Genomic DNA, 72089 nt, shown 5'->3' with positions numbered 1-72089 from the left:
AAAACTGAGGGTAACGCATTAAATATAAGAGGAGAACAACGACATAACATTAAAATGTAACACACACAAAAACGGACTAAGCATTAGACAAAATCCTATGAGAATAACAAATATATGAATTTGGGATAGATAAGTACCGTGAAACGTCTTATAGTAATGTGAATTCACACTCAGAAATAGGAGAAAACAAACGACACAGCGGAAACACAACGTTAAAAAGTAACGCACACAGAAACGAACTATAATATAACAATGGCCATATTCCTGACTTGGTACAGGACATTTTTAAAGGACAAAATGGTGGGTTGAACATGGTTTTGTGGCATGCCAAACCTCCCTCTTTTATGGCCATGTGAAATATAACATTAAAATGACAACACAACATTACAGCACTACAATATAAATAAATAGGAGAACACAATTGACAAAGAAACACACGAATAATAGCTAACAAAAGGCAACTAGTTTGAAATTTTAATACGCTAGAATTGTCTGAACGCAGTCAGATACGTATATACGTTCGTAACAGATTCCTAAGGATCAAGAATGGTCCGGAGAGGTCGGCAAAGCACCCCGTATCAGTCGGTGAGACACAGCCGAATTTGTCTAGTCGGATTACAATCGTGACTATGTTAAGACAGATTCTGCAGTATCAGATCAAAATCGTAACAATGTTCTGTGCATTATGGACAACGTCCATGATCTGGAGAAATTTGTCATTGCTGTTGTTTGGTTGATTGAGTCCAAATTTCCACCAGATCTTGCCGAAAACGAACAGTCTTGCCGAAACCTTTCTGGAACGTTCCCGTTATTTATACGAAATTTGGCAATAATACTCATATCAATTAAAGAACACTATACAGAACTAGCCGTTTGCAATACAGTACAGCAGACTGTGATTGGATTGCGTTCCGACAGTACCTGCTCATCCCGAATATAGCGACAGTTTTCTAACGGATATCTTCCGTCAGCGTTGGTTCACTGTCTGATCTCTGTCTAAACGGGACGCTGTCGGGACAGATTCTGTGGTTTTTAACCATGCGAGAAATACAAATTGGATACATATATATCGAATTGAGAACAGTATAATTGGGACAAATTTGGCAGGAAATGGTTGAATTTGGACGCTTATTAAAAGACAATGAAAAATCGAAAAATTTAAGTTGGTCACCGATGTAATTTCCGAGTTCCAGGCATTTGAAAATGGTAATGAAACAACATAAAAAGTACATAGACATAACGTCAAATTTGAACCAAAAATAAGAAATTTCAAGCTTTATTTATTCTGCAGTTTTAACCAATCCTACGATTTTTCTATAAAAATCAAATGTTTTTAAGGTATTATTTTCCTTTCTTTTGATATATTATTTTCATGGGGTTACCGAACTCCTCTTTCATAAATCAGCCGTTGAAAGGGTGTTGTTGACGGGAATATAGAGAAAAATCATGACGTCGCTGAAAGGATTACGCAACGTCAAGGCTATTTCAGCAGAATTGTAAAGACAACGACTGCCTCATTATAATTTGTTTGGTTATTCAAATGCGCTATAGAGAATATTATCCTGCCTGGAAAAAGGATTGATTACCTATTATTGTTTTTTCAGTGATTATACGAGGTCCTAAGTATTTATAACATATTTCTGGAATGAATAAAAACACAATGTTTCAGGACATATGTTTATAAACTTATTGAACAGAAACGATAAAAGATCTATCATTAAAATAGATTCTCCGAATGACGAGATACATTCAATGTTCACATTTTCGCGCTGCTTCACAATATTGGAGGCAAAATATACCGCGCAACGGGAAATAGAAACTTATAAGCCGAAAACATACTGACAATGTCATGTGAAAAAACGAAAAACGTCCAAAAGACAAACAATTGTAAATAAATGGGGAAATGTGTCCATGGGACACAGATAATGCGCCCGCTTGCATATGATGTTATAAAGTGATATTACTAAAAAAAACTTTAAAAGTGACGCCACCAAAATTTAAACTAGATGTGTGATTGGATGCGAAATATACCACGCAACGGGAAATAGAAACTTATAAGCCGAAAACATACTGACAATGGCATGTGAAAAAACGAAAAACGTCCAAAAGACAAACAATTGTAAATAAATGGGGAAATGTGTCCATGGGACACAGATAATGCGCCCGCTTGCATATGATGTTATAAAGTGATATTACTAAAAAAAACTTTAAAAGTGACGCCACCAAAATTTAAACTAGATGTGTGATTTGTTTTGGTCATCAGCATTGTGTATAAGTCTTCTAACATTTGTTTGAGGCAAACTAAAGTTAGAGAACGAAACCCAATTTTGGACGGTACGATGGACGGACAGACGGACAAGTGTTAAAAGTAATGCCCCCTTCGCTACGGCGTGTGCATAAAAAATCACAACATATTACTTTTAATCCTCCGATAGTTGCAGGAGGTCATGCATATGAAATATATAGAATTATGGTTCAATGACACGAGAACATAACATAAACATGAACACATATTTCGATCCAAATAGTACTGGTCATTTGCAAACTTAAGTAGTGTGTTTGATATGACACGAAAGGAGATGTGGGATAAATTTAGATTATGGCAAAAGACAAACAAAAAGAATATTTCAAAGTTTGTTGCATATTATCCCTACTTTTTTCTCTATCGTTGGTTTTGTTCCGTTATTATAGTGCGGACAGTGCATATTTGTGAATATCTAAAAACAAATGTATATAAATTCCAAATTATTTATCTTTTTTTTTTTTTTTTTTTTTTTTTGTTATTCGGCTTCGCCGCGGTTGACAAGGTTTTCTAGGGATACCAATCTGCTCTATCCCCGACTCAGCTATGTGTTGTTATAAATTGTTCAACATCGACTTTGAACACACTTTATATGACGTTTAGATAAATGTATCCAGTCTAGATTTTGTGAGCTGTAATGATCAAGCTAACAATATACTTAAAAGAAAAGCTGCGTGTGATTTTGGAGAACTGTCCTCGAGGGATTTTAACGTATATATTAGATGTTGCAGAGATTGGAAATCGCCAACAGCATTATGGACCTCGTAATTCATGCAAACAATATTCCTGTACTTACTTAAAAAAATTTGCAAGTTTGGCGAAAATTGAGAAGAAATACGTAAAGCAAAAATAAAAACTCTAATTCTAAATTTTTATAGCAGCATTTGCACATGTATATAAACAGTATCAACTGAAATCGAAATAACTGTAATTGGGCCGAAATTTTACGCAATTAAAAATGAATTGATTGATGCAAGCAGAAATTTCTATATCTTCAGTGTAATATACTTTGCTAATTATTTTATTTTTGAAGTGGCGGTAAAGTCGTAATTTTCAATCAGCGGATCTATATTTTTCCCTTGCCGCTTTTTCATACTGGAAACTTGTAATTAACAATGTTCCATTCAATTTAAATTGACTGAAAAGCAACGTGTCATTCATTTCTTTAAATTTTCGTTCATTTTGAAAGACAGTTTTACTTCGGATTTCCCGTTTGTTCATGCGGAAGGTCCCATTACCATTAATCATTACGATTCTCGTTCAAATTTATTGTCACGTTCTCTTGCTTACCCGTCTGAAGTTATTTCCGACATTACATTTTACAAATTTCATGTCACACAGAAAACAATTAAATTCTTTTGATTTTCAATATTTATTTTTACTGAAAATAAATTATTTGTCACTAGTACTTTCATTTTCAAATTCTATTTATAGACCATATCGCGGACGTGAAAGAAAGCACTGTAAAGAAAGATTTATGTTTATATTTATATGAGAAAATGGTTATACGGCTTCCTCTGCCTCATTTTTAGACTTATACCTCGAATTTGACATACACAGTCATCTCAGTACCAGAATCTATGACAAACGAGACGATTTTAATTTTGAAATTATCAATTTCCCCCACCTTAGTAGTAATATACCAACTTCACCTGCATATGGAATATACATTTCCCAACTTATTAGGTATTCAAGAGCTTGCAGCTCCTATTCAGACTTTGTAAAACGTCACCAGTGTCTGAGCAGAAAATTGATGAACCAGGGGTATGTTAAAGAACGTCTCGTCCTTTTTCTAAAAAAGTTCATCGGAAGATACCCAGAACTTGTTGATAAATATTCCGTATCAACTTCACAAATAATACAAGATGGTCTTGAAGTATAGATTTTGCGTACTGACGTTTGTTATCATCTTAATTACGTATTATAGTATTCTTTTATATGTCTTTTTTAGATATTCATTTGAAGTGACTCTGTGGTTACGTAAAACCACATACTTTGAACGGCAAAATTATTTCATTTATTGATATTACTTTTACTTAAGGATCTTGACATACTTCTTCTCTCCGTATCAGCTTCCTTTATAAGGAACACCAAGGATTATCTCCAAGTAAAAGTTTTATTTACACATTAAAATATATGTATGTTATATATATTTTAAAAGTTAATATCCACCAGTATAATACACAGTAAAAGAAAACTCTTTCTATTTACACATAAAATCCGAGTGTCTTTTATAAACGTTAAAACACAACTTATACGGAATAAAAACTGTTTGTTTCAGACCGTCAACCATCCATTGCCTCAAGCAACTTTAAGCGTTTGATATACAGTTTATAACACATCTCCCTTGTTTTGGTTTCTATCATATTCATTATCTTGTCGTCTCTTAGTGTTTGTGAGAAATGCCTACAGTCTATAATTAGCCTGATGATTTTTGATTTAGATTGAAAGACACTGTGCCAGACTTCAGCTGTTATATGTTGAGTAACATATGTCTTGATTGGTTGAAAGTATGTAATTCTAGTATTTGATAAAATTGGACACTCCAGGAGAAAATGAGAGATATTTTCCTCAGAAAGATTACATAGTTGGCAGACTGAAGAAGGTGCTTGATTAAATTTCGCTCGATCAGAATTCAGAATAAAGGTTCCTGAAACTATTCTAGCTTTAATAATAGCTTTCCGAACTTCGGCTTTTGTCTTGTCAAATATAGTCCATACTGGATGATTTTTGCCAACAAGAAGATGTTCAATATCCATATGTTTTAGAGTTGATTTAGATTCTGCGTCGTCCCTTAGAGTATTTTGCCAGTATGTGTTCAGATGCTTCGTCACAAGAGATTTCCATTTCAATTTTGAGGGAAGAGTTTCTTGGAGAAGATGAATTGGAGGCAGTCCATACTTTAACAGGATTTCTCGAATTTTTGAGAAGAAGCTGTTCGGGTTGTCATAGTTGACCGACATTTGTCTGATGATGATATCATCAACTCTTTGAACATTTGAAGACAGTAAATTATGTAGGAAAGACAGTTGCTTTTTGTGTAGTTCAGCCTCTATTGGCAATCCACCAATTAAAAGATATATTGCAGCTATAGCCGTGCGTTGAGGAAGAGATTGAAAATGTCTTAAATTCTTTCTATGAAAAGATTCCAGCTGTGATATATTAGTCTTATTTAGAGGAATGGCTTCCAAACCATAAAGGAGTCTTGGTAGAACGTATGTGTTGTAGATTTTATAAGATGTTACTGGATCTAAGCCGTTTGTTCCATGCACCCCAGAGCCCATTAATGCATACAAAGTTCGTCTTGCGAGCTTTATTCTATTGGCCACATTTATTTCTCCTTCCTTTTTCCAACTTCTAGTTATACCTAAATGAGTTGCTTCTTTTGATATTGTAACCGGAGTGTCGTATAGAGTCCAGTCAGCATTTGTAACCTTTCCACATGTAACAATTTTTGTTTTTGTAGGATGAATTTTGTAGTGATGTTGTTTAGAATATCTTTCCGAAACGTTGAGCATAATTTGAAGATTGTCTCTATTTGTTTCAATAAAAGCCATATCATCAGCGCATGTAGGAGTACCAACAAAAATATTTCCAGTATTTAAACCTAGAGAGTTTCTTTCTAGTTCTAAAAGTAGGTCTTGTACAAATATTTTGTAGAGATGAGTAGACAAAATTCCACCTTGTCGTACACCTTGGTGGACCGAGAATTTTTCACTAAGATCGCCTTGCCATTTCACTTTTGTTGAGAGATTAGAATATAGATCTTTAATTACCAGCCAAAGGAAAGAAGGAATATTCAAGTCTAATAATTTATCTAGGATAATGTCATGCTGTACCACATCAAAGGCTGATTTAACATCCAAGAAACCCATATAAAATTCATTTTTTTCCTTGTTTGATCATATTTTGATTCCGATATAATGAAGCTAGAGATGAGAGGATTTAGGCCTTTAGTGAAGCCAAATTGTAAGTTCGTAATGTTTTGCAGATTGAGTTTAGGTAGAATGCAGTATTCGAAAACTTTTCCTATGACTGGGGTTACTGTAATACCACGGTAACTGTTGACATCAGAGGGATCCTTGTCCTTTTTTAAAACGGGGAAGAGAATGCCAGTCTTGAAAGTGCCTGGAGTCTTTAGAGTTTCTATTATGTTATTGAAAAGTTTTGTAAGATAAGGAGCTATTTCATTTTTGGAGAATTTGAGATGTTCAGCACATAATCCAAATTCATCAGGACTTTTATTCATATTTAATTCTTCAATGGCTTTGATTATATCAGCTGATGTAAAATAATCAGACGGTATTTCCTGGTCTTCGAGTGTTTTCAACATTTCTTTTTGACGAATTTTGCATAAATTTACATATAAATCATCAAATTGTTCCGGTTTAGGGGCACTCAAATCTTCATAATAGTTTGCGAAAGCTTTCCTTTGGTCTTTAGCCAGAAAAAGATATTCATTTTCATCAGTTTTTATACAGTTTATTGCAGATTGGGAGTTATCACCCAAATTTCTTCTGATGAGTCTGTTGAACATCTGTGAGCTAGAGGTGTTCATAATTTTATTATGGATGGTATTTCTGTCGATGGCTTGTTCCATTCGCTGACGTTGACGAAGCTTTTTTTTATGGATTTTTAGTTCAAGAGATAAGGGATGGCCAATTGGTTTCCCTAAGTCTGCCCATTTGTTGTAAATAACTTTACACATCCTGAGTAAGACTGTAACTTCAGGGGTAGCTTTCCATTTAGGGCCTTTCAGCTGAGTAATTTTTGACGGAATGGATTGTTGTTGAGCGTTAAGAAGCGAATTTGAGATAATATCTATTTGTTTATCAATGTCCAGTGTTGGAAGATCTTTTTGAAGCAACTCATTTAGGATTGTTTCCCTGTATTTCTCTTCATCTCTTTGCTCCCATAAAACTTTCGTTTTAATGGTTTTCTTTTGATTTGTATTGCGGACAAGAAGAGGTATGCTGATATTTGTATGTAGAATGACTGCACAATGTGCCGAGGTGTTAGCATAGGATTTGTCTAGAATGGAATACTTTTTAGATAAATTATTCCTGTTGGAAAGAATATAATCTATCTGTGACGAACCATGGTGAGCATGATGAAAGAAGGTAGGTTGATTGCCTAGATCTGGTCGAAAAAGAGAAACTTCCTGAACAAATTCCTTCAAAAGTTTATCATGTTTGTTTGTTCTAGTCTGAAGAAGGGAGCCATTAAGATCACCAGCCAGAATTATAATATATTTGGATTGATGTTTTTCAATGATGTCGAAAATTATATCCAGACATTCAGAATATTGGATTTCAGAGTTAGTATTTATTGTAGGCATATATGCATTGATGATACAGAGCATAGGTTCTGTTGCTATTGTAATAGCAATGATTCGTTCATTTCCTACTTCAAGTTTCTTAATTTTGCTTGACCATTGTTTGGGCCACAAAATTGAGACCCCAGCTTGTCCTCTTGGCGCTTTAAAATTTGAAATAGGTTCACTAGTATCGTGGCATCTAGTAAAATTATCCAGAGATGGTATTAACTTTGACATAGTTTGTTTTTGGAATTCCCAGAGAAAGTGTTCTTGGAGGCACACGATTGTATTTTGCAGATCCAGTGTATGTAGGTATTGATGATTTGACTTGATACCTTCAATATTACAAGAAAGAATATTTATAGTCTCGTGGACCTCAGTATTACTCTTTGATCTGGAGGATGTTTGAAAAGGCCTGTTTGACGAAAAGGATGATCAGAATTCCCTTTAGTATTGACATTAGAATTTGTTTGAGCATCCAAGCTTGGCGATACTGGCGAATCCTGAGAGGTAATGTTTATAGAGGAGTGAGAAACTGTTACATCATGATTTGTATTTGTGTATAAGTCTATGGATTCTGAGAGCAGTTGTAAAGATGTCCCTTCTCCTGTACTTGGTGTAGGGAGGAGTGCAGGACGACACGTCGTGGATAATCCCACTATTGGTTGTCCTGACTTCCCTATCCTATCCCTTAGAGGCAATTGTTTAGTTGTACATAGTTTTCTAGACTTTTGATGAGCAGTATGTTGAACTTGGTTAGTTTGATGAAAAGTCCTTTTGTGTTGAGAATGAGAATCCATTAACTGAGAATTGTTTGGCAGATGAGAGGGCTTCCTTTGCGAAGATTGCGAATGAGATTGTTGTTGGGAATTCTTCACATGAGCACTAGATTGTCTTGATTGAGTTTCAGCATGTGAAACCGGAAATTGACCGATAGGTTGGCCCTGTTGTGGATAGTTGCATTGTTGAGAGTGTTGTGGCCGATCATGTAGCCCCCTAGTGTCCATATGGTTAGTTGATGGATAGGCCATATGGATGTTGTTCAGATGAGGCGCATTTGGGTCGTTATAAGCTGGTGGTTGAAATTGATGAATAAATTGATGATGATTGTAGGCTTGAAAAGATGGGATAGGGTGCAGCGGTATGTGGCTAGATGTTGAAGCTGGATGTTGGAAATGGTTAAATGGTGGTGCACCGCAATGCATATTTGGAGGATGTGCTGACATGGGCTAAGCTGATCTTGTTTGCATAGCAAGCTGTGTTGTTAGAGCTGTATTGATGCACATATTTTGAACCATTTGATTTTTCGAGCATTCTGATTCGTTGCTCCATTAGTTCATCTCTAATCTTTTGTTGGCAACACGAACTTTGGTTATGTTGACTTTCATTTTGACTATGAACGTTATGGTTTGAGGAATTTAAAGACAGGCTATTCACTACATTTTTGAGCTGATTAATTTCGTTTTCTAAATTTAGAATTCTTGTCTTTTGGTTAATGATGATATCTTCTTTTTCATCTTTTGTTTTATAAGCTCTTTTTGTTGTTTTAGGTTTAATTATCTCAGCATTAATTGGAATGTTCACCTGGTTTTCATTCTGTGAACCACTAGTGTCCGAAGCTGTTGCCAAGGGGAAGTCAGGACAGCTCGTCGTGGATAATCCCACTGTTGGGTGACCAAATTCCCCTTTAGCATCATTAGAAGAGTTTATTGCTGGAGAGTTTGAAATCAACTGTTTATGAGTATTAGAAGATGGGTCGATTATGCTTAGATTTGATAATATAGAATCTGAGTGGATATCCTCATTATCTTGAGTCACTTGACAGAGAGTCTCATTTGTGTTTCGGTCTTCATATAACAGATCATTGTTGCAGAGCATGCAGATAAAATCCTCCCCCTGGATGCTATTTAGGTTTGTTTTATCTTTGTTTATGCCTGTGCATTCGAAGTGAAGCCAAAAGTTACATTTGTCACATGCTATACCTTCCTCAACAACAAACTCTGAACACATAGGGCAAATTTCGGTTAAAGGCTTGGATATGGATGATTCTAACGGAGTAGATTTTGGTGAGCCGGAAGAAATGTCCAGGACTTGTGGAGATGGTGAAGGGGACAGTGCAAGGCGACACGTCGTGGATGTTCCCACTGTTGGTTGCCTTGACTTCCCTTTCAGGATGGATGAAGCAGAATTTCCTAAATTTCTGTCTTTATCTTTATAATTAGCACTTATATCCTCCAGGTAGTTGGCTATTTCATTATTTAAAATGTCAAAAGAATCAAAATGTTTGGATAGGTAAGCACAGAGATCTTTGAAAATGCCATTTACAAATAATTCAACTCTACTACCATTGACGTTGATCAGGCTAGTTGTATTGTATACATTAACTACATATTTCAGTTGCGAGCCAATTTGTCCGTTATTTTTACGGTTGTAGATTCTGTAAGAGTGGTCTACAGTAATGTGAGTTGAGTCAAGATTTTTCTGCTCTTTCACTGCCAAATTGTTGTTGAAGTTTTCAGAAGTGAAATGTGACAATAAGAAGTTTTTTGTAGCCTCAAAAGCTGCTGTGGAGAATTCAATTACGAAGTTTTTGCCAGGTTTCATTTCATATTGAATATGTTGTTTTTGACATGTTTCCTGTTTTTTGTCCAGAGCTTTGGAGCGATTGAGAGAGTAGTTTTTACTTCTAGTAGATATATTGTCTAAATTTGAATCTTTGGAGTTGCTTAATTGATGTAATCCTTTTAGCGAGCCTGTAGATTTTGATTTTGATAATGTTGAAATCATATCCATATTTAAAAATGTAGGAATGAGCCACTCAAGTATATAATTGTTAGTTTAATTTTAAGGTTGCCAACAGTCTTTGATGATCAGATTTGATATTTTTCTAAGCCAGACTTTTGCCAGACTAGTGCTGGGATGGATGCCGTCTTTGTACAGAGTAAAGTTGTAGTTATGTCTTGTAAGATGCTTCTTTGATTTTGAATTTTTAGACTGATTATGAGAAATATCTACCGAGAACATAGGCGAAGGATTTGTAGCAAGTTGAGTGTTCAGTTCTTTAATGTAGCAATTGAGCTTTTCTAATTGAGATATAAGTATTTCGTCTTGAGGATTGAAAGAAGATGGTTGTTGATGCTTTTGATATTTATTCCATTCTACAATTGAATATATTGGAATTTCCAGAAAAGTTAAATGTGAGTTCGGGTATTTGGCGAGAAGCGTGATAAATTTATCATAAGTGTCAAATATAGACTGCAGGATATTATCAGTTGGTAAAGCTAACGAGATGAAAGGACGCTTGTATGATGTAAGGTCACAGGTGCCTAGCCAGACATATACATGGATGCTATCTAAACGATCAGTAAGACGTTGAATATTAGATTCAAGCCAAGAATATCCTGCGACAGTGGATCTACCCCGTTCACAATACCATCTGATTTCGTGGTCAATTTCTGTTTCAGTATGAGTTTTTAAATAATTTCCTTTACTATCAGAGATAAGAATTGGAGTACTTGATTTTTCAGAGGTTATCTCAGGTAATTTCCGTTTCAGATATTTTTCTAATTTTCTCTCGGACATTGATTTCAGCTGGATATTAAAAATTATATGTTGATAAAATGTTTTTGTCACTAAAAATTAATTACGGTTTAAGCACACGGCGAAACGTAAAATATATACGACAGGTTAAAATAAATATGCAAATGTTAAAAGGTAAGAATGATGAATGATGATGAATAAATCTCCGTATTTCCTCGGATGGCGAGATTTGGAATAAATGTTTATATAATATTAGAATGTACAATTGTTGTTCACTAAAATAGTTGTATATTGAAGTTGAAGGAATATTTGTTGAGTTTTGTTGAGATTTTTTTCAGCAAGCAAAGATGGCGGAATGGTTGACGGTCAATGTGAAAAATGTTATTTGAAAAACTTCGTAGTTTAACACTTTTTCGGGAATAATTATTGGATGAGTTTTGTGTATATACAATGTGTAAATGTTTTTGCACTAAGGAATGAGTTGTGGTGTGGTGATGACGACTAAAATCTAAAATTTCTTTCGAATCTTCCTCTCAGACTTTTCTTGCGACCATGCTCTTTCATTCACAACGAGGCATACTATGAATGACTAAACTATTTTATTCAATAAGACTACTTTTTCTGTTTAGTCTGTTTTTTATGATATACATTTGACGTGAAACTGTACTTATGTATCCCGTCATACTTTGAACCACACCATTATTTTATTTATTATTATTACTTTTACTGTTAAATCTGGTTTTTGTTATATCTACTTTACGTGAGTCTGCATTTATGTATGCCGTCATACGACAAAATTATTTTTATGTCTACCTGTGCGAATTTCAAACGCGCAATTTTACACCAGTAATGAAAACCTTCTATCATTTATGGGTAGACTTTACATAGATAAATTCAGCCGTATTTGACGTGAAACTGTACTTATGTGTCCCGTCATACTTTGAACCACACCATTATTTTATTTATTATTTTTACTGTAAGTCTGTTTTTTGTTATATCTACTTTACGTGAGTCTGCATTTATGTATGCCGTCATACGACAAAATTATTTTTATGTCTACCTGTGCGAATTTCAAACGCGCAATTTTACACCAGTAATGAAAACCTTCTTTCATTTATGGGTAGACTTTACATAGATAAATTCAGCCGTATAAGAAAAGCAAAATGAGAATGTTAAATTTGATGTATGCCTTTTTGTGCTACTTTGTTACATTTGTTGTTTATGTAGTGATATTAAGATGATAACACAATATTGACTGTTGTACCCCTATTTTTGACATTTTTACTCTTTGAGTATGTTTGTTTTGTTCATGCATCGTTGACAATGTAATGGAATTTGATGCGACTGTCATACAAGCGAGAGGTTTAGCTAGCTATAAAACCAGGTTCAATCCACCATTTTCTACATTAGAAAATGCCTGTACCAAGTCAGGAATATGGCAGTTGTTATCCATTCGTTTGATGTGTTTGGACTTTTGATTTTGCCTTTTGATTTTTGATTTTCCTTTTTGAATTTTCCTGGGAGTTCAGTATTTTTGTGTTTTTACTTTTTATATAAGATCATATAACAGTTACAACAGGAATATCAAATTAAAAAATATAAGTTTTAACCTCTTTTTTTGTGTCGAGGATTGAATACATCCTAGCTGTTTTCACTCACGTTGACAGTTGTTTGGGAAAATATATTTCTTTGAATGCAAATGACTGAATGTAAGTCCGTGTCTGTGACAAAGTTTGCTTTGGAATTTCAATAAATAAAATGACAATATATAGTGTAAGCTTTAATTTGTTATTGTGGGAGTTTACGTGTGTAATGCATGTACGTGTTTATGATATTCTTATCAATATACTACATTTCGTTTACTTTTTACGTCACATATCAACATTCCCGATTTTTTACGTGAGTCTCTGATCTTTGCCGATTACCGGCGTATAGTAAGTCCATGTATGGACAGTTACCCCAAGGTATAAACAAAATAGTTCCGAGACCCATTCTTTGTACTTTAAACAGTTATGTAGAAACATAATTTATATGCAAGCTTTAAGTTGGTCAGCTAGTATACACCTTATCGCTATTTAGTCCATTCCGGGAAAAACAGTCATTTATACAACTTCCTGTTTGAGGTCAACGGCAGAAAAATGGAGGTCATCAGTAGTGAGCTGAGGAAGAAAAAACTTTAGAAAGTGATCATCAAGAAATTTTGATATTGTATGATCCACTTTTTCGAAATTAAAATTGAAGTAAAAAAATATTTTGTTTGAAGTATTTACGGTAGTTTAAACAGGTCTCATTAAAAAGTATCATGCATGGTGAATTGTTTAAACAGGGTCCCAGATAGCTTCAACTGGATGAAAAAGTTGTGTAATTTTAGAACTTATCCGGAATGGAATAAATAGCGATTAGGTGTATTAGTAAACCCAACTCAGTCGCTCTTCGGCCATCACGACATGCCAAGTTTCTTTCATTTTCATGGGAGGAAAGCACTGTTTAACTGTTACAAGATATTTCATTTTACATTCTTCAATTTTAGCTATATTTTTGATGAGATGCATTCAATACTCTTCCACCAAATTGACCATTATTCCGACGAATCGGAATATATTCCGACATCTTGAAAATATTTTTATGGTGTACGGGAGATAACTCCCATAGCAACAAACGCCTATTTTCCCGTTTTCCGCTAGAGGCGTTCATTTACGTACCGTTATAGAATATCTGTATCGTGGGCGTTTTTTTTAGAACGGAATATACCGAATATGACAAATCACCGGGTTTGAGTCTTACGACGGGTCTCATATGTGGAATAATATCTACCCACCGTTTAGGAGAACTGATATTACTCCCAGGTTTTGTAAGGTTCGTGTTGCTCAGTCTTTAGCTTAGAAAACTATTGTTTGTCGTTACAAATAGTAATCAATAAAACTTTTACAGGTTTATTTACCAGATTCATTTCTATCATTACCAATACGACCATTAATATTTTTCTTGTCTGAAAACACACCGTGTTCTACGACAAAAACCCTTAGAATATGCATTATCTATAACGTAAACATCAGATCATTGGAGACGCTTAATAATACCACGTCAGTTTAGACTTGGAATATTTAGCCTACATTTGTTTTCGATAATTAAGTGTGCCTACCTATTTTCTTTTTTAAAATTTTTCTATACATTTTGCACGATTGTTTTATCTTTTGAAACATGTAAAACATCTGTACACAAGATAAATTTACCATTACGGCCAATTTTATCAACCAACAAAGAATAAATGTCTGGAATACCTTTATCTTTGTAACAAAAATTAGATGATTGACTCGTGTATTCCGAATATACGTTACCTTTTTAATGAGTTTTAAATAAACTAAAAAAGTTCATGAAATCTTATTTGAGGAAAATGAAGATATGCGTAAATGAAGTGAAGATTATGTACCAATATCGTTCTAGCCTTTTTTTTTATTATATATTATCCTTTAATTTATCAAATATTTGTCTTAATTATGAAAACAAGTAGTGAAATAAATGACTAACAAATTAACCAGAAAAGAAATTACTTTTAAGACTATATGTTTGTCATCAAGTTTAATTTTTTTTCTCAATAAAATCTAAGCAGGTTGATATCAAGTGGAAATTTAACAAAATAAAAGGATTTATTAGAGAAGGTCAAAAAGCCAAGTTGTTTACATGTGTGTCTTTGGACGTTACATTTTTTATGTTTATTGTAGGTGCTTAATTAATGTTTTAAGGGGGTAGGCCTTGGTAACACAAAAATGTTCCTCTAGTTTAATTTTTCGTATTTTAACATAATTGAAAAGGTAAGGGTCCATCTGCCAAAGTCTTAATGAAATTCACCGTTTTATTTTATGTTTAGGGTATATTGAATATGACCAGTTTTTGGGTACCCTGAAAAACCGTCGAAAACACTAGTAGGTAAAAATCATTGTGCGTTTTTGCACATGTTATTATTTAAAATACCACTGACTTTTAAAATGCATAGAAAAAACATCTTTTAAAGTAGATCTGAAACATTATGGTAATTAAAATAGCCTGAATGTAAAAAAAAACCCGGTTTTTAAAAATTGATATGGCGAAAAGTCTGGCCAGCTTAGATAACACTTTCTTTTTAAAAAAATTAGAATTTTATAAGGAAAAAAAGTAATATTCAGTTTGGGACGAGTATCCTTGGGGCGAGTTGACATAAGTTTTTATCACAACTATATATTGGTTTCTCTCCCCAGACTACAGAATGCCCCTGTCATCCATAGCAGACGCTTTCAGAATTAATAGTTTTGACAGTCTGTCACTATCTAAGTACTACATGTATCTTTGTGTTAATGTAGATTATATATTAGCATAAGCTTGTGCTAGGATTGATGTTCAGATCATATCTTCTAGAAAAGTGCCGTTTATATTTGAAAAAAAAACACCAAAAAACAAACAGTTTGTACCAATGGCTTAGCACTTAAACCCTATTAATTCATTATTCAATCCATTTGTTCAAATCAAATTTCCTAAAACTTCCAAGATTTTTTTCTAAATGATGCCAAAAGTCACTTTAGTCAGTTTAGACTAAAGTTGCTCCAGAACTCCTCATACTCAGCTCATTGGTGCTTTTTTTTTAAAGCAATTCATGTATGAATGATAATTTTCTACCTTTTCATCCACGTCATTAAAAAAAATTGTTCTTTAGTTTAATGATTGTAGGTGTCAAACATGTACAGTTTACTGGATCTGTTTGCATTATTCTCACAGCCAGATGTAAACAATATAAATGCTTGATCACTGTTGAATTTACTGCTATGTTAAAACGCACAAATGACTTTCAATTCATGTTTGAGAGTTGTCTCCAAAAAACCAGGTCTACCCCCTTAAGCTTCTAACATACGAGTTTTACATAATGTGTAGTAGGTAACTTCCAGATATTTGTACATTTCTAAATCAAAGACAATTTTTTAACAGTACAGTCGATGTGTGGTAGGTACAGCTATATTTGGGTTTTCTTTGTGTGCATAAACAAAAATTCCAAGGAGAACAAATCTACAGAAAGACAACATATTGATGTTATAAAAGCATGAACTTGTAACTGTGGGGATCACAAAAATGGGCAATAATTTCATCAAAAAGAGAAGCCGAGTAAACTATTTTATATTCAGGTGTGTTCGAGTACTTGGGAATTTGTAGTTTCAATATTGATGTAATAACATGGAAAACTCACAGCACTAAAACGAACTAAATGAGTCAAGTGAAATAGTGTTCTAATTATGTGTTCACGTTCTCCAACAATTGATAATTAGATTAATAACAAGACAAGGAATTACGAGGTCCTTTTGTCTTAATATTTTGATATAAGCGTCACCGATGAGTCTTATATAGACGAAACACGCGTATAAAATTATAAACCTGGTACCTTTGATAACTATTTACACCATTGGGTTGATGCCACTGCTGATGGACGTTTCTTTCCCGATGGTATCACCAGCCCAGTAGTCAGCACTTCAGTAAATATCAATAATATGGTCATTTTTAAAAATTTACTGTTGGAAAAAGTATAAATTATTCGAAACTCTAAGGATTTTCTAATCCCAGGCATAGATTACCTTAGCCGTATTTGGCACAACTTTTGGGAAATTTTGGTACTGAATGCTCTTCAACTTTAGACTTGTTTGGCTGTTTAAAAATTTTGATATGAGCGTCACTGATGTCTCATGTAGACAAAGCGCGAGACTGGTGTATCAAATATAAGCCTGGTACCTTTGATTACTATCAGGACAGGTATCTTCATTTCTACTTGTAGTTCCTCATTTCAATTCCTAACTAAAATTTGTTAAAAGCTTTATTGTAAAATATAAACATAACATACTTATTTATGTTGTACATCAAATGGTCTTTCATATTCAAAAGAAAATTTCCGCAAGATTTTAAATGTTGATAAAACCTAGCACAAGTGATGTTAATTTAAATTATACTTTGTTTTCATCTGAATTTATGTATTTTCCATAATAATTTATTTTTTATTACAATATTGAGATCTTGAATAAAAATAACATTTGATATTCTGGGAGTTTTAAGAATTTATATATATGCTTATGTCATTCAGCTTTTACAAATCACTGTGTATCGTCAAAGAAAAAGTATATTTGAATTCCTAAGTTAGCTTGCATTAATTGTTTAAAGATAACATAACAAATTGAGAAAAGTTGTAGCTAACAATTCATCAGAAGAGTTCCTTCAGCTAAACATCCCAAAATTAACGAGGTGATTCAACCAATTTGTATTCTCCTCTTATTGTGGAAATAGTGAATAGATATAACACCGACTCTTCAATTAATGTATTTAAGACAGAATACTAGGAACATTGACTTCGCTTCTTATAATTTCGACAGACGGGACGACCAGGTAGACGATTTATAGTTCTTCGTACTATAAGAGGGACGAAAGATACCAGAGGGACAGCCAAACTCATAGATAGAAATAAACTGACAAGGCCATGGCAAAAAATAAAAACACACATAGACAATTAATAATACAGAAGACACAACATAGAAAACTAAAGACTAAGCAACAAGAACACCACCAAAACTGGGGGTGATCTTCTGTGCTCCGGAAGGGTAAGCGGATCCTGCTTCACATGTGGCACCTGTTGTGTTACTTATGTTATTACACATCCGGTAAATAGTCTTATTCGGTAGGTCACAATCGTGAAAAAGGAAAGGGTATTGTAGTAACGATATATGGAACATATCCGATATCATCTGTGAAACGGATATTCCATAACGGTCAACCAACTCGTGATGGCGTCAGTAAAATTTACGAAGGGATGATTTCAACTTCACCATTAGGAACTCTTAGTTTAATAGCTTCCTTGTGAGCAGCAATCCTCTACCAAGGAAATCATGATAAGAAATACAAGCCCGGGAATATCGTATTAATAGGGAGATATATACTCCGTATGCAGGCGCTGCTGAAATATTGCTACATAAAAACGGAAAGTTCACAATTGGAAAGCTCACATCATCTCTCTTGTCGTAAAGTTTAGTTTTTTAAACGACCATCATTGTCAATTTCTAGATGAAAGTCATGATATGAGGAGGCAGATTTAAATATATCTGTAGTATCTTTTATCTCTATATTGATGGGATTGATTCGTTCAACATAGTCACCACAATTAGTATTATTTAGTGAGAGAACATCATCTATAAAGCGGACCGTCAGGTTGAAGGATATCGCTTACTTCTTATCTTTCTTCCTAAGAAGTTCCTGTATGAAGTAATCCTCATAATAAAAAAGAAACAAGTCGACAAAATGAGGGGCACAATTGGTACCCATTGGAATTTCGACAAGCTGTTGAAAAACACGGCCTCCAAACGTAACAAATATGTTGTCAATCAAGAAATCAAAAGCATCTTGATAACGTCAGTTTCAGAGAATGTTTGGTTTGAATCAGTGGGATTCTTTACAAAGTAGGATTTATTGCTCCCCAAGACAAGATACTTTTATTTACGTTCGCCATTCTTTGTAATGAAACAAGGTAATACCAATTCTTTCAATTTGTCTTTTAGTTTTGAATGGGGAATACAAGTGTAAAGTGAAGAAAAGATAATTGTTTTAATACTATTGCAAGATGAGAGAGTCTTAGATTGTATATACTCTAAAAGATCTTTGGATTTTTTTAGTATTCACATCTGATTCACGCTTTAGAATATGCAGTTTCACAAAAACTTTGGAGCCCGGCTTTGATTGCTGATAAAATAGATGTTAATAATTTATAAATATGTTTCGTGAAGAACTTGGAAGACCTTGCAATATACAAAGACTCTATATGTACATAAACGTCGTTGTGGCTCATCGTTTTAGATTTGAATACCTACAAAAACATATGAATGGATAGAATAAATTTACTAAAATGAGGTACAGTTAGTGAAGCTTTCGATTTTTTGTGTTATTTTCAATAAACATCTTTTAAAAAATTGTTCGCAGTTGAAGGAAAAGTATCTGAATTTTTCTTCTCCATTTATGATATTTTTCGTTGAATAACATTTTGATTTTGTACTTTGAACAAAAATAAAATGATAACGTACATGTAACTGATTTTCTGGTCATATTTAACCACAACTTGGTGTAAAACCCAATTATTATAAGATAAAATAATTTAGTTTGTTTATGTTTTTAAATATATATGATCTTTAAACAATACCCCTTTTTATATTTTTTTTTAGTTAAGAATTGATAAAGGTGAATTACAGGTAAATATCAGGATTATAAGTCCTCAGGCCACCCGGTTATCCCTAATGTTGGAGAAACGTGAATAGAACGTGGTAATGAAGGATAGGATGTTATTAAAATTGGGAACATTGTTGGGTCATCAAACGCTAAAGAAAGGATTTATAAACATGTTATTCAATTTAAGTAGTTATAAAATTTAGAACATGAAAGAAAGATGAATAATATAAATCATGTTAAAAAACTGATAGATAAGATGGATATGAACTTATATGTACAAGACACTATGCTGTCAACTAAATTGGGGACACAATTAGCAAATGGAAAACTCTCGGCATTGGACAATCAAGAGGGGCAAAAACATATATTCAATGACAAAGCCAACGAGGTAAACGGCAATAAGCTGCGTACATACAGACTCTACAAAAACCATGTTTATTTGTAATCATATGTTCGGCACAATTTACCTAAATCGCAAAGAATATTTATGGCTGCGTTCCGTGCTGGTTCGGTACCACTAGCGATTAAAACGGGATGTTTCTCCAGCCGCCAGTGCCTGTTCAAAACATACTTTGTCAATCCAGTTATTTAAGCGAAGTTTTATATCTTCATGCTTAACTAATAATCATGTGTATATTTATGTATGTATTCGGGAAGACTTGTGTTAAGTTGAAAAAACTTGTGTCTAATCCATTTGTCCTTTTTCAACAATAAAATATGCTCAACTTAACTAAGCGAAGTTGAAACCGAAAATCATTTTCTAATGACATGTGACTCATAGGACTAAATAATGTTAATAATCTAGAAAGAGGTTTCGTGGAGCACTAGGAAGACCAAGCAATATACCGTTGTTTGTAGGGACACTTAGATCCTAGGTTTAAGTATTGTCACTCTATTGTCACTCTTTTACCCTCTGAAATATTCGCTATGGCACTTGTTTGCAACTTCTTTCACACGAGAGCCTAATTCCATCAATTGGAAATACAACTTCAAATACTGATGGATTCAGTTGAGAATTATGCCAGGCAATGGGCTAAACGCGAGAAAGAAGACGTAGATACTCTTTTCGAATGGAGTAAGGCTGTGAGGTCGTTAATATAAATCCGAATTACGAAACTTAAAGGGTCAATCAATACCCACGCTACGTCAACTTTTAAAGACCGAAATGTTTCAAAACACTTGTCCTTCCTCCAAGACAAATATGTTGTTGTACCCGCAGATAAAGCCCCAAACAAAATCGTGTGTGTGTAAATATCATTACATAAACTTCTTGATAAATGAATTAGGTAATGAAGATTCACTTTGAAACTCAACATATACCCTCACGACACTTACCAAAGAGGAAATCCTGGATAATCATAGGTCTATTCTATGTTCGTTTGGAATTTCAACCAAAGATGAAGAACTGGATCTTCCACCACTGTATTAGAAAAACTACATCAGTGTCCTAACATACAACGGTATATCGATGTGTCTTCCAAGTGCTCCACGAAACCTCTTTCTAAACTATTAACATCTATTTTATCAGCAATCAGAGCCGGGCTCCAAAGTTATTGTGAAACAGCCTTTTCTAGAGGTGACGTGAATCAGATGTGGATACTAAAATATTCCAAAGTTTTTTTTAGAGAACATACAATCTAAGACTCTCTCATCTTGCAATAGTATTAAAACATTTGACTTTTCTACACTTTACACCAGTATTCCCCATTCCAAACTAAAAGACAAATTGAAAGAGTTGGTATGACTTTGTTTCATTAAAAAGAATGGCGAACATAGATACAAGTAGCTTGTCTTGGGGAGCAATAACTCCTTCTTTGTAAAGAAACCCTCTGATTAAAACTTAAAATTCTCTGAAACTGACATTATCAAGATGCTTGATTTCTTGATTGACAACATATTTGTTACGTTTAGAGGACGTGTTCAACAGACTGTCGGAATTCCAATTTGAACCAATTGTGACACTCGTCTTGCCGATTTGTTTCTTTATTATTACGAGGCTGACTTCATACAGGAACTTCTTAGGAAGAAAGATAAGAAGTTAGCAATATCCTTTAACTTTATGTTCCGCTTGGTGGATGATGTTCTTTCACTAAATATTACTAATTTTTGGTGACTATGTTGTACGAATCTATCCCATCGAACTGGAGATAAAGGATATTACAGATACAGCTAAGTCTACCTCATATCTTGACTAACAACTAGAAATTGACAATGAGGGTTGGTTGAAACAAACTTTACGACAAAAGAGATGAGTTCAGCTTCCAAATTGTGAACTTTCCATTTCTATGTAGCAACATTCTAGCGCCTGCATACGGAGTATATATCTCCCAATTGATACGATATTCCCGGGCTTGTATTTCCTATAATGATTTCCTTGATAGAGGATTGCTACTCACAAAGAATCTATTAAACCAAGAGTTACAAATGGTGCATTTGAAATAATTCCTCGTAAATTTTGAGGAAGCCATCACGAGTTGGTTGACTTTTATGTAATATTCGTTTCACAGATGATATTGGATATGTTATTGTCCCAGGAATAAATTACCTAATACGTATTTGGAATTTTGGTTCCTCAATGCTCTTCAACTTTGTTCTTGTTTGGCTGGATAACTATTTTGATATGAGCGTCACTGATGAGTCTTGTGTAGACGAAACTCGCGTCTGGCGTACTAAATTATAAACCTGGTACTTTTGATAACTATTTACACCACTGGGTCGATGTCACTGCTGGTGGACGTTTCGTCCCCGAGGGTATCACCAGCCCAGTAGTCAGCATTTCGGTGTTGACATGCATATCAATTATATGGTCATTTTTATAAATTTCCTGTTTACAAAACGTTGAATTTTCGAAAAACTGATGATTTTCTTGTCCCAGGAATAGATAACCTTAGCCGTATTTGTCACAACTTTTTAGAATTTTGGATCCTCAATGCTCTTAAACTTTGTTCTTGTTTGGCTAGATAACTATTTTGATATGAGCGTCATTGATGAGTCTTATGTAGACGAAACGCGCGTCTGGTGTACGAAACTATAATCCTGGTACTTTTGATAACTAAAAAGTAAAAACACAAAAATACTGAACTCCGAGGAAAATTCAAAAAGGAAAATCAAAAATCAAAAGGCAAAATCAAAAGTCCAAACACATCAAACGAATGGATAACAACTGTCATATTCCTGACTTGGTACAGGCATTTTCTAATGTAGAAAATGGTGGATTGAACCTGGTTTTATAGCTAGCTAAACCTCTCACTTGTATGACAGTCGCATCAAATTCCATTACATTGTCAACGATGCATGAACAAAACAAACATACTCAAAGAGTAAAAATGTCAAAAATAGGGGTACAACAGTCAATATTGTGTTATCATCTTAATATCACTACATAAACAACAAATGTAACAAAGTAGCACAAAAAGGCATACATCAAATTTAACATTCTCATTTTGCTTTCCTTATACGGCTGAATTTATCTATGTAAAGTCTACCCATAAATGAAAGAAGGTTTTCATTACTGGTGTAAAATTGCGCGTTTGAAATTCGCACAGGTAGACATAAAAATAATTTTGTCGTATGACGGCATACATAAATGCAGACTCACGTAAAGTAGATATAACAAAAAACAGACTTACAGTAAAAATAATAAATAAAATAATGGTGTGGTTCAAAGTATGACGAGACACATAAGTACAGTTTCACGTCAAATACGGCTGAATTTATCCATGTAAAGTCTACCCATAAATGATAGAAGGTTTTCATTACTGGTGTAAAATTGCGCGTTTGAAATTTGCACAGGTAGACATACAAATAATTTTGTCGTATGACGGCATACATAAATGCAGACTCACGTAAAGTAGATATAACAAAAACCAGATTTAACAGTAAAAGTAATAATAATAAATAAAATAATGGTGTGGTTCAAAGTATGACGGGATACATAAGTACAGTTTCACGTCAAATGTATATCATAAAAAACAGACTAAACAGAAAAAGTAGTCTTATTGAATAGTTTAGTCATTCATAGTATGTCAAGATCCTTAAGTAAAAGTAATATCAATAAATGAAATAATTTTGCCGTTCAAAGTATGTGGTTTTACGAAACCACAGAGTCACTTCAAATGAATATCTAAAAAAGACATATAAAAGAATACTATAATACGTAATTAAGATGCTAACAAACGTCAGTACGCAAAATCTATACTTCAAGACCATCTTGTATTATTTGTGAAGTTGATACGGAATATTTATCAACAAGTTCTGGGTATCTTCCAATGAACTTTTTAAGAAAAAGGACGAGACGTTATTTGACATACCCCTGGTTCATCAATTTTCTGCTCAGACACTGGTGACGTTTTACAAAGTCTGAATAGGAGCTGCAAGCTCTTGAATACCTAATAAGTTGGGAAATGTATATTCCATATGCAGGTGAAGTTGGTATATTACTACTAAGGTGGGGGAAATTGATAATTTCAAAATTAAAATCGTCTCGTTTGTCATAGATTCTGGTACTGAGATGACTGTGTATGTCAAATTCGAGGTATAAGTCTAAAAATGAGGCAGAGGAAGCCGTGTCTGTGGTCTCTTTAATTTCTAATTCTGGTGGGTATATTAATGGAATCCAATCAGAAAAGTTCGGATGGTTAATGGAAAGAACATCATCAATATATCTGAAAGTGAAATTAAAAAACCTGGCTTCTTTGATCTTCTTGTTTTTGACAAGTGTCTGAAGGAACTCCGATTCATTTGAAAATAAGAAGAGGTCGGCAAGGAGAGGCGCACAGTTCGTTCCCATAGGAATGCCGACAATTTGTTGAAAAAGTCTACCTCCAATTCAACAAATATGTTGTCATTAAGAAACTCCAGCATACTGATCACTTGTTCCTCTGTGTAGTATGTTTTACCCTTTTGTTCCTTATTAACAAAATATGCCTTATGGTATCCCAAAGTGATAAATATATAGCGTATGCTACCATTTTTATGATAAAAAGCGTTGTGAATTATTTCTTTTAGACGGGTTTTCAATTTCACATGGGGAATGGTTGTATACAAGATGGAAAAATCAAAAGTTTTAATAGAACTAATTTCAGAAAAAGACCGAGATTTAAAATTATCCAGAAGTTCTTTAGAGTTTTTCAGAATCCACATATGGTTAATACCACTACGTGAGTAAACAGTTTCACAGTATATCTGAAGACCCTCTGTAACTGCGGACAGAATTTTAGTCAATCTAATGGACAATTCTTTAGTAAAACAAGCAGATGAGCCGGCAATGTACCGTTGTTTGTACGGAATTTTGTGAAGTTTAGGTATCCAATACAAACAAGGTAAGTCCTCCGATTTGTTGTTCAATGCAATGTTCATAGAAGCCATGAAGGACTTATGATTCGCCAAAATCTCATCCTTGTCAAATGATATGTTTTTGTATGTGGGATTACCTCAGTGTTCATTTATTCCTAATTCTTTTATAAGACACTCGTAGTAATACGATTTACATACAAAGACAATATTATTTGAAGCTTTGTCCGCAGGAACAACAACATACTTATCTTGAAGAGATGATAGACATTTCACAGCCTCTTTGTCACTGAAAATTGACTTAGGTCGATCATTCACACAGTTTTTCAACTTATGAATGCGACGTTTTATCAGAGACCTGATTGTTTTGACCCATTCTGACAAAGTGTTCAGTTGCACTTCTTCTCGCTTAGCCCATGCTCTGGCGTAGTTCTCAATGGAATCCATAATTATTTTGAAGTTATGGTTCCAATTGATGTGTTGGGGTTCTCTAAACTTAGGACCACGAGAAATCACCTTTCGGAGATTTTCATGTTGAATTATGTTTAGATCCCCAGTAATAACATGGCCAGAGGGGCTGTAATTGTAAGGCGAGTTGGAACAGTCACATGTCAGAGGTTTATTTAGGTATTGTTCTAAATCAAGGTCCTGTAATGCTTGTTTATAGTTAAATATTTTGGGTGCAATGGTTTTGGTGTAACTGTAGGATACAATAGGAACAGACTGATTTTGAAAATAAATAGGAATTTTAGATGTTACCTCCTTGTGATGTAGAACGTTGCTGATGTTGATTGCATCAATTCCTCTATTTTTAAAGTGAACAGGAAGGAATTTCCTCTTTTCCTCATGTAAAGGTTCCGATCTTACTGTTTTAAAGAGACGGAAAAGAGCTACATCACAAATTATACTGACAAGTCTGTATATTGGAGAAAATGTATTAGTACCTCCTTTGTCAAGTGCATAATCTCTCAAACATTTTAGAAAATTAACCGGCAGTGAAAAAAGAATAGTTCTAATGTAATGTAACCCTAACGGATGATGCAGATGAGAAAGAAGGTCATCAAAGCTTCCAGAGGCCGATCTCGATTTGGAAGACTTTTTTACATTAGGCCGATGGTAACGTTTTTGTCCATGACTACGTTGGTTTCGTAAGGTAGTATTAAACAAACTCATTACATTAACATCACTGCAGGCTGGACTTGACAAATTTCCTACTCCTTTGACATTATCATTGCAACCATATGGCATTGCAGTACCTAGTTCCCTTATCCAGAAATTTTCTCTATCTTTTCGGAAAGGAGTACTAAGTACTGGACTATTTGTGTGGTGATAAATTTTCTCGATGATGCGTACTTTCATAGATAACGAAGGATCATGGTCCGGTTGATTAAAGTGGTTATAAAGAACCCTGAATTGCGGATCTTTATTATCAGACCGGTGTTGATTCATACGTAAAGTTTGTCGAGTTTCACCAACATAAAGTAGTCCACACAAAGTACATTCGATTCCATACACTACATTGTCCGTGGAACAGTCCAGAGGTTCGAAAGATTTAGTATAATACGTTTTTCCTGTTAAGTTACTGGTGAAATCAGGCGTCGTGATTAACATATCACATGTCTTACACGTGCTCCTTTTTCCTTTTTTGTGTTTACAAGAAGAAATGATAGGTGTTGATTCACTTGTAGCAGGTGTATTCAAACAGTCGAAAATATTAACGGAACATGGCTTTAGTTTATGAAAAGTATCTGAATTTTTAAAGTAGTAATTACCTTCTGGCTGAACGTACGTCAAATCAGGGGTATCCCGGAGGATATTCCGTGGAACACACAAATCCAATGCTACAGTGTTCCGTGTAGCAAAAGGGGACCTTGGTAACCCGGGCGACTTCCCAGCCGGTTTGTTCTTAGTATTATTTGTATTCATCATGCATAAAGCTACCAAGTTAATGATGCCCTCGGGGAAAAAATCCACCAGCAGTAAAGTTTCTTCTAGGAAGAAACTTGACATCGACTTGGTTGTAGTAAAAAGTAAAAACACAAAAATACTGAACTCCGAGGAAAATTCAAAAAGGAAAATCAAAAATCAAAAGGCAAAATCAAAAGTCCAAACACATCAAACGAATGGATAACAACTGTCATATTCCTGACTTGGTACAGACATTTTTTTTAAACCACTGGGTCGTATTTAAACCACTGGATCGATGCTACTGCTGGTGGACGTTTCGTCCCCGAGGGTATCATCAGTCCAGTAGTCAGCACTTCGTTAACGTTGTTGACATGAATATCAATTATGTTATAATTTTGTTTTATAAATTTCCTGTTTACAAAACTTTGAATTTTTCTAAAACCTAAGGATTTTCTTGTCCCAGGAAAAGATTACTTAAGCCGTATTTGGCACAACTTTTTGGAATTTTGGATCCTCAATGCTCTTCAACTTTGTACTTGTTTGGCTTTATAATTATTTTGATATGAAATTGAGAATGGAAATGGGGAATGTGTCAAAGAGACAACAACCCGACCATAGAAAAAACAACAGCAGAAGGTAACCAACAGGTCTTCAATGTAGCGAGAAATCCCGCACCCGGAGGCGTCCTTCAGCTGGCCCCTAAACAAATATATACTAGTTCAGTGATAATGAACGCCATACTAATTTCCAAAATGTACACAAGAAACTAAAATTAAAATAATACAAGACTAACAAATGCCAGAGGCTTATGTAGACGAAACGCGCGTCTGGCGTACTAAATAATAATCCTGGTACTTTTGATAACTATACATTCCTTATGTCGTAACTACAATACACTTTCCCTTTTCACGAATTTGACCTATCGAATTAGACTATTTACCGGATTTGTTATAACATAAGCAACACGACGGGTGCCACAAGTGGAGCAGGATGTGCCTACCCTTCAGGAGCACCTGAGATCACCCCAAGTTTTTGGTGGGGTTCGTGTTGGTTTGTCTTTAGTTTTCTATGCTGTGTCTTCTGAACTAAAATTTGTCTGTTTGTCTTTTTATTTTTAGCCATATAGCGTTGTCAGTATTATTTTTATATTTAGGTAAACAGCATATTGTTATAACATAATTCATTTCATTTACAATTTTGAATTATTATATAAATTTTATTGTGGAAATGCTCTTTCAAACACCTTTTTTAAACCCTTTTTTAGCCATTTTTTTTTAAGAAGAATATTAATGAAACAACTCAATGCAATTGTTAAATGGTTATAAGTATATATGTTTACAACTCTGTAATATATCTTAACAGTGTCTAATAGGTCAATGAGTGTTAATTATTTTAAATATTGCATATAAGTTTACTAGTAATTGTATATAGTTCAACTGGTAATCATTACGTAACACTTTAATAAAACAATTTATAAGTATTTTAAATTTTTATCTATTTTTATGGTTCGCAAGCGAGTTCGCAAGCACGATGCCTTTAATTGAAATAATGAATGATCATATAGATTATTTACACTGAAAAAGAAATCAATCATGTCAATCATGAGGTTATTTGATCCTTAGGCACCTAACAACCAGGTGTTGTAAGATAACGATTAGTTGAAAGACAATGATTATCTTATTCAAGTCTCACATATTAATCTTACCTGTAAAAGATACATGTTCATTCATAATTATCATACAATTTAGATACAGATCAATACATTGGACGAGAAAAAGACGTTATCGCTATTTTAAGAAATTTTCCTTTGATCTTGCTGGCTGATAATTGTCTTTCTCAGCGAAGATATGAAAAATTATTCGCTGTACCGGTACAAGTGAAAAATCGAACTCGTTGACATGATCAAGGATAATCTATAGGTATATTCTGATAAATATGGAGCCAACACTAATCCATTTTTTGCACCTTTGTACATCCTCAGTTGAAATACATTCACCTGGTCGATAAAAAACTTGCTATAATCAATATCATAGATGTTTTAGGCTGCCACCCATCAAATATACATGTAGCTTGAAATAATAAATAATATTAAAGAATAAAAAAAAAATGAATAATGCTTTATTTGTGAACAATTATTTATTTTAAATACAGAATATCAATATTGTTATTTTTAACAACTAAAATGTGTATCATTATTATATAAACTATCAAACAAGCTTATGTCATATTTTTATCTGGGCAGAATGACTTTACGAAGTTGTTTTTAATGGCGACATCGTTTATGGGTCATTTTCAAAAAATGTGGATATTTCAGTTGTGAAATAACAATACAAAAAAATATTCAATTTTCAACTTTAATATATGAAATTGAATAGTTTAACAACAATACAACCTGAAATAAAAATATGCAATCTTAAATGCTACTACAAAAATATTTTTAAAAATAACATAGAAACAAGTATGGGACATATGTCAACTACATAACGGATTTAGTTTCGGTCCCTAATTTTTTTTTAATAATATTTACATTTTGCTTGATATATATTTCCATACAAATCATCACACTTTTTTCAAAACAGTTAACATGGTTAAAATAACACTTTTTAGAAACATATTTTAAAGTGAATTTAATTCAGCATTGTCAACTACATAACGCTTTTTGTCAACTACATAACGATTCACTGCGTTATGTAGTTGACCGTTATGTAGTTGACCTATTTGTGGTTTTTGAATGTTTTTCTTGACCCTAATACTACCAGATAAATGGTTTTTATTGAATTAGAGTCAGTATTATAGACTTTGAATGATTTATGTAAAAAAAAATATTTATGCCAAAATTTATCAATGTTTTTGCCGTTACAAAGTTGACATAGAATAAAATTACGGAGTAATTTGTACTCACCAAAACTAATCTATAAAGAAATGAATCAATGATGTCATCCTGTAACTTTAAGCACGTCATCAGAGGATGAAGAGTAAGTAGAGAACACTTCCTTAGTTACAAGGGATATAATCAGTTGTTTATTGGCAACATTATTTCATTTGTGTTATGTAGTTGACATTTTTTTAAGTACGAAATGAAAAGTAAAAAAAAATGCTAATAAAATCTAATAATTCCCTGTATTTGTGTATACATACCTGCAGTGATACCTATATATTTATAATAACAAAAGAAAAATAATAATTTCCGCTGGGTATTAAAACCAGCATTTAAAAAAGACTAGTTTTTCAATTTCGTACAAGCAATTTTGGGGTTTTTGGACCCTTTGAAACCCACTGGAAGCAATTTCTGTAGCTAAATTTCATATTGAATTTGCTGGAACTTGTTACACACACCAAAAACTAAATGGTGTATCTAAAAATTGGATAAAAATATTTACACTTTTTTAGAAATATTGACTGTACAAGAAAATCCACATTTTTTTAAAAAGGCCCTTATACCGATTTATGGATACTGTTATACTTCCGTAAGTTACAAACATACACTGATTGTCTTCCCTCTATATCGTTTGTGAAAACTTGATACGTTTTAACATGGTTAACAAAAGATCTAATCTTTATTATTTTCACCATGAATTTAAATATAAGACAAAGACATTATATGATGTATGACATGTCTTTTCTTGGTGTTTACCCGACTGCTTTCGTTACTGGTATTTAACCCGACTGTTGGATCAATAAACTGGGGCATTGGGTCATTTCAAATACACTTCTCGCTTTGAAGATTACATAATTTGAGTTGTCATGGTATTACTGAGATTGATTACCGAATAGTGAATTGAGATAAAGTTTATATATATCAAATAAATTAAAATATTTTCAGGTGTCCACTTATTATATTAAAATAGACATTTACATTGATTTGTAATTTGTCAACGCGTAAATACAGAAAAGAATCGAGAAACATATTAAATACATTATTAGATAATCAGTAATTAGGTTATATAATTGTAATTGCACTTATATATACTAAAATTTCGTTAAATGAACTTGGATCTCAGAGATTTGGATACTGTGTCATGCTTTTCAATCACCGGTGTTTCGATATCACACGATCAAATCTTTCTGAAAGAACCACTTCCAAAATATCATGATTATTGAAAACTTGTTGTATGCTCTTTGGTCGGGTTGCTGTCTCTTTGACACAATCCCAATTTTAATTCTCAATGTTATTTCATTGAATGGACACAAATATGTTGTAAATTTTAAACTTCCATTTAATAGCTGTTAGAGCTCACGACATCAAGGTGAATCTAATCCATGCACTTCTTACATAAAATTCACACAATAAAAAATGTTGACTTTTATGTACATCATTGAAATTATTCATCTGAATTACTTGTTGGGACAATGCCGAATGCTGTATACCTATCGTTTACAGGCACATGTACAATGTACAATTAATGAAGAAATTGTCTCATTCGAAAGGAAGTATACTCTAGGCCTTGCGGTCATAAAACTTTCGAGTCAGTTTTTGTACTCATACTCCCAAAATCAACAAATCAAAGTGTTGGATTTCTTGTTTCGAGCATGATTTTTGTGCTCCGAGCACCGAGCAAAGTTTTATGACTTCAACACCTGAAAGTCTCAAAGGCAACTATACATTTTTTTTATTGTCAGAGAGAGCAAGATATTTTTTTTCTTAAATGAGATTATTCATAATTAAACTGTCTAGTTGTCCTTTAGAAAAAAACTTATCTTAATATGTTCTTAGATTTATTTATTTTAGTTTTTTGTAAAAAGGGGTAACTTTTAGGACTATTGATTCGAGATTAAGACTTTAAACATGAGCAAATAACCATAATTATATATAATATGTATTTTTTCATTTAGAATTTTTGCTTTGTTTTTCACACATTAATTTACCATTAAAAACATTTCACAAAGAACACAGTCTATACAAATCCTATCTCATACAAAATGTAAAACAACAAAAATACCGAACTTCCGATAAAAATTCAAAACGGAAAGTCCTTTTAATATCAAATGGTAAAATAAAAAGATCATTAATACATCAAACGAATGGAAAACAACTGTCATATTCCTGACTTGGTAAAGCCGTTTCCTTACGCAGAAATTTGTGTATCAAACCATATTTAAGATGGTTTGAGCAACCAGTATTGTTACATCTATTTTTGATAATTTATAAATCATGCATTATTTCATTAAGTGAGGTACATGTAAATGTATGGCAATCTCTTTTTCTTTACATTTTGGTGTTTGACTTTATCATTAATACTGGCAGGTTGCCAGTTGCTGTTCTATTTTTAACAAGTTCAATAACTTAAGGTTAAGCAAACGACTGAAAGTGATATTAATCGAAATCCACTAACTCACTGCGATGTGATAAGTCCTTTTTTTTTAAAAAGTAAAATAGTTGCCCCTAATTAATAATAGTAATTATTGTTTAACATACACATTTTGACCATATATAATATTATACATTTTTAACAAAATATAACCGTGTTTTGTATCATAAAGGATTTTTTTAATTTCCAAACGTGATATTTCATGGGAAACATTATGCCCATTCAAATATTATAGAAATGCAAATAAATATTTGGAATTTCAAAGAACTTTAGTATTATGATTGGTTGGAAAACGTTGATTTTATCAATACATTATTTATAAAACAAAATATTACTTACTGTGACTGCCTTCTGTTTAAAGACCGATATGAATAATTTTGTTAAAGTAAAACAAATGCAGTCACCCCTTCGTCAGATGCAATGGACTGCTTATGTTTTGATATGAATATTAAATTAAAATAAGATATAATTGGTGAAAAACATTTCAAGTGACATTTATGTAAAAAATCACTAACTCTCTCCAAAAAAGTTGATCTATTGTATGCAGAAAATAGAACGTGTCCCTTATTTTGAAATATATTTTTGTTATTTTGGCTCATGGATGACACACACAGATATTCGGATACGTACGGTCACATTTAATTGGATTGGTAGCAAAATGTAGTGGACTCTAATAAGCTGGAATCCCTATGTTTCGTTCTTTCAATTAAGTATCATACTTCTCTTTAGATCATGCCAACTTTATATTTCAAAGTTCTGGCAGTTAAAGCGTATGGTCTGAACAATTATCCTATAACATAACCGTTTGCTTATGCAATATCTTGAATAAAGGTTTTCCTAGCGGCTCATCGCTATCCCTGGATAATGTGTAACCAAGTAAGTGAATCCCTGCCAATAAATAATAATACCCGTTAGTAATATGTTGAAGAAATTGTTTTAATTGGTTTAGAAATTAAAAGTAAATCATATAAATTGTTATGATATTACAGTGGAAATATTTCTTTGTCAGACAATAGTAACAAGCAAATGTTATATTGTAAACGTCTATGGACAGTTGACTTGTATATTAATGCCATTCGATCTCGAGCATTCGATATCCTTTTTCAATTGTTGTGTAAGTTCAACATGTTATTCATTCACAATCAGAGTCTCATTTAGGGGTAGGAAATAATTTCTAATATTCTCTTATGTGTTTAATCAAATAAAAAATAAGAAGCTGCGTCATTTTTAGTTGCAGCGTAGCAATATAAAATAAATGTTTTAATATATATTTCTTTATGTTGCGACATGGACGTTTTAAAAGCCTAGTTCCTCCTTAGTTTCTAGTACACCTTTCCGATATCGTTATAAATAAATATTGTATGACAAGGATTTACAGCCCGTAACAGAGTAGTGATCGAATTCGCGTTTCTTTACCGTCAGAATAGGTTACGTTATCGACAAACTTATTTCAGAAGTGACATAATTTAATTTTCTTCATCGACAAAATATTTCATGTCCAACGTGTAAGTTTTCATTGTTTAAGTCGAAGTTTTTTTAAAACAGTAAAACATTTTTTTATAATCAACCTCTGTCATTGGCATTTTCATTTTAACGGTAAAGGATCAAATACGGGATCTCCGAAATTTCTATCATTTGTTACGAGGAAATCATTATTCAATCGAACATATGTCTTTGTTCATGACACATATTATGAAATACAAAGGAGTTGAAATGATCAAATACTTTCGAACTGACGGAAACAAAAATACATAATCTAGAATGTGTGTTCCGTCATAAACAATGGCTTCGTCGTGCGAATCGACGAGATCATGTTACATGTAACTGATCTTAGCTGTAGAAACAGTTGGTGCGACCTCGATAAAATCTTTACCAATTTAATATAAGCGAAAAATATTCATGACTACAATGATAATGTGAATTTATTGGAGTCACATCCACTGTTTCTACTGTAAACATGAACTCGTCGGTTAGTACAATGAAGACACTTTTAAAGATTGAGATTGTTGGTTTATTCTTTACACCTTCGAGGTATTAAAATTATTTCAGTGTTTATTTAAAGTTAAATTTATTTTTAAATCTCTTCCGTTTAAAATTGTCGAAACTTCCGTTGAAGATTTCTGTGGTAAACTATCTATTCTATAGTTAGGACCATTTTATAATAAATACCCTTTTGTACAAGAATACTTTCTTTATAGAAGTATAGATCTGCTGGTTATAGATTTGTTTTTATAACTTTCATTATTGTGACGACGCGCTATAAAATTCAGATTAATTTATAAATGAAGTTGCATATAAATTTTTGGTCATAAACACAAATCTTTTAAACAGTTCGACGAGTACGTCAACGTAACAAGAGATTCAAGATTTCAAGATTTTATTGTACACTCTGACAGTTTACACTGTTACAACAGGCAGATATACATAATATACAGCTTGACAGAAGTGGTATAATAACAGAACAAAACTGAAATAAACATATATACAGGTCAATTTAATATAAGTCATCAAACACACCGTAACATACGGTTGTTTAACACGTGATTTAAACGATCCAAACAAATACACATATCATGGCATATATCTATACCATTAAACGAGAAGACCTCATTTTTGGTGTCGCTTCTCTTCTTTCCACAATAAATTAATCAACACGACTCTGTGTCCTATATGTACAGTGCAAAGTCGCATTTGTCATCCATTCATATGATTATTCAGATTGAGTTATTTTGGGAGAAAAACGAGAAAAAGGGCATCCGGATATTGTCCCGTCATTGGACAAAATTTTAAGTCAGATTATACTTCCGGTTTGCGTTTTTCTGTATACTTTGAACAAACAAATAGTACGAATAAAGTGTATTTTAATTATGTTCAGAGTTTATTAAATGGAGAGGGTCTGTATACTTTGTCAATTGACCACCATGGATCGATTACTAAACTAAGAATTGAAAGTAAATACACTTAATTTATATAGTAATATACAGATAAGCGCTAAAATTATTCATGTGAACTTTTGATACCTTTTCTGAAATTCTCCATTCATTAAATATTTTACAAAATTCATTGATAACAAAAAAAAAAGATGTGGTATGATTGCCATGTTGAGACAACTCTCCACAAGAGACCAAAATAACACAGAAATTTACGACTATAGGTCACCGTACGGCCTTCAACAACGAGCAAAGCCCATTCCGCATACTCAGCTTAAAAAATTCAAACGAGAAAACTAGCGGCCTTATTTATGCACAAAAAAAGGAACGAAAAACAAATATGTAACACACAAACAAACTACAACCACTGAACTACAGGCTCCTTACTTAAATGTTCATAACATACTAAATGTATGTTCATATTGAAATTGATAGAAAACCAAAAATTGGGAATTTTGGAAATGAAGGAGGAGGTATAAAACTTCTAACAACACTTTACATACTTTTAACTCCGCTCTGAATGACCGCGATTTCGCGGGTGTGTTCTAGTATATATATATATATATACAACTCGTCTAAACATCAACCCAACAATGTTAGATCTGTAAATTTGCTTTCGCAAATTTTTGGTTCTTCCCTCGCCGGGATTCGAACCCATGCTACTGTGATATCGTGACACCAAATCGCCTGCACTGCAGCCGTCCCGCTAGACCACACGACCACCTGGGCTATATATATCATATGATTAATTGGATTATAACATACACTTGAATTACGTAAGTACTAAACAGTTTCTTTTATTAAAAATACTTCATGATTTTTTGCAAAAATAATGCAACATTATTGAGCACATTTATATTACAATAGTATAGCAAACCAAATAGCTTGTCCTCAGTTGGGTTAAAAAAAATAGTATCTTGGTATATGTATTTTTCTAATTCTTATAATATTAGGGTTACAACATACTAGCAGATAATGAAATTCATTTCCTATTACACCCATGTCACATAATGTGCATATTCTGTCCTCACGAGGTATATTTAACCATCTACCGGCTTCTATAGGGAATTTTAAATTTGACATCGCAGTTTACTCAAGTGTACTCTGCGTTGTTTATTTAGTTTCATCAAGTAGCCCTCAAGACAGAAATCCCTTTTAAATGATAAATAAAGTTCCCCTCTTGAGGCACTTTCAGCCATACTGTGCCATTTTTGTACAAATTGGTCTTGTAAGATTTGTTTAACATAATATTTTATACTATTTTTACTAAGAATTTCTTAGCTATCTCATACAAACGATAAGCCAACCGATGATCATTCAGTATAGATTTCACATTTAATAATCATTTTGATTGCATATTTCCTGAACAATTCATTTCATACAATAACTTATACATAATACTAGACAGTTTAGAATCATTCGAAAGTAATTTTACCCAAAAATTAAGTATACGTAATTTTACATATATGTCTAGTGGATATCTACCTGTTTCGCCGTACACCATGAAGTTTGGCGTTGATCTTCGGACAGAGAGCACCTTCTTTAGGAATTGCAAGTGCACCGTTTCCAATATGTCTAATTTTTCATATCCCCAAATTTCGTTCCCGTATAAAAGTATAGGATCAATTAAAGAATCAAATAGCTTAAGCTGTAGATCTACTGGAATAGATATATTCCTAATCTTTCTATATAGAGCATAAAGTGCTTTCTGTCCTTGTTCTGCTAACTTCTTTTTTGTTATTGCAAATTTCCCGTTTTGGTTTAAAAGCAAACCAAGATACGGGTACGACTCCACTCTTTCAATAATTGAACCATATAGTTTAAAATTATCAATCATAGCGTACTTTCTTTTGGAGAATACCATCACTTTAGTTTTTTCAACATTTACTGATAGTTTCCATATATTACAATATTGTTCAAATACATCTAAACACTTTTGCAATGCTGCTGCTGATTCAGCTAAAATTATTGTATAATCAGCATACAATAGAATAAATAACAACAAACAGTAGTATGTTTACTGTAAGTTACTAAGCTTGGCCCGATTCATCTGTCATTTATGGAAATTAATTCACCCCTTTCTGAGGCATTCATTTGTATTTCACCATCAGACATGCATGGAGTTACATTTGTAACTAAAGGAAAACTCTCAAATTAAAGAAATTTGACATGATATACTGAAACTTTCTTATAATCAATTAAACGACTGCTTTTCTTAGATATGTGATTTTTCATTCCACAAACTTTTTCATTGTTAACGGACATTTTGAGATTTTTTATTGTAAAAAAATGTTGTTTTTTTTTAAAGAAATCAACATTCAAAATTTAAAACTTCATGAACATGTACAGGAAGCTGAATTATTGCACATCTATGAACTACTTAGAATTGTACTTCGATCTGTTGCGTCCTCAAAATGTTCTGACCGTCCTAAGATTTAATGTACGGAAATGTTTCGGTAAATTAAATTCAAATCTGAATTGAATGTCTATGACACACAAAAAGAGAAACCAGAATCTCTTGATGACCAAACGTATGTACACGTTGGGGCGATTTAGAGCTTTTCAGAAGGAGTGTGATTCCACCCTTGTTGAAAGCCTTGTGGAGACCTCTAGATTTTTAAATTCCCTCCGTTTTTCTCATGGATGGAGTGTGGTCTCTCTATAAATTACCCCATATCTTTTCATTTTCCTATTTACCGAAGGTTCCATGTGAAAATTTCCATTGAATCATATCTGTTAAACTAAATGTACAAAACAGGCTAAAGAAAAGGCGAAATTTCTTTTTCAAACCCGTACTAGAAATCTATTTTTTTCTAATAGAGCACCTTACATTATCGTCAATGAGTTCAGGCGTGTGAAAAATTATATAATCATACACAAGAAAGAAACCCTGAACAGGCTTTCAGCAATAATTGTTACCTATTTAATATTAAGTAAATATTAACATGTACATGTATTTGATAAAGTACAGATATAACAAAGAAACTGCCCGGTATGCGACGTAAGAGTACACATTTTACTGCACGCGTAGACGGGTGCGTTCACTACGAGGACACTTGTACTCAACTACACGTGAAGTATGAGTACAGAATCAACAAAATTTTCCAGTTTAAACTGGACTAGGAAAAGTTTGGCATGTGAAACGGACGAAGACATATTCTAACAGAAGTACAAATACCAGTCCTCCCTTTTGTGTATACATATGAGAAAACATTTCAAAGTTATTGATTGAATTCAAATCCATCACACATACGGTACACATTGTAGTCCGAAAAAATAAAGGACTTCATTCCTATCAAACACCTTTTTAATTGTTTATCAGTATATTTCTTTTAGTTTTGTAAAGGAAATAATACTATCAAGACGTCCTTCCATAAATCTTTTTTTTTCTGTTCTGACTTTGAAGAAATGACTACTTTTCGCCCAATCGAAATGGTGCATGGACATATTTTGTTTCATATTATTAGAATTATTTTCAATATTATCGGTATCAAACTTGATAATCGACACATGAAAGTTTGTCAGCATTGTCAATCTTTTTAACATTAAAGTACCAATAGTTCGGTCACTACTCAATTAAGTTTGTCGATAACGTAGCTAATTTTGACGGTAAAGAAACATCAATTCGATCACTTCTCTGTTACGGGCTGTATTTTTAGACCTGGTTAACGGAAGTCACATCATGAAGTAAAACGGTGAATTTTTACTTTGTCATGGGTTTAATGTTCCGGGCTATATACAAACGTAAGAACAACTGTTCAGAAAGATGTGTGTCTGGATCATTCTATCCTATGTACACAAGTCTAATAGATATCAGTTATTTTGAAAGTATTGATGGTCTGCGTTTTAAACTTAATAAGACTTGAATATTGATTGTATTTGGATTTTTAAAAATAAATATTAAAGGTTTGAAGTTCTATAAATGACTGCTCTGTATGCGTACATGTAAACTGACAGCTCATCATTACATTTATAAAAATAATAAAATAAATAAGATGCTTCATAAACAATGTTGATACGTATGTACTAATTGGGAACTGTGATTTAAGAGGGCTCGCGAGTAAAATTTTTAAAAAAAATATAGGATTTCGCTATATTTTTCTATCAATGAACTTTATCATATACTTAATAGAAAAATAAAATAAAAAAATCGGGTCATCGATCATTTAAGCTCACAATCTGTCTTCGAAAAAATCACACATTTTTATAAAGGTATTTTTTATCTGTTAAACCAATAGGAGAAATAAAAAGAACTAAATTACAGAAATCGCTGAAATTTTACAATTATAGTTAAGTTGAAGTACATCTTAATCGAAAAAATAATAAAAAATATAGATCACCGATGAATTAAAAATAGATCATAGTTCAATTTAAATGTAAAAAATGGTATTTTAGCTCCAAAGGGAATTATAATTGGGAACTTTTTCAATGATACACACATTTTAAAAGTCATCTGGGCCAATTCGAATTGGTTATTTTGGTTAATTTTCAGTTCAATATGATAAAGTAAAAACTATTGAAGTAATAAATAAAATTTGAATTGAAAAAAAAAAGGTTTTAATTTTTGCTGAAATTTGTGTACCCTCGAGCCTTGTTTGCACTAGTCAAAATAATCATGAAGTCTTGAAACGCTATTTCAATTATTTTGACTAATTGTGCACCACTTCCTGTAAACAATTTCTCTTTCTCTTACCAGGTTCGATATCACCCCAGAAAAAATACAACATTTGTTTTTACATCTAGACATATGTGTCAATTCATCATTATATTTGTATCCAACAAATAAACAACAACATTGAGTCCATAAAACGATTCTGAAACAAGGTTTTGACATGCACCAGAAACTGCTGTTTTTTTTTACTAGACTTGAACCTTCAATAGTAGGCTACAAGAGCTCACTGTTTTATTTTATATATTTTATCGGCAATTCAACACCACTTAAGATAGTGTGCATCCAATTGTGATTATCGGCCTTAGATGATACAGAATTTGTCAAATCTGATCTTTTTAGGTTTAAAAATAAATAAATTCATATTTTACAAAGTGTTAACAGTATATTCAATTAATGTACGACGGAGTCATTTAAAAATAATTGCCTTTTCCATCCAGCGAAGCAAGTAGACGTTTTTTTTTCTCCAACTGCACTTTTAGTCAAGTTTTGCCGCTGACAATTATCGTGAGTTAAACTACTACTTTTTGTCTATGTGGTTTTAGTTTGCAAGAGTTGTAACACCAATGATACCCTCTGAAAAATGCATTACAAACATTGCGCTCTTGTAACCGATAGGAAAATTAAATCTTTTTATATTTAGGCTTTGAAAAATGTGGAAAATAGTCATTTCGTTTCGAACATCAAATAAAGTCACATTACCTGATGATCTGCGAAAGCAGTGAAAGTACAAGTAAAAAAGTGATGCATTGCATCCGTTATTATCTTTTAATAATTCTTATATGTTACTAGCATACGGACTTTACTTAACTTTTTCTTATAATACATGGCCTTTTCCATATCAGCCTGGGTATCATCCCGAGACCCCCATATCAGCCCGAGACGGAGTCAATGTGCTGATATGGGTCGAGGGATGATTCCCAGGCTGATATGGAAAAGGCCATGTATTAATCGCTTTATCATATACTTCCGACAATAGTTTTATGTAAGGCAAATAAACTAATGCAATAACTAAAACAGTCGAACACTTTATAAAGAAAATTAAAATTATGAACAAATATACTATAGTTGTCCAACAACAGCATCATTAACTCCTTATATATATTTATGGTAACATTTCCTATAGAATTTTGAAACATTGAAAATTTGGAAGAGTTTTACGATCATTACTACTCCATGTTTGTTGTACTATAAAATGATTCATAATTGTCAATGGCATTTGTTAGCAAGTATTAAACTATCCCCACAAAAGTTCCCGTAAATTTTGACGTCGTCATAAAAAAACATCTGACGTCACAATGGAAAAGTAAACAACCGATACCGGAAACACCGGAAGTAACTTGCACGAGAGGCACTGATATGGGTTTTTTGCACGAGAGGCACTTGATATGGGTTATCAGCCCGGGTGGGAAGATATGGCTTGTGCACTTCCGCCCATTACACATATGCAAAAGCTATCATATTAATGCTAAGTATATGATAAATATATATATATATATGTATAATAATATATATTTTCAGAGAAAAACAACCCCAGCCAAATTAAAAGAGAGATTATACAATCGACTGTCACGAAAAACAGTAATGCTTAACTTGGAACGGAAAATAAACAAAAACGCAATGCTACACATACATGTATCTTCAGAACACAAACCTGGAAGGAACAAGCTTTGGAAATATTTGAGCAATCTGAATTTGCATAGAAATGTAAGTGGTAATGCAGGTCTTACATTATATTCTAAATATATAGAAAAGTGATAAGCCAGTTCCGATATCATAGTCAACTGAAATAGTCTTTATATATATCTATAATCTGATTTCAATCAAATCTTTGACATGAAAAGATAGATAAGCAATTAATAAAACCTAGATGAAACTGTTTTTGGTTCATCCTACCTATAGGTTTATATACCTGTCTTTGTTCCCATATACACACTTTGTTTTTGTAAACGTCTGACAATGCACATCATACAAAAAAAGTCATTTAATTGATAAAACAAATATACGATACGTAAATGTAGCATTTTTTGACAGTGCAATCGGTGAAAAACTTGATCAACAATCCTAAAAAAATATCAGTAGTGTTAACCACCATTCCAAATCTTATCTTATTATTTGGGACGCTTACTGAACAATGTCTGATTATTGTCGTAAGAATCACTGTGACAGATCTTTATCAGCCTTTTGACAAATTTTAATCGTGAATGATCCTACCAAGGACGGCACAAAAAATCATGAATGATGACCTCGATTATTAGGGCAAAGATAACTTAAGATAGCTTTGACTCTTCTTTTATTGTTCGAGTAAGTTGCCTACTTATACATTTCATGCTTTGTGTTTTAGTGTTTCTTTTGAAAGAAAATCCAAGTGAGCGCTTCATAAGCAACCTTACTTAGTCATAATTTACTTCCTATGACAATTCATCATTGTAAAAATAGTTTGTTTATTATTTTCATATTGAACAATTTAATTTTGTAAGTAACCTCAGTAAATTTTTAGAAACTGCTTTAAAGATTTATACCGTAGCTTTATTTTCATGATCCATTTGAATTATTCTTTCACGTAACTTATTGCTATCATTAGATTGTTCGTGTCCTACACATCTGAATTTGCATTTTGTTTTAATCATAGTTAAACATAGGAAGATATGAAGTGTCATTTACACCAGCCTTCATAATAATAACGTTAATATCTTCAAAATAAAATGTACTTATTTTCAGGAAAGTTCCGGCCATTTTGGTAAGTTGAATTATTAAACGATTTTTGGTGCCCCCTTACTGATATAGAATTCTTAACTCGAACAATTTACAGTGTATTCATAATAAACGAGATATTACTTTATCTAGTAGGAGAGTGGATATAAAAGTATGCATCACGGTAATGTTATGCATTCAAAAACCGAAAGATACTGAAATATTCATTCCAAATAGTCCCTATCCCACCTGGTGTAAATTAAACGGCGGAACGAAGATTTGAGAAAATTAGTCATTTTTAGGTATAAATCCACTAATTCATAGCCCCATTGATTTCTATGTTAATTCTGCAATTTCAAGCATGTATGGCTACTTTTTCTTAAGTTCAAATAAAGTGGCAGTATTTCATGTCAAAACTGTACCTTATCCTGAATTGTGCTGAAAGAAAGAGCGTACTGGTTCCCCGAAGTTTGATAATACAAAAACAGGAACTTCTGATTTGAACAACAAGCCAAATGTAACCTAACCTCCTATTAAATTTTCATATACTTCTTTATTATTCCAGTAAAACTTTCAACAAGGGTTCTGCAGTGATCCCAAGTCCACAAGCTTTCATTTGATACAAAAATTACCCAAATATTCCCACTATTGACAAAGATACATCTATGTGTAGGAACTATTTTGTTTAAATATGTACTACTTTCTCTACGACCAGGCCTGAATTAGTGGTTCTATACCTTTAGGACACCTAGCACAAAGAGACTACAATTTCAAATAATGATTGCCATTTTCGAAGATGCACGAAAATCCAAGTGAGCACAAGTACAGACTTTTAATAGCCCCTAGTTACAATAAATTTGTACTAATAATAATATTATAACTTTTGTTCAAATTTTTATTTTCTGTCAGTGTACTATACAGATAAGAAGATGTGGTATGATTGCCAATGAGACAAATCTTTACGAGAGACCAAATGATACAGAATTTATTTATTAGGGGGCACTGCATGGCTTTAACAATGAGTAAACCCCATACCGCATGCTCAGCTATAAAAAGCCATGAAACGACAGTTGTATATAACAATTCAAACGAGAAAGCCTCATATTTTGTGTACAAAATGATGATCGAACAAAATTTATGATGTACAGCAACAAAAGGCAACTACAGAATTACTGTATGCAATTCTATTTTTAAGCTAATCAACCAAGTCTGAACCGATTAATGGTTATCGCAATTATTGTACTATACATCAACATCAACTCAATTAAGGCGTGTGAAGGTAAGTTTTATCGAAGCAATTAAATTAAAGGCAATGGGCAGATATCTCAAATATATGAATGACATGCTGTACCCAATTTCTAGTTAATCACTGAATGCCTCATATCACGTTTTTTTCTCTTTCAAATCCAATTGTAAATACTGACAAACGGCGTCCCAATTTACCAAATATTAGACAATCGCAACAAATACCGAATAAAAGGAAATAAAACGAATTTATGTATTATATTAAGCAATAATCATTTTTTTTTTAAGGATTTCTGGTATGAAATGGATTTAATACAGTTGATGACTACAATGTAAAAGAGTTATATATCCATATATTTAAATATAAAGTAACATGGACGGACCCAATTTTTAGCCCCCTTGACCAAAAAGGCCAGTGCGAGCTTTTGTAATTACCTAGCGCCCATTGTCTATCGACGTCCTTCCTCTTCTTCACCCTTCAGATTTTTTGCAAATTCTTATCCTCTGAAATGATTGGGCCAAATGGATCCAACCTTTGTCACAATCAACCCTATGCTAAACTGCTTAACATGTGTGTCCAATAATCCCGCCAGTCAATCGAATTGGCTGCACAGGCTAAATATGCAAGTCTGCGCTATATATTATCTTGTAATAATATTATTTAAGAATTGAATGCTCTTTTTTTGTAAATTTATTGGGGGTGTAAAAGCGTTGACCGAAGTACATTTTGTATGAAGCGCGGATGCGCTTCATACTAAAAATGTGCACACGGTCAACGCTTTTACAACCCTATAAAGTTACAAAAAAGGCATTCAATACTCATAATTACATTTTTACCTATAGGATCATGAAAACACGCCTTTTATCAAGTTTTTATTTCATTTACCTGTGCACTTTATTGTGGGACCTCGTGTCATCATGAATGAAAAGTTGCATTGTGTAATGCAATTGATTAAGGAATATCACGAGATTGCTAGTTAGCCAATCAGAATAACGTATTATAATGAAACATACATCTAATGTAATTATTAATATTAGATGTATGTTTCATTATAATACGTTATTCTGAGTGGCTGACTGCAATCTCGCGTTATTCCTTAATCAACTTCATTTTGATCCCGAACTTTATTTGTATACTTTCTTCTAAATTATATCCCTTTTAGGTAAAATAAGCTTATAAGTAAATTTGTATTGAACTGATTTCATATTAATAGCTGCACGTGAAAGTAACTTGACAACAATTATGCCCGCGTCACACTGTCCCGATTTTTTCGCCGATGGCAATACGATAATGGAAATTTTCAAAATCGGGACTGATCGTATCCAGATCGGGCTATTCGTAGTGCCATCTTTAACCATCGTAGAACCATCGGCCACTTTTTCTAGCCTTCGGGGACAACTTCGGGATGGGTTCTAAATTTTTTAACATGTTAAAAAATCCCCGAAGGTGCGTCCGATGTTGAGGGTTCGTATTGAGTTCGTATCACCATCCTCACCATCGTAATGTCACCGGGAATGCATCTTTGCACATCGTATTTCCATCGTTTCTATCGGGCAGTTTTGACATTACGATGTCTACACGAATGAATCACGAAGGTACCCGAAGGTCTTATGATGGCAACACGACTTCGTGAAGACCTCGTAATCCCGTCGTGTTGCCATCGAATAAAAGTACGACGGCGACAAGATGGAACTACGACGGCAATAAATCCAGCTAAATGTAAGTTAATTTTCGCGCTAAAACACATTTAAAGTGCCATGCGCGATATGCACTGGTCAGTCTAGTACGACAGTTAAGAAAGACGTTCACAAAACATGGAGCTCATATCATATGATTCTATGAGAACAAGAAAGGCGTCAGCGTTGTTTCTATTAATTCAAATTGAACAAGAAGAGCAGCTATTACAGGCTCAGGATTTACTTTTACAAGTAAAATATTATTTTTTGTCAATTTTTCATATCAAGTAACATAATGAAAATCATAAACGCGCCTCGTACACCAACACTGCAGGTACACGTATATTATAGGGAAACCAACTTTTTCTTCATTATTCTGATTTTTTATGTATCTTCTATGTTGTTGTCACACGAATGTTTACTCCATAACCATTTTGTTTTCTATATGTCATATTTTGCCGCATTTGTTGCTTTCCCCACATCCTTCCTTTTGTCTATATTATTATGATATTCTCCTGGAAAGAGCTCTTTTTGAATAAAAGGGATCAACGAACCCATTACCTTACCTTTAAAATAGATCAGTAAACATGGGCATATTTATGGGTGATTATTCAGACTAGTGCACACATTTTACAGTTCAAACAAGGCAATGCAGAGCGTGGCATCCTCTCGTATTTAACATATTGGGGACAAATATGGACACTATATTTGTATATGACACATGCAGAAAGTGGTAAACTGAATATGCATATTTGATACATAAACTATTTTTTTAGAAATCAACCAAAACATTCAGTAACTGGAAATACCTTTAATATTGTCTTTAGAACCAGCAGGTAAAAAAATGAGCAACCAATTTCCTGTGTATTATGCTATTTCAAGGAGAAAAAAACAAGTCCATCTGCATGACCTTGACCTTTGGCCTTGAACGTAAAAAATGTCAGGTCATTACAAGGAGGAACATTATACCAAATGTGGTTAAAATCTTTTGAAGCATATTGGATTTAGAGTGTCCACAGGGGTGATATTGCCTTGCATTAGAACTGCCACTGTGACGTTGACCTTTGAACTTTAAAGTCAATAGCGCTTAATATATTCTTAACGAGTAACACCATACCAAGTTTTGAGCATTTTGGTTTTAGAGTGTCCATAACAATTGTATCTACACGCAACTTACATGTAGTAGGCGAGGGGATAATGAACTAAGTTTTATAAGAATTAGACAAAAAGATCGATTTCCCGCCATGCATGGCAGACTTGTAAAGAAACGATATATTGTCGAAATTCTGTTCGTATCTTTTAGACATCGTAAGGCCATCGCGCCATCATCGTAATCCATCGTGTAGCCTTCGTAATCCATCGTGTAGCCTTCGTGATCCATCGTGTAGGCTTCGGCTGAGATACGAAGCTTAAATACCCGTCTTCGGTTAACCTTCGTATGTCCATCTTTTGCTATCGTATATAATTTCTGCACCATCTTATAGACTTCGTTATTCATCGTACTTGCTTCGGTAACTTTTTGGTATTTTAACGAGATCGGGACCAACTTCGTACGAACTTACAATTTTCGCATTCGGGTGTCCATCGTATATAAAAATCGGGACAGTGTGACGCGGGCATTAAGAAATGTCGAGTTTTTGTGGAACATGTAACCTACTTTAAAAGATATTCCGAATAGTTAGTACAGTTTACAGGCATGATAGGCGTGAATACGGTGAAGACAATTTATATATATATATTACTTATTTATGATACAATCGCTAATGAACAATATTTATAGTTTCTTACATGTATATAAGCAGTACATTTGATTTTTTTTGGTGTTTATTCGGGCAAGATTTTGCAATATTTATAAAAGGATTTTGTACGAGTTTCGTGTCACTGTCCCACATTCGCTCCTTTTCAAGAGCATGTAGAAGTCGTTGATAAACCTACCCTCTTATTTGCATAACACCATAATTGCAAATATTGAAAGTTTGTGTTGGATTAATTTGAATAGGATCAAATCAGATTTATAAAAAAAAACCGAAGTACAACTTTGACATAAAGATTTGGTTTTGAAGTTTGGTTGTACCTGTAGAAAACTTATTTCAAACGGGACAGCACATCCTCATTTTTACGGAAATGTTGTTAACCGTGCCCGGAAATTTAAAAACGATCCACGTAAACTTGTCGCTCCTTTAAATAAACTTATTCTAAAAGGTTACCTATTTAACACTGTAATAAAATCATTGAATATTGGTGTTATTGGTATAAATTTTGACTTTTTTACCAGTAAATTAAAAGCTAACTTAATATTACTAGTATGTTATATACAATCTGTCGATACCTGTAACTTGGCATTGCACAAGTTCATGTTTTTCTTTGGCTGTTTATGACGTCTTCACACTAAATCCATTGGATGTTGGATGTGTACGGATTGATAGTTTAGTCTTAAAAGCATGATTTTTTTATTAGTTGTTAGTGGTTTTGAACCAGCTGTCAGATAACTGCGAGTACTCTCAGATCTGTTCATTGTGTCTTTTTTGTGTCGGGATGTATAAGTACTTGGCCACGTCCACATGTATTTTTGTCCATCTGATGAGTTAAGCCTTTTTCAACTGATTTTTATAGTTCGTTCTTATGTTGTACTGTTATACCACTGTCCCAGGTTAGGGGAGGATTGGGATCCCGCTATCATGTTTAACCCCGTCACATTATTTAAGTATGTGCCTGTCCCAAGTCAGGAGCCTATAATTCAGTGGTTGTCGTTTGTTTATGTGTTACATATTTGTTTTTCGTTCATTTTTTTTATGTAAATAAGGCTGTTAGTTTTCTCGTTTGAATTGTCTTATCGGGGCCTTTTATAGCTGACTATGCGGTATGGGCTTTACCCATTGTTGAAGGCCGTACGGTGACCTGTAGTTGTTAATGTCTGTGTCATTTTGATCTCTTGTGGACAGTTGTCTCATTGGCAATCATACCACATCTTCTTTTTTATATTATAAAATTTCAACTCGGGAGCACTTAATATATTTTTGTATATACGCAGATGCGTATACGTCAACGTATATAATACGGCTGATACGTTGTTAAATGACCGACCTCTACTAGTACTAGTGGTGTAGAGTTACCATTGAGTTAGCAACATTGATCCAGGTGACCGACACGTGCTCTGTAGGTCCTCTCGCTGTTTTATTTTAATGCCCTTTGAAAAAAAATATCTATCGACAAGATAACATAATGTTAATAGATTTTACCAGTATAATCTTTATTAAGTAAAAGGAATTACAAAACATTTACAATTCTGATTACAAATACGATAAAAGTGTGTGTATGGTCCTTGTGTAGCGGAGGAGCATTAAGTTAACCGTTCCCTAACTTCTGTATGCCTCAATCCAATCGTATGAATCTTATACACAATACTTTTAACCACAAAGCACAGATCAAATTTAAATGTTGGTGGCGTCACTTTTACCTTTCTAGAGTTATATTTCTTTACAAATGCAAACATTAATGAATTTTTCGTTTCCATTCTCTATATTAAGTCTGTTTTCACCAAATGTTATAAATCTTATACACAATGATTATATAATTATTACCACAAAACACAGACAAGTTTGAATTTTGGTGGCATCATTTTTACCCTTCAGAAGTTATGTCCTTTACAAATGAAAACCATGCTGATTTTTTTTTTCATTTCCATTCTCTAACTTAAGTTTGGCTCCACCAAATGTTTCTATACAAAATGCTTAAATACCACAAAGCTCGGATCAAGATTGAATTTTCGTAGCGTCACTTTTATTCTTCTAGACAAAACACAGATTAAGATTGAATTTTGGTAGCGTCACTTTTATCCTTCTAGAGTAATGCCCTTCTCAAATAAAGAACTTCTGAATTTTTCGATTCAGTTCTTTAACTTATAAGTTTGCCCCACAAAAAGTTATAAAAATCAAGCACGAATTCGGATAGCGTCACTCTTGCCGTTCTAATGTAAAAACTTGATATGCAAGCCGGGGCATCATATGTGTCATATGGACACATTCCTCATTTATTGTTTATTACATTTTGAATGAATTTGTTTAACACTCTTTCATGAAAATGACACAAACATCTGTACCGAGATAACAATGTTATTATCTATCTGTCAAATCATAAAATGCTTTCGCAGAGTAGCTACTCCAGTCTTCAAGTGGTATTCGAGTTATATCTGCTTCAGACGTAGTTTTCTAAAGGTTCGAACACAAGGTTTGAAAGCTTTGATGCACAAGTGAATTTAGAATACCTACAATGTATAGGTAATAACCATTTGCTATATTGTAAAAAATTACCAAACAAACAATAACGGTCCAAGAGCTCGGGTGCTTCGCAAAGTTTTGTAGTTCTTGCTCCACCAACCATTATTTTCTCTTGTTGAAATACCAAAAGGAGTCACAGGGTGAGCCTATGATATGGCATCCAATTATAATGTGCCATGATTATTCAATAAATAAGTCACTACCACATTTATGAAATCCTCGGCACATGTAAATAACAAGACCGTATACTAGTATCAAAACACGGTTTTTGGACAAAGAATATAAAAAGACAATACGATATCACAGGCAGAAGCAACACGTACATGTAAATTAACATAGCAAACAATTCAACACATGCAAAGAAGTTAAATATGTCTTACTGTGCATATATGTAGCAAAATTGACTTTCAAGAATTGTATGATGACCTTCAACATAAAAGGTAAAACAAATTATCCATTAATTTCTTTATTATTAATAGCTTTACTCTTTTTTTTCCGATTTTTAAAAAGTTGACTGGAATGTCTTGACGAGACCTCAAATAGGCAAACAGGTACAGTTACAGTGCGTTATAAAAGATGAAAAACTTTGTCCTGGGATTCCCAGATGGGAAGGAGGACCAGAACATCAGATTTTATCGATTGGTAACGTTGTTTTCGATAACAGCACATATGAAATATCTAGTTCACCTGGTAAATACACACTAACTGTTCTGAACATTACAGAGGAACTTCTCAACAGTCGATTTGTATGTCATGTCAGATTTAACAAACATGGTGATTTGTTAAAGGACACAACCGGTAAGTTTGAGTTTTAGATAAGGTTGCAGTTACATAATACTTTTATTCGTATTTTCATTTTTGTATAAATGTATTATTACTATATATATCATACTACAGAACACTACACCAAAAAAAAAAAAAAAAATGGAAATAAAAAAATTCGAGTGAACAAATAAAACGATAAATAAGATCACAAAATAAAATGCATGAATATGACTTATAGAACTATCTTGATATTTAAGGGTTCATGCAACTCAGTTAATAGAAGTAGATAATCCCGTCTTATACGCAGTATTATAATTTAATACGTCAGACGCGCGTTTCGCCTACATAAGACTTATCAGTGACGCTCAGATCAAAACAGATAAAAAGCCAAACAAATACAAAGTTGACGAGCATTGCGGACCCAAAATTCCAAACAGTTGTGCCAAATACGGCTAAGGTAATCTACTCCTTGGGTAAGAAAATCCTTAGTTTTTCGAAAAATTCAACGTGTTGTAAACAGGAAATTTATAAAAATGACCATATAATTGATATTTATGTCAACACCGAAGTGCTGACTACTGGGCTGGTGATACCCTCGGGGACGAAACGTCCACCAGCAGTGGCATTGTACCAGTGGTGTAAATAGTTATCAAAGGTACCGGGATTATAATTCAATACGCCAGACGCGCGTTTCATCTATCAAAAGATTAATGGTTATTGACATGTTTGTTTTACTTGTCACCCAAAATGTCATGCGAATATAGTGAGGGGATCCCCCCCCGTCGTTTTCAAATCATAATATGAGATATAAGAGCAAGTGGTGTCATGGAATAGAAGTTTCTTCATAATAAAAGTTCCAATTGGAAAATATATTCTGGAATATTATTTCTACAGGAATAAATATTACAGTATATGTTCCGAACGGAATAAATGGTATAGAAAATATTTGTTCCAACAGGAATAGATATTATGACAATGTTAATAACAAGGTTTCCATCAGAACTTCTGTTAGGCGGAACAAATATATGTCACACTTACACTCATAAATATATATATAGTACATATATTATTCTCATTTAATGTTTATCGCATTCTTTTATGAGATCACATGCCAGAAATTTAAATTGCCGTTATGTTGTGGAAGTTTGGCCCGACCCAATATGTAGGTCTACATACCCAATATGGACCCTTTCACCACTTTCAATCCCTTTTGGGAGTTTAACAAAAGGCCTCCGTTTTGCAAATACCTTTAAATGAATCGAAAAGGGAACATGCAATTTCTGTGCATTCATAGATTTTAAACAGTTTAGAAGTATTTTCAAACACGAATGCCTTAAGAATGACCGACTAGTCGAATAGTAAGTAAGAGTTAGCAGAAATACAGAGCACTAAATATTCAAACAGCAGAAATACAGACCACTAAATATTAAAAAAAATGTTTTATCTAACCCTTTTCATCTGATTTATTGAATATAGATATATCCTTCCGTGTGGCTTAATGATTCTGGCGTGTTTCATTACTGCTCATTTACCGATGTCATCGTTATTTTTCGTATATTTGTAAATTAGCAGGTTTGGCGTTTTTACTCATTATTACTTATATGTACTAGTTACGAAAAAGGAAGACGGAGTACAACTATACTCCTACATTTTCAGACCCGAGCGCACTTTTTCTTATAAGTTAAACAAATCATATTTAAACAAAGATGTGATATAATCCCTAATGAGACAACGTTCCATTGAACACCAAATGAAATAAACAGAGATGCTGTTTTATATATTTGATATAATTTTTACGGATCAGTTTTTCAGATACAACTGTAACATTGCAAATGGTTGCGATATGCATGAATAATTAATGATACTATTAGTGAAATATGAAATGCTAAACATTGTGACTTAAACGCAGGCATGGATTGGTGTAATCGACAAAGACATTATTCCTTCTCTTTGTTTTATTATTTACATTTAACATTTCAAATCCAATTGAAAACGAAACATCTGTCACAAATATATCATTTCCTTTAAACAACACGATGGTCCATATAATTGGTCCCGATATCGGGTTGATGAGATTAAAGAATTTGAAATTCTTTGTATAAAGACCAATACATACACTAAGAAAAAATTGTTATAAAAAATGAAACAACACTTTATAAATTTCATGATTCCAAAGTTTTTTTCTGCATTTACCTAATCAGGAACGATACAAGGCGAATATTTGAAGCCAGGGTGGTAAAGGAACAGAAATAGTTGAAGAAGTGTATTAATAAAATCCCCCTCAGATCAACTCTGCATTAGTAGATTGAAACCTGAGTTCCTTTTATCAACAGTTAACAATTTATAAATGGACAAATTAAGAAAGATTATATAAAGTTGAAATTATATCAGTATCGAAGTAACAAATGATACTTAAGATATGTCAATAAGATCTACAGACTCAGTTGCATGGATATTGTGTTCATTGCAGTTGTCGGACAAGAAAACACATCAATGGAAACAGCTACAATTGAAACAGTTATCAAAAACGGCAATTCTTCATTTAGTAACAATGATGATGATATGAAATCAGGTAAAACGATTTGTGGACTGTGATAAACCAGATTTATCACGGGACCATTTAGTTAAATATGACTTAAAATATTGTTTGATAAAATTGTGTGGTAGAAGTAGATTTCCCGGCGGAATTACGTTTTTGTCAATTATTCAATTGATGCAAAGGGAAAACAGTGAACTCTTTGAATAGAAGTAAGAGAGCTAAGAGACAAATCGTTGAACATTTACTAGAATTCGGAATAAAATAAGTGAGAGCGTTTTGTGTAGTCAAGGAAGCCCATACATAAAAGAAACCTTGGGATGTTGATAAGAGACCTCAAGCGTAGCTGTAGCAGTGGCATGATTATATACTTATTGTCTCTATTCTAAAACATACGGCCTTCAATGTGGATGAATGTATATTTCATTCGAAAAAAAATAAATTCCGTGCAATATATAAACAACTCATACCACTACCACATTGCCGGCGGATTTGTTGTATTTTGAAAATTAAAAAGAATTCCTCAAAATATATATTCGTAACATTACAGTGATAAAAAATATGTATATGATATAAAAATGCAAATCTAACCCTGTTTTATGAAATAATAAGTAGTCCGAATGAGTAATGTCAACTAACAATATCTAGTCCTTCAATATTTAAATTTGCTGCAATCAAATTTCGTAATAATTACTTAAGGGAGTTCGCTTCTCAGTTTTAAAGTATTTAGCTTTTCAAAACACTAGTTTATACTGATAAGGGATTAATAAAGGAAATTGTCGAATTCAAAGAGCAAAAAAATATATAGGTCACCGTTCTTATTTTCGAGATATTAGCCATTGAAATTCTGGCGGAAAAATATTCTCTCTTGACTTTTCATAGCTTTATCATTGACAAGTTGAAGTTCTCAAAATCTGTTAAAAAGTAATAAAAATTTTATAAGACTTTTACAGATGGCTTATCATTATACATTTAAAAGATTTACAAAAAGAAAAAATGGGGGTCACCGGGCAATTTTTTTCAAGTTTGAATGCAATTTCCTTTATTAATCCCTTATCAATATATCAATTGATAAAACCAGAGGATTCCAAAAATCTAACAAAAAATCCAAAACATGACAAGCCAGCTTAAAATATCTGAATGAAGGTAAAATTTTAATGTCAAGAATTCCGTAAAAAAGAGAATACCGAATATATAAAACATGAATGAATGAAAGTAAACTCAATAGTTGAATACCAAAATTATCAACATTTTTTTCTTTAAAATTATCGAATATCGAAAAAAAGTTGATATATATTTGATTATCAACTGTTACTATCCAAGTGCAGATATTTTTACATTGTAATGTTTGAACATTTTGAAATGATAAAAAATAATATTATAGATTTTACATATTCTAATGAAAAAAACTTCTTGTTTTAGACTCAAATCCCTATCACAAAGAAGACAGCTTTGATGCAGGGATTATGGCTCTAGTTATATGTATAGTCGTCGTCGTAGTTATTGTGGCTGCAGTTTGTGTTTTTGGAGGTTAGTTGTAAAATTTAACGAAAACATTTACAAGTCCAAAGATTTAACACGATACCGATATGAGATATGTATGAAAAAGGATGAAATTATCTTTCCTATAGAAAGACAAATATTTCGTGGCCTTTTTCAGTGTTCGTCCTTATCTTACCGCGTAATATATATGATAACACAATACTGCACAAATTCGATGACTTTCCATCAGCATTAAAAATTCTGGTGATCACTTCCTGTCTATTCAACGGATTTTCTGACATTTTTTTTCACTTTGACAAAAGAATGACCATGAAGACAGTAATTTATTGTGCCGAAATGTTTGTCTTTTAATCAATATCTTTTTACCTAGTTCCTACGTTTATGTTTGATCAGTACCATTACAAAAATGTATGGTTATTTATGAATTCGTTTTACATTTCAATATAATATTCAAAGGAATCTATACACAGAAAACCAGTGATGAGTCTTTTTTAGATGACACATGCGTCAGACGTACAACTTTTATGCTTGGTATCTATTATGACCTCTAACGTCATCCAATGACCATATAAGCGATGTAAACATAAAATATAAATATAAATAGATTAAGCAAACTCGTGCTGTTGGAATTTTCTAGGTCTATTTAATTTCATATTATAGATGAAAAACAAATGTTATCATGTTTTTACCTGTATCAAAATGGTTTTTGTGGATCAAACCAGTCAAGCAAATGAATTGCCTCTGTTTCACTTTCAATGTTGACATTCTTTTCCTTTAAATAACTTTACACATACAATTCACGTGTTATCCATCTCAAGCTAAGGGTTTAAATTAAAGTTCTCATGAATACGAATTCAATGAGGTCGAATTATTCACTTGCAAGTGAATAATTCATAATCAATGTTGTTTTTTGTTAGCTTGTTTTGACAAAATTCAACCATGCTGGCTGTTAAAATGAATTGATATTTCACTATTTGCATTTCATTAATGATTGAGCAAAAAAATATAAATTTAAGATTTTTTATATATCTTGTAGCTAGTGCCCCTTTAAACCTTATCTATTCGTTTATGCACTATTCCGTCCATCGAAAACAATACAGTCTAATTACAAAAAATACCGTATATATAACATATTTGTTTTAGGAAAAGCGAAAGACATTTTGAAGGGATATTACCGGAACGTATGAAGCGAAATAACATGAGCAAAGTAAGTTAGGCATTGCATGAATTAATCATATAACTTTCCAAACCAAACATTATAGTACTGCAACTGACATCGAAAAAGACGCTTAGTCAACGAGTTTAATGGTCCGGAATAACATACGGCTGCAAATTGTTTTAAATGATAGAATAATATCTATATTTTAATTTCCGTCGGGTCGTAAAAAGTTTCTATGGTCACATTTTTGTATTTTACCCCTTTAATGGGGGTACCCCTCAATTTACGTTTTTGGGTAGTTACCTTAAAATCCCAAAATATATTTTTTGGTTAAATTTCCCGCTATTTTCGTAAATATTTTCTATGCACATATCATCAAGGATCATCGGAATGATGAAGACATAAATATAATACCATCTCCAAGTAAAACTTTCAAACTTAAAGTTGGCTTTTTTTTTTGATAGAAATTTAACGCGTTTTTCTTTGAAAACGAGAAAACATATGATTCAAAAATAGTATTTGACATTTGAGAGGACAGAACATATTATTGCAATACTACATGCAAATTTCGTTGGGCAAATTCCAAACAATTTTGTCAAAAACTCAAAAATAAAAACATCATTTCTACCTTTTTTAATTACGGAAATTTCCTATCCGTCAATCAGCTCCACCATTTATTTTATTCCTTCACCATCAATTTGATAGTTTCAATGTGATTATGTAGATTTTGTAGGAGAAGTTAATTTATTTTTGGGTGATTTGAATATATATAGTAGTTCTTTCGTGTATTTTCTGTAAATAAGTTATACTTTTGTTAATAAAACTTTGACTATATAAAAGTTAACATAACCCTTCGGATAAGAGGGTTTTCCGAATAATGACTATAGTTGACTTGTGTGAAAATACATTGTATATCAATGTTTAAGAAAGTAAAAATGGTGTGTCTTTAAATTAGATTGATTGATTGATTGTTGGTTGCTTAACGTCCAGTGGCAAATATTTCATGCATGTTCAGGACGAGAACAAGTTAACAATAAAAACAATAGGTAGGTTTTGTCATAATAGAGGCCATTCGGGATGATGATCGGAAAAATTTACACTGCCACTGGAAAATGATGGTATATTGGATTAGGACAGAAAATTTCCATTGCAACATGCCACCTACGGACTCCTCAAAGAGTTGATGCAAGGGGTTTTAACGTACAAAGAACGTGACACTCCCTTTACACGAGGCATCGGATTTAACGTCCCCATTCTGACCGGACGTTAATGAGTTAACTTTTTTTACCAGGATTATCCCACTAAAAAATGTTCATGCACCAAACTGACTTTGTTTTACACTCAATTTTTTTAAACCTCGCATTCGCCTCGGGTGACTTTAGTATATTTTGTGTTATAACTGCTCTTTCCAGACTTTGCAAATACACAATATGTATTTATCTATAACTAGATACTAATTTTCATAAAATACACAACCTTTAAGATGCAAAATTAAAAACACTGTTTCAGCGCTTGAATTTTATTTTTTTCAAAGATAGAAAACATTTTGAAATAATTTGATAAACTGGTGTTTTATACTTTAGAAAATAATTCTGTAATATACTATAGTGAAATACTATACACAATATGAAAATTTATGGATGTGAAAAGGTCAAGGCCACTTCTTCTTTTGCTATGTCTTAAATGAAAAAAGAATGAGAAGGTTCCAAATCAACGCCATTTTGTAATGGAAGCTTTTCATATAAGTAGTCAAATTTGTCGTTTTAACATCGTTTATAGCATATGCTTATGATTGAATCGTTTTTGTAGCATTCTATTGAATAAGTATCAGAATATTTCTCCTTTTTGTCCTTGTGGTTGAAATATTGATTTTTTAGGTCTGACCTTTGACCCAAATTTCACAAAATTGTGACCACTCTTTCCATCGATATATAATTTAGGTGTGTGTTCTTCCGGACCATTAAAGTTTTAAAAAATGAACTCTGGTTGCAGTACTATTATGTTTTCATCGTTTTATTTAGAAAGACATAGAAAGATATGCTATGAAATATCAATTGAAATGGCTTACCTCAATCAAAAAAAAGTATTAACAAAAACGAGTGACCATACATTTTACAAATAAATTAGATCTTTGACAATGTAAGTATACACTTCGGACTTCTCTTGAACTGAATTTTAATGTGCGTATTGTTATGCGTTTACTTTTCTACATTGGTTAGAGGTATAGGGGGAGGGTTGAGATCTCACAAACATGTTTAACCCCGCCGCATTTTTGCGCCTGTCCCAAGTCAGGAGCCTCTGGCCTTTGTTAGTCTTGTATTATTTTAATTTTAGTTTCTTGTGTACAATTTGGAAATTAGTATGGCGTTCATTATCACTGGACTAGTATATATTTGTTTAGGGGCCAGCTGAGGGACGCCTCCGGGTGCGGGAATTTCTCGCTACATTGAAGACCTGTTGGTGACCCTCTGCTGTTGTTTTGTATTTGGTCGGGTTGTTGTCTCTTTGACACATTCCCCATTTCCATTCTAAATTTTACTTGATAAGAAAGGGGAGTGAGATATTAAACAATAACAGAAAGACAACCATAACCCTGGAAAAAATGCCCCGAAATAAAATTTCTGACACGGGTAAATACATTTTTTTATAACGGAATACATGGATTACAAAAATATTTTTCCAAATGAATAATTTTGTTGCTCACGGTACGATAACAGAAGTAAAAATTTATCATCATACTAATCACTTATCAAAGTTGATACATTTTTAAAATAGTGAGACGAAATATAACACTAAATAAAAATAACTATTACATAGCAAAATTGGATAACGAATTGTATCAAATTGTCTAATTACATGTAACACGAAAGTACGGTTTGAGAGTACTCGCAGTTACCGAAATCTGATTAAAAGCCAAACACAATTTATAATTAAAATTATGCACCAAAGACTAACTTCATCTTAAACACATCCCAGGGATTATATGTTTCCAGGTCATGGACAGTTAAGGAAGACATGACATGTGCAATGCCAAAATAAAAGTATTGACAGGCAGTAGGATGGTTAGAATTTGACCTTTAACAGGTTGCATTTCTGTAAATATTGACAATGCAATTTCCCATAGGAACTCTTTTACGGCTAAAACTGTACCACTTTTACTATGAAGTTTTGAAAAAAAATCTTATCCTAGAATTGAAAGTTCATATGCACCACAATTTTTTTCAAAGGTCAAAATATAGCATATTTTCAACGTTTATATGCCCTGAACTTTTCAGAGTTTAAACTAACACTATTTTTCTTAACTGCCCATACCTCGAATGAAAGGTTACCACATATTTCAATGTAAACAATATGCACATGTTTATTTACTGGTAACATTCCCAGGTTATGTCTTTGTGAGATGGAACACAGAGAGCATAGCTGGGAACCAGTATGTAAACAAAATTAATTTTCTATGAATATTCAAGATCCTCCCCAAAAGAGGCGTGTTTTGAGAAAGAGCTGTATTTACAAAGTGCAACCTATACAGACATTTATTCAAATAGAATTCTCTCTAAAATCAGTTTTTCTCACATTAATACTCATTTATCAGAATAACAGTATTCCAACAATACTCTTAACACCTTTTATTTCTTTATGTATCTTTCACCATGAAAGTCCTTTCTACAATTTTATTATGAATATTGAGATATTTCTTAACCCTTAATATAGGAGTCGCAAAGAAGAAGACACTAATTTCTTATCATTTTATTTGTTTTGGTAGATACAAAAAGAGTTAAAGTAACTACAAGCCTGATACCAAATCACCAACGAAGACAATCGCTTTCGGAAATATAACGTACAGAATATTTGTGACACCAATTGATTGCAAATGAAGTGCTTATAGGTTTAGAGCATCCCTGATAAATGGCAATATTTTTGAAATTTTACTTTGATGATATTTTATTTTATAATGCATTTAATGCAACGACCCTTTTCGGGTAACCGTATAATAATTGATATTTGTGTTAACTTATTCAATTTATAATTCCATGATGATTTAAGTATATGTATGTATGTGACAGTGAATTTGTATAATCAGTGATTATGTAGAATCCCTGAAATGTTCAGGGATTATGTAGAATCACTGGCCAGTTTAGGGATTATTTATAATCACTACATTTTTCAGCGATTATGTATAATCACTAGAAAACACGTTAGAGATTATACATAATAACTGAAATGGAGAAATAGTTTTATTTATAAAGAAAAAGAATAAAAGTCAAATAATTTATGCTATAAAATCACATAAAAACAGCATTACACTGTATACACATAATTGTAAAATGTTAAGCACAAAATATCAAAATGATAACCCTATTTTTTGTAATGTTAGGCACAATATAATAAAATGTTAAACACAATATATCAAAATAATATGCTTCACATCTGTTTTTACCACAATATTCACATTTTTGAAAACATTTTCCTTCACATATCAAATCAGATTTTATGACCCGCCTAAGAGAAATAAAGTGTTCAGTAAAAACATCTGAAGGTACCCCCCAAAAAAGCGAATTAACAACCTCGAACTGATTCGAGCAAGATACCATGTCTTTTTGGCCAGGCGATATCCTTTTTCAAACTTTTGGTGAACAATTACCATTATGTGATTCCGTTTCCTTTTTCACCCTGTGGAATTGCTATAAGAATATAACACCAAAATGGCATCTTTATCTAAAATTTTGTTCTAATTGTCAATTATTGGTTTTTCTATATTTTTAGATGCGTAATTTTAAGTTCTCTCTGTTTAAATTAATTGTTCATTGGAACAAAAACGAAAAAAAACCCCCAAAAAACAGATGTTCCATAATCTTCTTCATCATGTACCACGAATAACATGCTCTGTGGATTTACAAATAAGAACATGAAGATCCATTTGACGCTGGCTTTTAACAAACAATACATGTAAAGGAAATCTTGATATTATTAATGTTGAAGTCTTCAACTTTATCTCGAAACCCTGTGTTGGTTATATCTTTAAGATCATCCTCTGTGTTTTAAAGCAAAATTATATGAAAGAAAAAATGACAATCTGTCTAATTTGTCTATATTTTTTTTTATCAAACAAAGTAATTAAAATATTCATAATCCCTGCAATTATATTAGGGAATTTGTAGAATAATTATTAAAATGTTCAGTGATTATGTAAAATCACTGGTCATTTTCAGGGATTATATATAATCACTAATGATTTTAGTGATTCTACATATTCCCTGAACAATCAGGAATTCTACATAATTCCTGATTATACAAATTCACTGTAATATATATACATAAACGATTAATCAACAAAGTATTCTCCATTGATATACAATTTTAGAACGAATAGGGATAGTACCACAAATGACAGAATTTATCAACCTGCATCAACATGTAGTTTATATCGTGCAATTTTTGAAAATATAATTCAAGGTAAGGTTACCGACCTATTTTTCAAGCTACGTACAGTTTAGCAAACATTAAAACTACGCAATGCACAAATTGTGTAAGAGAGCTTCACAAAATGAATTTTATAATTATTCATTCTGTAGATTACGCCAATTTGTTTACGTTATGTCCTGATGCACTAAAATTAAAAACAAAAGTCCTAACATCTTATCTACGTAAAGTGTGAAAATGTTACTGCTGTTAAATTCTTATTCTCTTTGGCATCACCAAGCTGTCCTGATTCGACAACGGAAGTATCTATTTAGTATATTTTGAAATTTTTGCACGTTCGAATGTTTCAACTCCTCCAATTAAGTTACATTTGACGGTTTTTCGTTATTCTGATTTTAGTCTATCGGTAACAACGTCTGAGTATTCATTTTGTTATTTTTTTAAGTACCTGTAGTCTATTTTCCCTTTCAATTGATTTCTACAGTTTGTTCTAGCATCGCAATGTTACACCACAGTTCTAGTAATTGTTTTTGTTACTGGTGTTTCGCAATGGCTTTATGAGAATAAATATATTCCGGTATATAAATATATAGACAAATTATATGTACAAAATTTAATGTATTTACAGCCTTGTATCACCCTCACTGTGGGGATCCGATTGATAAAATCTGTTGTAGAGTCTTCACTGGTTTAGACGTACTTATAATATAATTATTTCTGTGACTGCATCTTACATTAATTTTGTAGGATTCTTTAAAATAGATAATTCAGCCGATGTGTAAACATTTCATCTTTATGCCTTATATATTATATACTGTGTTACGACGCTAGATAAAACTGACGAGGAAAGGTAACACCCGGCCACAGAAAGCTTTATTTTAGAGCCTAGGTGATCGAGTGATCAAGCGTGACGGACATAGTGCAAGGCGATTTCATGCCACGATATCTCAGTAGCATGAGTTTGAATTCAGGCGAGGGAAGAACAAAAAAATTGCGAAAGCAAATTAACAGATCTAACATTGTTTGGCTGATGTTTAGATGTTTATATACTTACCATTTATTTTAAGGAAATGCCTGTAGGAAGTAAGGAATGCGACAGTTATTTTCCAATTGTTTGATGTCTTTTAGATTTTGATTTTGCCATTTGATAAGATACTTTCCGTTTTGAATTTTCCTTGGCGATCGGTATTTGTGTTACTTTTACTTTTTTAACTGGATATTAAAAGGAAAAAAAATCGGTTATTTATTTGGGAATGTACGGCGGGTTGGCAGGCTCGCGGGTCGTTTATTAGGGCGGTCGATTGGACAGCTGTCAATAGACCAGTTTGATAGACCACACGGAAAACGAAGAGTGTAATACAATTTCTTACAAATTTGGACAAAGTTTAACTTAGGCTAAGTATGTCTCCTTGTTTTATGCCTCAAATAACAAGTAGGGAAAGGGGGTGGGGGTTGTGGTTTGACATTAAACTGTTAAAAAATATGGGTCATCATTTTTAAAGTAAATTTTTGATTTCATTAAGCTGAAAAAGGTTTAAAACTGACACTTTGGAAGCTGTCAAATGAATTTCAAGGCCTCCTAAACATAAAATTGTCCTTATTTTCAGCTAAAGCCGATGAAGTTTTGTATAATTTTGATATAATTTGTCCCAAAGTAGTGCAGCACCGTAAAAATAATTTTGAGAAGGGCACGTTGATTTTTTTATTTTTTTTTTATTTATTGTCTAAAAGAATTTCAATACGAAATAATTGTGTTCTCGGACCGTTTGGTGTGCTTGAGGATTTGATTTTCCCATTTGATAAATAACTTTCGTTTTGAAATCCCTTGGAGTTCGGTATTGTTTGGAAAATGATTTTGGATTTTCAACATTTTGACCAAGACCAGTCGTTACTGGAGAAAAAATCTTTTTGTGTACCCACTATCATAAGCTCATTCAGCAATGCTATAGTACTGACATGATTTATACCATATCTTTCAGCAACTGCCCGGTTAGAAATTTATAATAAAATAATCAAGAAACGAATGTTCCTATTTTCTCAGCCGTATTTACCTTTATTAATGTCCATTTTAAGTATATAGCCTTGCAATCGTTTAAGTAAAAATGCATCTTTGGCTTCCAAATTTTTGCTTTTGGTATCCTTTAGAGCACTTCGGACGCATATATACACTTTAGAATGTTATAAAAAAAAACTTTGCAATATTGTTTGTATTTTCTTTAATAAGGTGGTATGCGTGTCTTTCGCCATCTTGGATTGTAAAAAACAGAGAACTAAGGTCCATATTTTCTATCAAGTTAGCAAATTGATGCAGGAATGCAGATATTTAATATGAATTTTCATTTAAAAGATCCAATTTATAAGAATATAACTTATAAATATTAATATTTTTACAAGTGTAGACTATCTTTGGTTGTTTTTAAATATTTTCAAATTGGCATTTTAAGGGAAGGTTACTCTAGAACAGTGCATTTAATGAAGGAATCTACATGGAATTTTCCTACTTTGTGTTTTAGCCGGAAACAACGTACGGTGACCCTATCTTTTCTTTTGATATTCTCAAAGCATTATCTGAAAGCTATCTTTTTCTAATTTATTTTACAATTCTATCATTTTTTTTAGTTTCTATTTACCAAATGGTGTTTTTTCCTGTATAATCCATACAAAATGTGTCATTTTATTACAACCTGTAGCTTAGGAAAATGCGCGGTGACCTATCATTTTTATAATATTTTTGAACATGTATCAATAAATACTACATTTTGGCAAAGTATGAACAAATTCTATCGTTTTTATTTTAGACTCCCATACCACCTTAAGACATATTTTTTCATGATATTAAAACAGTATTAGTCTGATGAGTAGTGTTTGTTAAAATAAATGTTTTTATGTTGATGAAATATACATCTGGTAATACAGAGTATTGTTAAATTGTTGTTGTATATTTAGATATATATATATTTTTTTAAAAGATTCTCATCAATATTTTTTAATTGTTTACTAAGCATGTTAAAAATCTGTGATTTTTTTAAAAAGATGTGTGATATAGAATATTGTTTCCTTAGTTAGATTTGATATTTTTAATTGATATTGTAATGTTTAAAATTTTGCGATGACTTCATCGTGTTTTGATATTTACAGAAATATGTGATAATGAAAAAAGATATATGTTTCAATGTTAATATATATTACCGATGATACATTTACATTTCAAAATATTGATTGAACTTTGAATATATAGCAACGTAATTAATCTATTTTTGATTTATAAAAGACAAAGTTTGTTAAGTGGTGATAATACCGTCTATTTTGATTTCAAATTTGTATGATTCAAGTTTAAATTGTTTTTTTAACAATTTTAATCAGTGCCAATAGTTTCGAATACATCTAATAATTTGATAGATTTATATTTGTTTCAAGCACACTTTCGCTACTAAATATGGTCCATATTCATATGCACCAATCGTTTGATTTGTTAACGCTAATGAATCTCTATATAGCTATTTGATAAGAGACCTTCCGATTTGAAGTTTCCTTCAAGATCTGTTTTTTTTGTTACTTTACTTTTTATAAATTTAAATATCGCTAAAAATAAAGAAATATATACATATATAACGGGATTCGCAAAACAATTTTTCAAAATTGTATATTTTTGTAAACAAAAATGTAGATAGGATAGAATGCCTTCTCTTTTCTTCATCGGCATTAAATAATTTGAAATATAAAATGTAAACAATACATACCGGACTGATAAGGAAATTTTTAATTTCTACTTGTAGCAAGAAAACAAATTCTGCGACACCTTTTTATGTTTTATTTCCTTAATACATATTATAAAACCTATCGTCTCACAATTTATTTCAAAATTCTATCTCATAAATTTCTTTTTAAGCACACAAATGTATTTTTTCATGAACTATCTAACCAAATTCAGACAATTTTCATCGACTCATAGCTTAGAAAATAGCAGAGTGACCAATACTTTTTATGATATTTTAGAGAAAAACATAGTATAATCCTAATTTTGGCAAAGTATAAGAAAGATCTATCTAAAAGAATATATACCTATGATCTACCTTGATAGATATTTTTTTTTCTGTGTTTGGTAGAGTTCCAGTTTCTTATCATTAAGTTTCTTTGTAGTTTTTTTCTTTTTTCATTTTTGCATTGCTACTATAAGCCGTTCGTATACTTCTGATTATATTTTTTTTTTGACAATTGATAAAAAAAATATACCCCGGTGAGTATTGTATTAATATTGTATTTATTGTATTAATATTGTATTTATTGTATTAATAATATTTCTCGTTATGCATGTATAATATATGTTATTCAGGTCTCAGACAGGTTATATAATGAGACTTTCCCGGCTTAGAGTTTATATCCCCTGAGCCGAAAGCGAATGTTTACGTTTTTGTTGTAGTTCAGAATATTTGCTATTCTATTGTTTTCTTTTTTTAACTTGATGTTTTTCTCCCGGTTTTTTTTTTTGTTACCCGGATGCGTGTTTGATTGGTCCAATTATGACTATTGAACAACGGTACACTACTGTTGCCTTTGTTTCAACGGATTATTAAAAAAATGTCTTAAACTGGATAGTAATATGCTGAACTAAATTCGACCTTGAGACATGATTATAGTAATTGCATTGTGGTTTGGGGTTATTATACCCCACGCAACGAAGTTGCGGAGGGTATAATGTTTTTGACCCGTCCGTCCGTCAGTCCTGTTTCTTGTCATCGCAACTCCTTTCAAACCACACAACAGAATTTCACGAAACCTTTTCAGATAATAAGGACATACTATGTAGTTGTGTATATCGACGGGAAATTGCGATTCAATTTTTTTCTAGGAGTTACGCCCCTTTGAACTTATTTACTTTAATGTACTACTGCAACAGTTTGTCATCGCAACTCCTCTCAAACCACACAACAGAATTTCACGAAACTTTTTCAGATAATAAGGACATACTATGTAGTTGTGCATATCGACGGGAAATTGCGATTCAATTTTTTTTCTAGGAGTTACGCCCCTTTGAACTTATTTACTTTATGTACTACTGCAACAGTTTGTCATCGCAACTCCTCTCAAACCACACAATAGAATTTCACGAAATCTTTTTATATGAAAAGGACATATCATGTAGTTGTGCATATCGACGGGAAATTACGATTCAATTTTATTTCTAGGAGTTACGCCCCTTTGCACTTATTTGCTTCAATGTACTACTGCAACAGTTTGTCACCGCAACTCCTCTGAAACTACACAACAGAATTTCATGAAACCTTTTCAGATAAGATAATAAGGACATACTATGTAGTTGTGCATATCGACGGGAAATTACGATTCAATTTCATTTCTAGGAGTTACGCCCCTTTGAACTTATTTGCTTCAATGTACTTCTGCAACAGTTTATCATCTCAACTCCTCTGAAAACACACAACAGAATTTCAAGAAATTTTGTAGATAATAAGGACATACTATGTAGATGTGTATATTGACAGGAAATTATTATTCAATATTTTTTCTTATACAATTTTTTTTTCTTATACTTATTTAATTTCTCCAATGACAATGTGGGGACGTGGGGTATGTGAGCGTGCTCACTAAGGTTCTTTAATTCCACAAGTTTTAAGTATGAAAGTAAATTGTTTTTATAACATTATAACAGCACGATATATGCATTCTGAACTGCAAAACTACACTCCCTGATGTCGACTTAGTTTTTTTTTCAAAAAGTATCGAGGATGCTGGGTTATTAGAAAATGTTTGGAGGCAAAAAATCAGTGTGAGGTTTCTTTTATTATTTGGTTTAGTTATGTCTGCCTGATTACACAGCAACATCAATTACAAATGAAGGCAACAGTTGATTATCAGTGTTCAAAAGCCATAAATCCACCGAGAGAAAACAAATTACGGGTTACAAACTAAAACCGAGGGAGACACATCAACAACTGCATATGACGAAAACAAAGAAACAACAGAACCACTGAAGTGCAACAAAAACAAACACCATCATATATAGAAACGAAATATTTGTTAACAACTGCCATGTCCCTGACTTGGTACTGGACATTTTAAGAACAAAAAAATTGCGGGTTGAACCTGCCTACATGGCACCAAAAATAAAGAGTAAAATATAGGATTCCTTTTCTAAAGAGAACGTGCACGTTATTGTTCACATGATTACAAAAGTCACAGATTATAAACGTTATATGCAATAAGGTCGTGTATTTTGATTGAGTGAGAAGTTATAAAAACAACTACGAAAAATTAAGACCGATTATTCATATTTTAAGAAGGAATTAATTCAGACTCTAAAAGTCACTCTATATATATAAATAATAAAAAAAAAATCCAAAATGAAACACAAAAACTTTCTAGCTAAATCAATGATTGTAAACTCTAAAATCAAAACATAAACAGCAAAACGAGTACATTTTATAAATTTTATAAAAAAACAAATTGGAACAGTTGTAATACATAAGTTTATACATGACCATTATCTTAAGCTTCATGTACAGTTATTTTTCACAAAACTGAAATAAAAACTTTATTCTCAATTTCTGTACACACATCGAATACTACCACAAACAAGTTCACCATGCATACCGGTATATTTAAAATTTGCATTTTAGAAATGTAAAGCCTTTTTCCACAACTAACTTCAAACGTAGTTAATAACAATTGTTTCACATTTACGCAATTGTTTTTTATCCTTAGTACGATTAATGATATATAGCTTATGTAAAAAAAGAAGGTGTGGTATGTTTGCTACTGAAACAAGTCTCCTTAAAAGACAAAATGACAGACAAACTAACACTATACATGTAAGGGACTCTGTGGCCTTCAACAGTAAGTTAAACCCATACCGCAAAGTCAGTCTTGAAAGAATCCAAAATGACAAATCCTAAACATTTCAAAAGAGAAAAACAACGGCCTACATTTATGTACAAAATAATTAACAAATAACACATACTATATGCAACAGCAAATGGCAATCCTTGATTAACAGGTTTCCGACTTTGGACAGGTACATTATGAGGCGGGGTTAAACCAGTTCGAAGGCGTGCACAGTCTACCCTAACCTGGGACAGTTGTTTTACAGTACAACCTTTAAAAATCTCATCAATCTATACAAAGAAGTAGTACATCTAACGAAAACACGCAGTGGAAACGGATTGGTACTTATTCATCGATCCCAACAACAAAAATATACGAAGTATAGACCGAAGAGTACTCGTAGTTACTGACAGCTAATTTAAAGCCAATAACAACTAACAAAAAAAATCTTGCATTTAGAACTCTACTCCTACATTATAGGTGAAACATGAGATACAATTTCGTTTTCGTTTCAAACAGTTATATAAAAGCTGAATATTGAAATAATATTTCGATATTTTCGATACTAACAAGCACGACCATTGTAAAAACATCTTAGTCATCAACACGGAAACATATGATTTGCAACTCTTTCTTTCTTTTTTTTAAAATAAAGTTCCTATAAAATCTAATGAAAGCGGTTGTTCAACAAAAAAAGTAAAATCACAAAATTCTGAACTCCGAGGAAAAATCAAAATGGAAAGTTCTTACTCAAATGGCAAAATCAAAAGCTCAAACACCTCAAATGAATTGATAACAACTATCATATTCCTGACTTGGTACCTGCATTTTCTTATGTAGAAAATGGTGGATTGAAGCTCGTTTTAAAGCTAGATAAACCTCTCACTTGTATGAAAGTCGCATCAAATTCCATATTTACAATGATGCGTGAACAAAACATACAGACATAATACGTAAAAATGTCAAAAATACTGCAGTTAACTTTGTGTTTTAATCTTATTCACTAAGAAACATACAAATATGTTACAAAGAAGCAAAACATGGCATATAGACCAAGCATATTAGCAAAAATAAAAGACAAGAATACGCAAATTTACCGTAGTTAACGAACATAATGATGGGATATATAAGTACAGAGCCACGTCATATATCTAACAAAGACACATACAAAAACATATAGACAAAGTACTTGGCAAAAACGAAAGATAACCAACAAACAAGATTTTGAAGAATGCATACTTGTAATGTAATTATTGTATATATACTTGTACTGTAAAAAGAGAAAATGATTTACTTTTGTCCCGTCCAGTTTCTTAATTTTTTTTCCAATTACAGAACAGAGAAATAAAAAGCAAACTAAATATTATTGTTATACACAAACACACATTCCTTGATTTACAATTTGTCGATACCAGTATCTTGGCATAGCACAAGGTCATGTTTTTCTCTGACTTTTTATGACGCCTTTACACTAAATCCATTGGATGTTGGATGTGTACAGACTGATAAGTAAGTCTTAGATCTTGCATGATTGTTTTCATTAGTTAGTACTCTCAGATATGTACTTAGTGTGGTTTTGTTGTTGGGATGTTAAAGTACCCGGCCACGTCCACTTATATTTGTAGTATTTGTATTTTTATCCATCTGATGAGTTAAGCCTTTTTCAACTGATCTTTATAGTTCATTATTATGATGAACTGTTACACCGCTGTCCAAGGTTAGAGGGAGGGTTGGGATCCCGCTAACATGTTTAACCCCGCCAGCCACGTTCTGTATGTATGTGCCTGTTCCAATAGTTATCAAAGGTACCAGGATTATAATTGAGTACGCAAGACGCGCGTTTCCTCTACATAAGACTCATCAGTGACGCGAATATCAAAATATTTTTAAAGCCAAACAAGTACAAAGTTGAAGAGCATTTAGGATCCGAAATTCCCCCAAAAAGTTGTGCCAAATACGGCTAAGGTAATCTATGCCTGGGATAAGAAAATCCTTAGTTTTTCGAAAATTCCAAGTTTTGTAATCTGGAAATTTATAAACATGACCACATTATTGATATTCGTGTCAACACCCAAGTGTTGACTACTGGGCTGGTTTAACCCTCGGGGACGAAACGTCCATCAGCAGTGGCATCGACCCAGTGGTGTAAATAGTTATCAAAGGCACCAGGATTATAATTTAGTATGTCAAACGGTCCCAAGACATTACATTTAAGACTAATGCTTAAAGTATAGGTGCATTATGACCATTTAGAATAGAACATGATATATGATTTCGTTTGTTCATCAATTAGTTATAAAAAAGCTAAATATTGAAATCCTATTTCGCTCTTAGCAGTCAGTTTTGTCAAAATAAGATAAAAAAAACTATCGCAAATGTATTATTAACTTGCAAATCAATAACTTAATTAAACCTTATTTTAATTCGTATTTATATAACCCTTACTTGACCTCTCATAATCGCGTTATAGGAAAAATAAGGATGTCAACATTAAAAAGTGAAACAATGGAGCCACCAGACAGATTCTTTTTCTTTCCGACTTACTCGGCCCACAAAAAATGATTCATATACAGGAAAAATGATGATTTATATTGTTAAATCCTTGACGGGTAATCAAATACACATAAAAATTATAATCACGATCAACTATTCCTATCTTTGTATATGTTATGACTAGTGGCAGTCTTAAGAGGTACTCACGATGGTCAATTAGCATAGTCTAAAATATCTCAAGTCATTTTCTAGAAACAATGTTATGATTTTCTCATAGAATTAGATAACCTCAATGTACAACCATATCATCTCCATTTAAATCTACCAGGTTAATTGCGGGAAAATGTTATATGTATAAACATAAGAAGATGTGATATAACTGTCAATGATGTAACTCTCCTCCAGAGACAAAATGACATATAAGTGAGCAGCAATACATTTTATGCAATCGTATTAAATTTAAATAAAGTAAAGTAAAAATAGCAACTTTCGAAAATAAGCGGAAACGTGGTACTCTCGTTAACAACCGTATCAATAAATAAAATACTTTCTACTTGGAAAAAATGTTTAACTTTTACAAAGAAAACATATTCAACTAATTTGTCACGGTTGACGAACTCCCTGTCCTGACACTCAAGCCTATTACAGGAAAAAAAGTTTGGGAATAAAGTGGTAATTGCGTCATCTTCTTCACCATGTTTACGAAAACAGACGTTATGATACCTCGGATTTTTCTCAGATTACAAACGTCTTTGGTACATTACTTTGTATTTTTTATCAGTACGATTATTTTTCTCTCTAAAGGAATTGAGAATGCGATCTTATGAAAATCTAAAATTAACATTTAATTTAAGGCCAAAACTGGTTATTAAAAGTAAAGCTGCTGAAAAACGTGAGCCTTTGAAACCATGTGTTACCTTTCAGCATAATGGTGATTCTTCGCAATTATTTAAAAAAAAAAATGCGTATATCCTATGGAAACAAAATGACTAAAACTGAGAACGAACAAATTCCTCGTCGTTCTTGAAAAAAAATGACAAATGCAAGACCGTGATAAAAACCAAACAGTCTTTTTAAGCTATAGTAACAGAAGGACTGAGTAATGCGAACCTAGTTTTGTGAACGTGGAATAGTTCGTTTTTGTTGGTTTGATGGTATTTGGCTATAATTGCTGGAATGAAAAACCAATTCTTTGTTAAATAATAGATCTTTATTAATTGCTGGTCAATGTTCAAGTGCATACATGATAAACAATACATAATAAGTTCATAAGATAAGATAAGATAAGAAATTTTATTTCAAGTCGGGTTACATTAAATACAAACATAAGCTCTGTAGAGCTTTTTGCCGACATTAATAACAATAACAACACACATATTAAGATACATAAAACACACATATGAGACATACAAATTATGATAGCTATATTGCAAGTAAAAAGTTCATAAATAAAAAGCATAGCACATGCAAGCAAAGCACTAAAACTGAAACATAAGCACATGCAAAGCAGAATGAAATAAATAAATACATATATAATTGAAATAAACAATAGTCATTTAAATTGAATGCAGAATAATATAACGATGGAAAATATATATTCGCATTATAAAACAATAAAGATAAAATGGGGGAGCTAACTAGCTCAATTAAATTAATGTGCTGATGCCAAATAATGTCAACATGAGACAAGGGCCTCTTTTTGAATTTTAATAAAGTGTTGCTATGGTAACCAAATTATTCACTTTAAAACAAGGTTAAATTGATGCGTAAACAGAACATTATTACGTTAAACACAAGAATATAAAAACATGATAATAATAAACAACAATGGAATCTGGACCATAAAAATGCATATGGAAACAAAGAGAGAAATGTGCTTTATTTTCATTTCTCGTTCTGACTTTAAAACAAACATTTATACATGATTCAAACGCATACTTAAACTGTCTAAATTATTAAAACAATATACACAACTCTGGTTGTTACCTTTTAGCC

General features: G+C 32.5%; 1 protein-coding gene across 1 annotated transcript; it reads left to right on the top strand.

Annotated features, from left to right (window-relative positions):
- Positions 1-30017: 30017 nt before the first annotated feature.
- Positions 30018-55391, top strand: LOC139480879 (uncharacterized). Its single transcript, XM_071263806.1, has 8 exons — positions 30018-30043; positions 41006-41191; positions 42206-42224; positions 43374-43457; positions 49888-50175; positions 52613-52714; positions 54101-54208; positions 55325-55391. Exons 2-8 carry the CDS (start codon positions 41069-41071, stop codon positions 55366-55368), a joined length of 768 nt encoding a protein of 255 aa, XP_071119907.1. The 5' UTR covers positions 30018-30043; positions 41006-41068; the 3' UTR covers positions 55369-55391.
- The last annotated feature ends 16698 nt before the right edge of the window (positions 55392-72089 follow it).

Source organism: Mytilus edulis, chromosome 7 (assembly GCF_963676685.1).
Source record: "Mytilus edulis chromosome 7, xbMytEdul2.2, whole genome shotgun sequence".
NCBI lineage: Eukaryota > Metazoa > Mollusca > Bivalvia > Mytilida > Mytilidae > Mytilus > Mytilus edulis.
Note: the sequence above shows the minus strand (reverse complement) of the source record. Positions and strands in the feature narration are given on the sequence as shown.

Excerpts from the sequence above, each read along its gene's own strand:
- LOC139480879 (XM_071263806.1), top strand. The coding sequence starts at position 41,069 with ATGCTTAACTTGGAACGGAAAATAAACAAAAACGCAATGCTACACATA. Across the intron at positions 50,176-52,612 it reads TTTGTTAAAGGACACAACCG|TTGTCGGACAAGAAAACACA; the intron begins GTAAGTTTGAGT and ends TGTTCATTGCAG. Across the intron at positions 52,715-54,100 it reads TGATGATGATATGAAATCAG|ACTCAAATCCCTATCACAAA; the intron begins GTAAAACGATTT and ends TTCTTGTTTTAG.